The 72,089-nt window shown below is 41.3% G+C and overlaps 2 protein-coding genes across 6 annotated transcripts; both read right to left on the bottom strand.

The window, feature by feature from the left end:
• Nucleotides 1–3,609: 3,609 nt before the first annotated feature.
• Nucleotides 3,610–4,209, bottom strand: LOC138893914 (uncharacterized). The gene has a single exon (XM_070178580.1). The coding sequence runs from the start codon at nucleotides 4,207–4,209 to the stop codon at nucleotides 3,610–3,612; it is 600 nt and encodes a 199-aa protein (XP_070034681.1).
• A 12,562-nt stretch (nucleotides 4,210–16,771) lies between these two features.
• Nucleotides 16,772–63,763, bottom strand: LOC104105578 (U-box domain-containing protein 35). Of its 5 annotated transcripts, none has more exons than XM_018773947.3 (7): nucleotides 63,322–63,738; nucleotides 62,837–62,928; nucleotides 62,599–62,720; nucleotides 62,319–62,507; nucleotides 61,452–61,788; nucleotides 28,878–28,979; nucleotides 16,772–17,233 (listed from the first exon to the last, which is right to left on the bottom strand). In XM_018773947.3, exons 1-7 carry the CDS (start codon nucleotides 63,509–63,511, stop codon nucleotides 16,907–16,909), a joined length of 1,359 nt encoding a protein of 452 aa, XP_018629463.1. In that variant the 5' UTR covers nucleotides 63,512–63,738; the 3' UTR covers nucleotides 16,772–16,906. The 5 variants fall into 5 exon arrangements, with proteins under 5 accessions (XP_018629463.1, XP_070033418.1, XP_070033421.1 ...); XM_070177317.1 differs by having other exon boundaries at nucleotides 63,328–63,738; XM_070177320.1 differs by having other exon boundaries at nucleotides 62,884–62,928; nucleotides 63,328–63,469.
• Between the last annotated feature and the right edge of the window lie 8,326 nt (nucleotides 63,764–72,089).

Below are 72,089 nucleotides of genomic sequence, written 5' to 3'. Positions count from 1 at the left end.
AATCCCGGTTCTAGCAGTCCCTGGTTTCATTGACGCTTTTAGTATTATAATATACAATAATTCCTCCAGTGTTTGGATGCAAAGCATGAGAATTCGAAAACTGGAGTTCTTGCTGTTATCAACGATCCTTCTTCAGAGTATGTTTTACGTTGCTGCCTCATTAAAAACCTTGTCAGAAAAATCTATTTGGGACAAAAACAGGACAAAGTAGAAAAGGGTGCAGTGCATACCTTCAGTATCATCAAGGATCTTCAATAGTAATACCTTTTGAGGTGAGTTACATTCCAATTTCTCGGTAATTTCACTCCATCTTGATTTTTCAGTTGATATGACCCTTTACCGTTTATAGCTGAAATCTCGTAAGGTCCTTCCCAGGTTGGTCCCAACTTTTTAGCATTGACTTCTCAGGTATTATGAGTTACCTTCCATAAACCAAGTATCCAACTTTGAAATAACGAAGATTTTCTCTACGATTATAGTATCGTTCCCTCCTTTGCTTTTGTGCCACCATTCTTACATAAGCTAAGTTCTGACGCTCCTCGAGTAAGTCCAACTTAATCAACATTGATTCATCATTCTCCTGCTCGTTTGCTCGGGAATACCTCATGGTCGGTTCCCCAATCTCCACTAAAATCAGAGCTTCCACACCGTACACAAGGAAAAAAGGAATTTCTCTTGTGCTCGACTTTGCCATTGTTCGATATGCCCATAATATTCTCGATAGCTCTTCCAGCCATCTGCCTTTAGTATCCTCTAATTTTTTTTGAGGTTTTGAATTATCACCTTGTTGGTTGACTCACCTTGACCGTTAGTACTTGGGTGGTATGGGGAGGATTTGATCCTTTTAATCTTCAATCCCTCTAGGAATTTTGTAATCTTTAGAACCTATAAATTATGGCCCCTTGTCACAAGCAATTTTTTTGGTACTCCAAACCGACAAATGATATGATCCCAAATGAAATCAACACTTCTCGCTCTCCAATTTTCTTGAAAGCACCTGCTTCAACCCACTTAGTGAAATAATCAGTCAAAACTAAAAAGAATTTTATTTGCCCGGGCCTTTGAGGCAAAGGAACGACTATATCCATCTCCCATTTCATGAGTGGCCACGATGACAACACTAAATACAAAAGCTCCACCGGCTGATGCACCAATTGAGTATGATGTTGGCACTTATCACATTTTTGTACAAACGCCTTTGCATCTTGTTCCAGCCAATAATAACCAGCCCTTATTAATTTGAGCACCAATGAATCCGCACCAGAGTGATTTTCATAAACTCCTTCGTGAACTTCTCTCATCATATAATCAGCCTCTGATATTCTTAAACACCGAGCCAACAGGCTGTGAAAAGACCTTCAGTTCAGTTGTCCATCAATGAGATAATACCAGACAACCTTTGTTCGTAATGCCCGGGAGGCTTTAGAATTTTCAGAAAACTTTTCATGCCTTAAATATTCTATAAACTCGTTTCTCCAATCCTAGATTAGGTTGGTTGAGTTAACTTTGCAGTAGCCATCCACGTCTAGGACTGAATGCAATAGTTAAACAACTGCACTAGAATCAACTCCTTTCATTTCTCTGGACAAACCTAAATTGGCCAACGCGACAGTCTCCAAATTTCTTTCTCTTGGGATATGGATCACCGACCACTCCGTGAACCGGGAGAGTAAAACTTGATCTTTATTCAAGTACTGCTGCATGCACACTTCTTTGGCATTAAAGATTCCATATATTTACCACCAGCTGGGAGGCGCACTTTACATCAATCACCTTAGAGCCTAGTCCTCGGGCTAATTCAAGTCCTGCAACCATAGACTCATACTCGACTTCATTGTTAGTCAATGAAACAGTTTTAATGTCTTGTCTCAGGGTTTCTTCCGAGGAGTGATTAGTACTATCCCGAGACTAAAACCTTTTATGTTGGGGGCTTCATCCGTAAGCAAGATCCATACACCGAAAATAGTTTTCGATACCAGAACTGCTTCTTTAGCAGCTAAAGGTATCATTCCCGGACTAAAACCAGCCACAAAGTCAGCCAAAACTTGTGACTTAATTGCAGTCTGAGGTTTATATTCAAATCAAATCCACTAATTTCAACTTCCCATTTAGCCAATCGACCTGATAATTCAGGTTTATGAAGGCCATTCCTCAAGGAAAAAGTTGTCACAATAGCTATTGGATGATAATGAAAGTAGGGTCTAAGCTTTCGAGAGGCGACTACAAGAGCTAAAGCCAACTTTTTAGGTATGGATAACGTGTTTCTGTACGTTATAGTATTTTACTAACATAATATATAGGGAATTACGTACCTTCTTCCTCTTGGACTAGGAATTCACTCACCACAACCTCCGATACCGCTAAATAAATTAATAATTGTTCCCTCTCCTTTGGTTTAGACATTAACGAAGGACTGGACAAATACCTCTTCAAATCTTTCAACGCTTGCTGGCATTTTGTAGTGCACGAGAAGTCATTCTTCTTCTTCAATAGTGAAAAGAAACTGTGACATTTCTCCGATGACCTCGATATGAATTTGCTAAGGGCCGCCAACCTGCCGGTTAACCTTTTCACCTCCTTTACACTTTTCAGTTGGTTAGGGATATCTTCTATGACCTTAATTTTGTCAGGGTTTACTTCAATTCTTCTTTGAGAAACCAAGAAGCCAAGAAATTTCCTGGACCCAACTCGAAAAATTCACTTTTCCGGATTGAGATTTATGTTGTACTTCCTCAAGATGTCGATTGTTTCTTGCAAGTGGGTCAAATGATCCCCTGCACTAAGAGACTTAACCAACATATTGTCAATATAAACTTCCATGGTTTTACCAATTTGACGTTCAAATATCTTATTAACGAGCCTCTAATAAGTGGCTCCGACATTTTTAAGCCCAAAAGGCATCACATTATAGCAATATGTGCCAAAATTTGTGATAAATGAGATTTTTTTATAGATCCTCTGGGTGCATCCTAATTTGATTATACCCAAAGTAAGCATCTAGAAAACTCATCAACTCATGCCCATCCATATCATCAATCATTTGGTGGATATTTTGGCAATGGAAAAGAATCCTTCGAGCAAACCTTATTTAGATCTTTATAGTTTAAGCACATTCTAAGCTTATTATTCTTTTTTTGTATAACTACTACAATAGTTAACCAATCAGGATAACTTACATCACAAATTGAACCTATATTTAGTAACCTGGTTATCTCTTCTTTAACAAACTTGTTCTTGACCTCGGCTATTGATCATTTTTTCTGCTTTATCAGAGGAAAATTAGCGTCCAAACTTAACTTGTGGACAGTCACTTCCAGTGGAATACCTGTCATGTCTGAATGAGACCATGCAAAACAATCAATGTTAGTTTTAAGAAATTCAATAATTCTAAACCTGAGTTCTGGGCTCAACCCCGTTCCTGTAAACCTTCATTTCCAGGAACTGTGCGATTAAAGCGATTTGTTCAAGCTCTTCTATGGTTGACTTTGTTGCATCCACTTCTTCCGGTACCTGGAAAGACCTGGACACCTGGTAAACATCCGATGTTTCTTCCTCTCCATTGTCCTTTACTGGTACTGGAACAGAAGTTGACACCGGTTCCTATAGTTGCTATTTGCTAATTTCCTCTGCCTTGCTTCTAGATAAGGTGACTGCATTCATTTCCCGTGCATCAGGTTGATCACCCCTAATCTGCGTGATCCCATCCGGTGTTGGGAACTTTTGAAATTGATGATATGTTGATGGCACAACTTTCATTTCGTGGATCCATGGCCTACCAAGAATCACATTGTAGTCCATATCGCCATCCACAACTTCGAACAAGGTGAATTTCGTCACCCCTTCGGCATAGGTAGGTAACACAATCTCCCCTTTGGTTGTTACACTTGTTAAGTTAAACCTAGCCAAAAGCTTTGTCTCCAGAACTATGTTTCCGATTAGTTTTACTTGTTCCAAAACCCTTAATTGGATGATACTGACTGAACTATCGGGATCAACCAACACAAGTTTAATTTTAAAATCTAAAACATTAAGAGATATTACCAGAGCATCATTGTGCGGTAAAATAAGACCGTTCGCATCTTCCTCCGTGAAGGTGATTTTGTCATCTTCAGAAGCTTCCTGGATTTTCTTGCCATGAGCGACTGATATCTTCATCTTTTTAGCTATCGAAAAAGTCACCCCATTTACTTCAACCCCACCAAAAATCATGTTAATCGTTAGGCGGGAAGACCATATGTTTGGTTTTTTTGGTTTCATTGCATCTCGACTCCTCCCATAGTTGTTCTTAGCTAGGTCACTTAAAATTCTCTTAGATGACCATTTTTCAATAGTATTGCAACCTCTTCACGAAGATTCCGGCAGTCCCCAGTCCTAAGACCATGTATTCCGTGGAATTCACACCACAAATTAGGATGCCTTTGATTGAGAACTGATCGAATTGGTTTTGAGAGCCTTGCCTCCTTGATATTTCTCATAGACGAAACCAACTCTACCAAACTCATGTTGAAATTGTAATCTGATAACTGGAATATCCTAAATCCGAGACCCCAATGGTTTCTTATCCTGCAAAGTCCTATTCTGACCACAATCCGTCCTTCTATCCAGTTTAAATCTTTTTAGTGACTAAAAACCTTTTACTCCATGCCTATTAGATTTTTCATTTGATAAATAAGGTTAGAAATGACTCCTGGGATGATCTCCGAACTTTTCCTGATTTCGATCACGTCTACGACCCTTGGATGACACCGAAAAACTCAATTGATCATCTTCAATTCTGATTTTCGATTCATAACTATTATGGACATTAGCCCATGTGGTTTCCTAAAATTCCAACAGGCTCTCCTTCAACTTCCTCGAGGTATCAAAGCTTAAAGGATTGAGGCCTTTGGTGAATGCCTTTGCTGCCCATTCATCCGGTACTGTCAACAATGGCTTCCTTTCCTTTTGGAATCGGATCACAAATTCTCGAAGCAATTGTAATTCTCCTTGAGAGATTTTGAATATATCTGACTTTCTGGCTTGGACTTTCCTTGCCTCAGCATGAGCCTTTATGAAAGAATTTGCAAGCACTTTAAAAGAATCAATTGAATGTTCAGGTAAAAGAAAATACCACGTTAAAGCTCCCTTCGTTAGGGTTTTGCCAAATTTCTTTGGCAAAACATATTCGATCTCATGCGGAGCCAAATCATTTCCCTTTACATCCGTAGTGTAAGTTGTGATGTGCTCCTATGGACCGAAGTTCCATCATATTTTGGAATATCCAGCATCTTGAACCTCTTTGGGATTAACTCTGGGGCTGCACTTGGTTTGAACGGTAGATGAGTATACTTCTTTAAATCTAGGCCCTTCAATACCAGAGGTGCCCCCGAATCTGATCCATCTGAGTGTGGAATTCTTTAGCGTTTTGATCCATCCGATAATTCATTTCTCTCATGAACCTCATGAGTTTGATTTTAAAATGATCATATGTGTTGTTATCATTCCTGGATCCACTGCCTGCACCACCTGCTTGATTATCATTAAATCCAAACACCTCTCTCGAAGCGATGTTTCCAATTCCTTATGTTGCCTGATTTGCTGGCACGCTGGGAGGGGCTCGAACTCCTCCATTTGAATTATTCGAGGCAACGGATAGTGCTTGATGGAGCTCAATCATTATCGGGTCCTATTGTCACGCCCCAAACCTGAAGGGACGTGGCCGGCACCCGGTACCATACTCGACCCGAGCGTACCACTCTGTAATTGTGAACTCTAGAGGAATAACCCTCAACCTAGGCCGATGAGGCCATATTCTGAATCATCTGAAAATATCGTCTGTCTCATCTAAGGGGTAAATATCGTCTGCCGCCGTGAACATCTACTGTTATACAAACTATACAGGACTTGTCTACAAGCCTCTAGAGATAGTTGAACTGTATCATGGTCGGGACAAGGCCTCGACCTACCCATCAAACCTGTATATATAAAACAGACTCCAAGGTCTAGACCTAGTAACTCCGGGGAAGTGGAGCTTACCAACCAAGCTGATATTTGGCTCTGTCTACTGGGAAGGTCTATCCAGCTGTCTATCAGGACCTGCAGGCATGAAATATAGCGTCCCCAGCAAAGGGACGTCAGTACAAATAATGTACTGAGTATGTAAGGCAACATAATAACTGAAAGCTGAAACTGAACTGATGATATAATAACTGAATGTAACTGGGAGTCAAATATAATCTCAAGATATGCTTACCTATTGATACTGACTCAACTCTCTCCATATAGTATGTAAAATAGTTGTCCGGCCCTATAAGGCTCGGTATGTGTAACTGCCATGCTGTAGTAGGCTTGATCATAGGCGCTCGACCATACTAGGCTCTGTATCTTGGCCATTCTGGGCTCGCTCATAGGCGCTCGGCCACAGTAGGCTCGGTATATAACTTACCATCTGATCAGAGGTTGCCCAATAGGGGCCTGCCCACCGATTATAGCTCGATGGTGGTAAAAAATACTGTAACACTGTATATATATATATATATATACTTTCTGCTCTCTTATATATATATATATATATATATATATATATATATATATATATATATACACTCTCTGCTCTCTTAGCTGAAATAAGACAATACTAAACTAAATATGAAGTCCTGATAAGGGAGAATACTGTAACTTCTGAGACTAGGATAATGTGAATAAATTCAGGAATACGAACTTCTCTTTATGCCTCGTTATCAAACTCATGTAGTTACGAGATCATGCCAAAATGAAGAAAGGTTTAGCCTTAACATATATTATCACAATCTTTCCAATCACCAACTTGAACCCGCCTCTTCTCACCTTAATCTACAACAACAATAATAATACTATCATTAAGTTACGAAAGGTACAACTAACGCACAACGAACGACAAGCTTATTTTGTATTAAAACGGACAACATCTCCCCTATAATCCTTACTTCCTCCAAATTCAAGATAACACCACAACACCAAAAACAACAATAACAACATATGTACATTAGTTTCCAACCTTATGCATACCACACAATACTACAAAACAGCCCAACACACCCCAATCTCTTCATACACAAAACGACCACCGTAGTAGTGTCAACAACCCAAAATTGTTACGATGAACGACCAGCCCAACATCCTGAATTTATGTGGTGTTCCTCCACACCCTTACTCCTCCAAAACTCTCACAAAACAGTAGTAAAACACGCTGCCCAACAGCACCACAAAATAGTCCATAAAACAGTCCAAAAACAGTCCGCTACAAGTGAATAACTCAAACTCACGGCTTCCGATCACCGTCCCGTGAGTTCTTACAAATATAGAATGACTTATTATGCATATACAGCAGAAAGAAATGGATGAAAGAGATCAGTAAACTTACCTTATTTGTTGGATAACTCGGCTCCTATCTTGGTTCTTCAAACTCTAGGCTTTACCTCCAATTAGAACTTGAAAGGGAGAGAAAATCAATTGGGCTTTGTGGTAAATATTTGGGAGGATTTTTGCAGAGATTAAGTCTGGTTATTTTCCCCTATTATCAGCCTAATATATGAAGGGGATATGCCTTTAAAATGGCCTCTCTGAATGACCCGAACTGGCCCATTTTTGGACGACCCGAAGAGGCCCATTTTTGGATTTTCGTTTAAGCAAGTAGGTGATAGTCTGCGCAGTCTCGGAAAAACTCCCATATCTCTCTACTCCGATGTTGTATTGACAAACGGTTTAATGAGTTGGAAAATAGACTCATAGATATTTCATTTGATGGGTGGAACACCCCATAACTCTATGTATATTGGGAGAAAATATCAGTTACATTGGACCCAAAGTTTCAGTAAAACTTATGAATGTAACTTGTGATGACTTTCATCGACTTTTGTTCCACCACTCGCTTGACTTCAAAATATAATACACGAATATAATACGACTAAAATAACTCATAACATAACCTCCTTATCATGTTAAACACCTTGGTCTCACTCTAAAAGTACATGCTATAACATTCCCAAATTTTCGATTTTCGACGAAACATTATGTTTTTCAATTCCTTTAGCTTTTGAACCTTCTAACCATCTTTGTACTTGTTGTTCATGATCTTCAATATTTGTAACCTCCGAGGTAACATAATTAACTTACTTTGTAAAATTTTAAAATATGATTTCATTTCTGAGCTTACATCAATTGACTTACGACGTACTCGTACGTACGAAAACATGGGTTATAACATCATTTCCCCCTTTAGAACATTCGTCCTCGAATGTTGACTGGTGCACTTCTCTGTCTCATAACCTATAGCTCTCATAAATAATTTATTACTGGCCTTTCCATCTAGGCAACTGTTCTATAAATAAATCCATAGGCCCGAGCATTCCCCTCTTTAGGCCTCTTTCTGACACCACGACTTATGGTCTGAATCCTTCCAACCTCGTAATTATTGTGACCTTCTGTCATGCATCCTGTACGACTTTGTCCTTGTATGTGAGCCTATGCGACTCTTCTGTTCCTTTTCCTCCAGCTTTTAGCCAATCTCTAGGCCTCACTTTGGGAACATATATAGAACTATGACAAGTTGTTCCTCCGGTGTATATAGGTATAGTAAAGTTCTTCGCTCGGTAATTTGTCAAACTTACGACTGTTGCGATATCTTGTTTCGTAGCCATGTAAATATATCCTTATGGATTTACTACATCTAGGTAGGTTATACTACACTATCACACTTACTTCAGTTTATTATTGCCGAGGTTTGCTACCTAACTCCATGTTACCTCTCGCTTCTTATCCTATATGTATAAATCTAAGTCCTTTAGTTCTTTCTCATTACTGTTCATCTTAAAAATGAAGGCCTGATATCATCTCATACTTTGGAACTTTTATCTGCCTATTGTTGATTCACCTTAATATGGATCTATAATCTACCATTGATAACTTGAAACCTCTTACGTAATACATTGTCCTTAGGGATCACGTCTCATCAGGAAACATCTGAAGTTATTTTCTTGATCTATCTAGGGACGATACTATACTTCAATAACTGTATTTCATCGCATCCCAACGTGATTCCTCTTATGAGGGGTATACTAATCTCATGCAATTTATGAGATCCCTTCTCTTTGAATCATTAACCAATCAATGGCCTTAACGTTATCCTCTTATCTATCACAATTACACCATTATTCTACTACCAGGACAACATTTTATCTCTTCAAATTGCTCATAGTCTTAGTCTCCTCTGAGTTCATTCAGGCTATACTGAGTTTTCTTTTTATAACTTATGGAAACCATCAGCTCTCTTATTTTTATGGGCTTAATTTTGAGGCCTTACCTATTCTCGTCACCTTCTCAATAATCTTGTTGCTCTACCATACTTTAGCTTGCGACCTACATATATCTATTTATAGTACTCATAACCTTCCATTAACTTTCTAGCACCATACATTTCCTTATGTTATTCAGGAACTTCAAGCGGGACATCAAATTGTCTCTAACTCTTCTTTACTCTCTTAACTAGACCTCTCGGTACTTGGAAACTATAGGCTAGAAGATATGTCCCTGACAACACCACTATCATTTGTGGGTACTGAATCATGGCGCTTCCAGCCCGCTATCTGATGTATGGACTATTCACAACCTTCTACATTTGAGCATTTCGTACCTTCTTAACCTTTACCTTACTTAGCTTTTAATCTCGCATTATATCTTCTGTCTCTTTAATAACCTCCCTTCCACATAGGTAGAATTCACTTCCACCTCTTGAAGCTCTACTATAAACTTGCACCTCTAGTGCGTACACAATCTGGTGGGAGCTTCATACTTACTCCTTATGAGGCTGGTACTTTTTTTCTAGCTTTATTGTAGAGCCGTTATATAATATGGCTGTTGTACTATCTTTCTTGTACCTCTAATGTTAAGAGTGATTTTGCAATGTTCAGACTCCTAATTCACTTACCTGATGTAACTCGTTAGTTTCCTCTTCTCTCCCAGCCTTTAAGTAGGCTTAAGCTATCTTCCGATCTGTTGCTCAGGGTATTATTACTTTCTCCTTTGGTGGACGCCATGGAACATCCATAATATAATCTTCTAACAATTCAAGCCTTTGTCTGTGAGGTGGACTCAATTCTTTTTGTTTTAACTTTATACCGACGTCTCCTATAGCTGTAGGAATGTCAATATATATGCTGCATGGATAATACTCTGAAATGTTAAGTGCGGTCATAACATAACTAACTCTGGGTCATTAATTTAATAATTCCTTTCGTGCCTTCTCAGTTTTCTTTAAAAGTGCACAATTACTTCTCCTGGTCGTTCTGCCACTTATTGCATGAATACTTGGCTTATCCTAGTGCCAACACCTATTGGAATTTCATGCAATTCATATGATCTCAAATATTTCTTTTGATTTTTACTTCCCGTTCATTAGCCACGATAGGTGCCACTTTCTTATGGAGTGTATACAATATTGTAGTGAGACTGTTGTTACAAGATCATTTCTTCTTTAGGTCACTATGCTTATGTTGAAGCCTTCTTCCTTATTTCCTTAGCTAGTCTTTCGTTGTAGCACTTAGGGAAGACCCTCTGACTCTTGTAGAGCTGGGAGCTTTTTACATCGTATACCCGACGAAAGATTTTATGCACTGACGCGCCAATAATTATCCTTAGTTACTTATCTCTGCGCCCTTATGCTCGCATGGTTACTTCTGCACTCGAATTTTTATTATCTCCTCAGTGGCACTCTCTCTTTTATTTTCATAACACTTATACGGTACCTTTTACTGCCCAAATCCTATCAGAATATTCCTCAAGGATTACGATATCGTATCTACGAGATCGAATTTCCTATGTTGGGTTTCACTTTATTTATCTTGCATGGTCTACTGATTTATCTAAGACCTCTTGTCTAGCCATGACTAGGCTCTTACTGAATTCCTGAATGAACTTCTAACTACTCATCAGTCCATGCTTATATTTACCTTCTGGGTAACCACTCTTGGGTTATGTCTTCTACCTTAACTTAACTTTTGCACTGACTCCTAATGTATCAAGTGTTCATTCGCTCTTATTTATCAATAACATTTGGTGTGGGAACCCTTACTGCCTCCCCTCGTCGTCGTGCTTGCATAATGTTCTGGACTCGTATCATGTCTGTAGGATCTGAATAAATGGAATATCATTCCTTTCACCATTTACTACATTCTTCCTTTACTATTCCATAGTTACCTGAACCACTTAACTCTGACTTAATACCATATTACACCATCTTCCCCCTTTAGGGGAGTATTAACATGTAATGCTATGAAGACTTACTTATAAATATTTTACCTCTTCATCTTCAACGTCTTTTCACGTCTTTATTGACTCTTACTTGCCTTGCAGTAACCTTTATGTATCAAGGATAATTGAATATCTTACACACGACGGTATCAGATACCTAGTGTAGTTGGAACACTTAGTCCCTTAAGATTAACTTTGCTCAAAGTTCTTGCTTTAGGGAAGCGTCTTCCTGAGTGACCTTTAAAGGTTATTCTTCTGTTGTCGATTGTATTATTGCTGGAATGCGATATTTGAAATTCTCTTGATGTCAACTATCATCACCTCATTTTATCCCTAATTGATGTTCAGTTTATCTTGTTCACTAGCCCATGCTAATTTCTATTACTCCGGGGGTCTAAATTATTTTGTCTTGGTAATCATGTTGGACGCACCAACTCATTTCTCGAAATGAGAATATGACTTTTGGCCTATACTCTTTTATTGTCTCAAGACCTGTCACCTCTTGTTTTTTTTTTCTTTTTCCCACTTGACTATAGACTCTGTCATCATATCATATTTTGATTTACCGTTATCACCAATTTATCACATCTTACTCATAATACTTCATTTCTCTCTTCTTATTCTCCTGCTAATACTGTTGTTTATCGCATTATTATGAAAACTTCAACAAAATATTATTTCACTTTTAGCTCCCCTGGCTCAATCCACCATTTCGGATTACTCTAACCCAAGTTGGATCTTGATATCCCATCCTTCTCTTAAACAATATATGTTAGCTCCCATAGGGCATAACTGAGATGGGTGTGGCCAATTGTACATACTTCTATTTCTGTTGAAGGTAGCTTAGAATCCTTTTATTTCTCTGCCTGACGTGGAAATTCGGACAATATTCATTAACTAGGTACCTTGTACCCTTCTTCACCTTGCTTCTGTTACCTGTTGAAACTTATACTTTTACCTTCTGATACTCCCATGGCCTGCTATTCACGGGGTATGTTAGATATTCCCGTTTTAGGGTTAATAGGAAATTCACACATATGGTAAGCAGGATCTAATAGGGTCTCAAACAGGGCCACGTAGTCGAGAATTCTCTCTCTACTAATGCTTTTACATGCTGTTGTATTAGCCCTTTAGCTAGCTATAATTTTTCTAATTGAAAGCATCGCTATATCTTTAGCAAACATAAGCTTTGGCTCGAACTCTTATGACTCAGCTCTATAACACGATTTGGATTTGAATGAAGGGTAACAGACTCCTAAATACCTTGTAGCCTCCTGCTTATAAGTGTGGTGCACAACACACCCATAAACAAGACTCTACTAGACACGGCTTGTAGACTCCCTAGGATAGAACTGCTCTGATACCAAGTTTGTCACGCCCCAAACCTGAAGGGACGTGGCCGGCACCCGGTACCATACTCGGCCCGAGCGTACCACTCTGTAACTGTGAACTCTAGAGGAATAACCCTCAACCTACGCCGATGAGACCATATTCTGAATCATCTGAAAATATCGTCTGTCTTATCTAAGGGGTAAACATACCCGAAAACTCTGATATATATATATATATATATATCTATCTATATAAATGTATAGACTGACGAGGCCGCCGTGAACATCTACTGTTATACAAACTATACAGGACTTGTCTACAAGCCTCTAGAGATAGTTGAACTGTATCATGGTCGGGACAGGGCCTCGACCTACCCATCAAACCTGTATATATAAAATAGACTCCAAGGTCTAGACCTAGTAACTCCGGGGAAGTGGAGCTTACCAACCAAGCTGATATTTGGCTCTGTCTACTGGGAAGGTCTATCCAGCTGTCTATCAGGACCTGCAAGCATGAAATGCAGCATCCCCAGCAAAGAGATGTCAGTACAAATAATGTACTGAGTATGTAAGGCAACAGAATAACTGAAAGCTGAAACTGAACTGATGATATAATAACTGAATGTAACTGGGAGTCAAAAATAATCTCAAGATATGCTTACCTGTTGATACTGACTCAACTCTCTCCATATAGTATGTAAAATAGTTGTCCGGCCCTATAATGCTCGGTATGTGTAACTGCTATGCCGTAGTAGGCTCGCTCATAGGCGCTCGGCCATACTAGGCTCTGTATCTCGGCCATTCTGGGCTCGCTCATAGGCGCTCGGCCACAGTAGGCTCGGTATATAACTTACCATCTGATCAGAGGTTGCCCAATAGGGGCCTGCCCACCGATTAATGCTCGATGGTGGTAAAAAATACTGTAACACTGTATATATATATATATATATATATACACACTCTGCTCTCTTAGCTGAAATAAGATAAAACTAAACTGAATATGAAGTCCCGATAAGGGAGAATACTGTAACTTCTGAGACTAGGATAATGTGAATAAATTCAGGAATACGGACTTCTCTTTATGCCTCGTTATCAAACTCATGTAGTTACGAGATCATGCCAAAATGAAGAAAGGTTTTGCCTTAACATACCTTATCAAAATCTTTCCAATCACCAACTTGAACTTGCCTCTTCTCACTTTAATCTACAACAACGATAATAATACTATCATTAAGTTACGAAAGGTACAACTAACGCACAATGAACGACAAGCTTATTTTGTATTAAAACGGACAGCATCTCCCCTATAATCCTTACTTCCTCCAAATTCAAGATAACACCACAACACCAAAAACAACAATAACAACATATGTACATTAGTTTCCAACCTTATGCATACCACACAATACTACAAAATAGCCCAACACACCCCAATCTCTTCATACACAAAACGACCACCGTAGTAGTGTCAACAACCCGAAATTGTTATGATGAACGACCAGCCCAACATCCTAAATTTATGTGGTGTTTCTCCACACCCTTCCTCCTCCAAAACTCTCACAAAACAGTAGTAAAACACTCTGCCCAACAGCACCACAAAACAGTCCATAAAACAGTCCACAAAACAGTCCGCTATAAGTGAATAACTCAAACTCACGGCTTCCGATCACCGTCCCGTGAGTTCTTACAAATATAGAACGACTTACTATGCATATATAGCAGAAAAAAATAGATGAAAGAGATCAGTAAACTTACCTTATTTTTTGGATAACTCGGCTCCTATCTTGGTTCTTCAAACTCTAGGCTTTACCTCCAATTAGAACTTGAAAGGGAGATAAAATCAATTGGGGTTTGTGGAAAATGTTTGGGAGGATTTTTGCAGAGATTAAGTCTGGTTATTTTTCCCTATTATCAACCTAATATATGGAGGGGATAGGCCTTTAAAATGGCCTCTCTGAATGACCCGAACTGGCCCATTTTTGGACGACCCAAAGAGGTCCATTTTTGGATTTTCATTTAAGCAAGTAGGTGACAGTCTGCGCAGTCTCGGAAAAACTCCCATATCTCTCTAATCCGATATCGTATTGACAAACGGTTTAATGCGTTAGAATATAGACTCATAGATATTTTATTTTTTGGGTGGAACACCCCATAACTCTACGTATATTGGGAAAAAATGTCAGTTACATTGCACCCAAAGTTTCAGTAAAACTTATGAACGTAACTTGTGATGATTTTCATCGACTTTTGTTCCACCACTCGCTTGACTTCAAAATATAACACACGAATATCATACGACTAAAATAACTCATAACATAACCTCCTTATCATGTTAAACACCCTAGTCTCACTCCAAAAGTACATGCTATAACATTCCCAAGTTTTCGATTTTCGACGAAATATTATGTTTTTCAATTCCTTTAGCTTTTGAACCTTCCAACCATCTTTGTACTTGTTGTTCATGATCTTCAATATTTGTAACCTCCGAGGTAATATGATTAACTTACTTTATAAATTTTTCAAATATGATTTTATTTCTGAGCTTACATCAATTGACTTACGACGTACTCGTACGTACGAAAACATGGGTTCTAACACCTATATTGAGAGATGATTCAGAATTTCCCTTTTCTGTGCTCTTAGAACTTTCACCGTCTCGACAACGGGTTCATCATCCATATCATCAAAGATAGGACTCCTTGCACGCCGAGTATTTCATTCTTGCCGGAATGGAGTTGTCTCATTTCCGTCGTGTAGGTTTCACTGGTTGAATCATTATGTTGATCCCCACCACATAAATTATCCTCATGCTCGTTATTTGTCCCAACATTGAGTGAGTTGTTGACAAAATTAGGTGCCATATCCGTTTTTGCTTTACTAAAGAAAAGTGTTAAAATATGTTAGTAAAAGATGAATGGATCAAAGTAATATCACAATTGTCTATGCCTACGGTGGGCACCAAACCATTTTCCTGTAAAATGATACAGTTAAATTTGTAACGTAGTTTATAGACACGTGAATTAAATTGATCCAAAAATTTAGCATAAGTAAATTAATTAAGAATACTTGAAGAAAATACAAGCATGGCTTTGAATTGAGCTTCTTCGAAAGCAAGAACAAGAACAAAGTATTTAGCAAAATGGTGTTAAAAGAATAAGAGAGTAGAATAAGCCTTTTTTCCTACAAATATTTCATGTCCTTGTAGTTAAATTAGGGGAGACAAGATCACCAAATCAAGCTCCTCTTTAAAGTGAATAAAGACCCCTCTTGATAGTCGCATAACGGTTGAGTGTAAATACTAAAATTCTTTGTAACAACTGCTCCTTTAATATTATCTTCTTCAATTGGTATCTTGCTTTCAAATTCTTCTCTCCGGTCTTGATGTCACCGGGACTCATACAACATCGGCCGCATACTTAGATCTAGTATCAGTTATTTGCTGACTCATCTCCTAAGTGTCTTTACTGCCACGTGTTCACTTGATGAACATCCACCTGTCATCTGCTAATTTTACCCTATAAAGCCATTATACGAATAATTGAAATGAGTGGCTTCATTTTCTTGAGGAAAGGGAGTGCAAATTGTTCTTTGGCTTGAGTTATATTGAAGGATATTTCAAAGGTTAGGATGAGATCTGGTTGTGGAAGCATGGAGGATTCTGTCGTTTGCTTGCCCACTTATAACCTAATCCAAATTATGATTTGAAAGATATGCCAATTCTTTGACATATCCGATTATTGACTTCAAAGAACAAAATATTAGAGTTATATTTTTCGAACTAACTTCCACAAATATCAGATGCAACTATATCCTATTAATTATAATTAATGGAAAGACAATATATATTGCCTACCTCCGCCTCTTCTCTTCACACACGTATAAGGATAACCCGGTGCATGAATCATCCTTGTGTGATGCGTTCACGTAGGGCAAGGGAGAGGGCCGCACCCCAAGAAAGTGTGTAAGTAACTTTGCATGGAGCAAGTGTCGGTGTCTGATTTCTTGACTCGAACCATGACCTATATATCATACAGAGATAATTTTACTTTTGCTCCAAAGTAAAAACATAGTAGGTGATTAGTTATTAACCTTGAGCACAACATTACTTGCACAAAGCTCTGAATTATATTAAGTCTCTCTATTGTTTTTCCCCAGTCATATGCAAGTAATTCGTAGAAACACAAAAAAATATTACTTTCTTAATATTTAATAAAATTAAGCAAAAAATAGAGAAATTCAGGATAAGTTTCTTAGCCATCGATAACATGCTAAACATATCCCTCCCTTTTTCTTCTCTATTGACTCAAGGTTCATCTCAACTCAAAGAAATAAACGTAAAATATTATCAAAACCACAAGTATCCTAAGTAAGCTTTGATACTTCATGGCCTTTTGGGAGTGAACTAAGGACTTTAGTGCAGTCTTCTTGGCCTCAGATTTTTTTAGTGCTTTTCTTTCCGAACGCTTTCTTCTTTGTGCCTCTCTTTCAGCCTTTTTTTGAGCTGCTTTGGCCTCTTCCTTTGATGCCATTCTTAATGCTTTTTCCTTCGCAACACAGGCCAATGCCTCTTCCTTTTGACGCCTCGCTTCTACTAGTTTCTTCTCATCTTCCTTCCTCAAATTCTCAAGTTCCTTAACCTAAATACCATAAACTAGTTAACACATATACAACACATAATTATACAAAATTATTTGATGGTATGACTTTTGGACGCTATCAAACTGCCAAGTTCAGGGAGTGAAGACTATCAAAGTTCCAAGATCAGGAGATAATTAGGATCAAAAAGTATTTCAGGTATGCACCAAATTAAAAGTGTCAAGTCAGGGGTCCTGAGGTATTATGCCAATGTACAAATGATGAATCAATAATAATAACAACAACAACATACCCAATGCGGTACCACAAGTGAAATTTGTGGAGGGTAATGTGTACGCAGACCTTATCCCTACCTTGTGAAGGTAGAGAGACTGTTTCCTATAGACCCTCGGCTCAAGAGGAATGTATGTTGAAAACCTAGCAATACTTTCACAAGTGGAGACAAAAGGTAGAAGCATATATTATACGGAACTTAAAACTAAAAATGTATGATTGTGGTACAAATATAAGTAAATGCGCACACTAAAGTACGACTAATTAAGGTTTAAATGACACTAATAATAAGAAAAAAGATTCGGTTCACGCACACAGTCAAAAGTATCATGTACAAAAGTAGTATTTTGTCATTTGCATGTCTTTCGATAATTTTGATCACTCTTTTCATTGCGCTACTGTTTCCTAAGTTGGTAGAGAAATTTTTGTCAAACAAAAAACTTCAGTAATTGACAAGGAATATAAGTAGGTTCATGTTAAGTGCTGAATAGACATTAAGGAGTGATTGTTTGAATTGAGTTGGAAGTGAGTTGGAAGGTATTGCATGAGTGTCTAATAATCTATTCAAAATTGTGCAATTAGAGAGAAAAACTAATGAAAGCAGATTATTGAATGTCATTATAAAGGATAATTCAAAACTAAAAACGTTTTTGCAGAATATTTTTGTGTTTGCCGAGATTGGTTAGCTGTGGAAGCCGAATTCATTAGCTAGTATATTATATAGTAAGTCAAAAGATAAACAGGTTCAAATTTCAAGCGAGTAGATTTGAGAAGGCCAGATTATTCCCCTTCTAGGCCCACGTTCAAATTTCGGAGTAAGCAGATTCTCTTGTAAAAAGGTAATGGAGGTTTGTAGCTCTTCTCTAATCAAGATAAATACCATTATCCCTCTAATCTATACTTTCTATTTCTTTCCTGCGACTGTGACGACCCGGTCGGCCGTCTGGAGAGTTATAGCCCCGATCCCCTATTTAACTACTTTTCCCGTATCTTTTTCTGCTATTGTGACTTGCCGGGAGGTTTCGTTTTGGATTTTGGAGTGTTTTGGGACACTTAGTCCCTAAATGGAGGGTTAAGCCTTAGGATTGGCACCGTAGTCGGAATTGTATGAAGATGACTCCGGAATGGAGTTCCATCGATTCCGTTAGCTCCGTTGGATAATTTTGGGCTTAGTAGCGTATCCAGATTGTGTTTTGGAAGTCTGTAGCTCATTTAGGCTTGAAATGGCGAAAGTCGAATTTTTGGAGTTTTGGACCGATAGTGAAATTTTTGATATCGGGGTCGGATTCTGATTCCGGAAGTTGGAGTAGGTCCATAATATTGAATATGACTTGTGTACAAAATTTAGGGTCAATCGGACGAGTTTTGGCTGGTTTCGGCGTCGGTTGTCGAATTTTGAAGTTTCAAGTTCTTTAAGTTTGAATTGGAGGGTGATTCTTGATTTTTGCATTGTTTGATGTGGTTTGAGGGCTCGACTAAGTTCGTATGGTGTTTTAGGATTGGTTAGTATGTTTGGTTGAGGTCCTGGAGGCCTCGGGTGTGTTTCGGATGCTTAACGGATGCATTTTGGACTTAGGGAAGTTGCTGAGTTTTTGCTGGTTCTAGTGTTTTGCACCTCCAGAGGGGAGACCGCAGGTGCGGGCTCACACGTGCGGGGGAACAGGCGTAGATACGGAATTCGGAGGCTTGACCAGGGGTCGCAGGTGCAAGGAATTTCCGCATCTGCGATGCCAGCAGATGCGCCCAAGTATTCACAGACGCGGAGGAAGATCGCAGAAGCGGACAATGTTCCGCAGGCGCGCATGCGCATGTTTGGCCCCCACTGCCGCAGATGCGGACCCAGCCCTCTTAAGTGATTTTCACACTTACGAGGGATTTTTCGCAGATGCGGCATCGTAGGTGTGACCCATGGCCCGCAGGTGTGAAGATCACTGGGCAGAAAAGGGGCAGAATTGAGGGTTGAGGTTCATATTCACAAATTTGATTTTTGAGCTCGAGAGAAGGCGATTTCTTGAGGAATTTTCAGAGAAAGCTTTGGGGTAACGATTCCTAACTTATTTTTGGTTGTATTTTATTAATCTATGGTCGTTTTCTCCATTTAATTAAGGAATTTGAGTGAGAAAGTTGGGAGAATGGGGAAAAAATTCCCCAAACGAATTTCTGAGTTTTGAGTGGGATTTAGAAATCAGATTTGGATAATTTTGGTACAAGTGATCTTGTGAGAGAATGGCTATTCTTCATTGGTAACCTTTACCCGATTCCGAGACGTGGGCCCGGGGAGTCTTTTTTTGGGCATTTTTCTAATTTCTTACCTTAGCTTTGGTTTTGTTAGCTAGATTAGTTTCTTGTAGCTATATTTATGTTATGTAATTGGTTTTGTCTAGATTTGAACCATTCGGAGTCGGATATTCGTGGAAAGATCATTGTGACGGATTAATTTGTGCTTGGTTCGAGGTAAGTGGCTTGCCTAACCTTGTGTGGGGGAACTCCCCTTAGGATTTTGTATTGTTTGATATGTGAGCGCCGTGTACGTGAGGTGACGAGTACGTACACAAGCTATTTATTGTAAAACTCCATTTTTCATTAAGTCATAACTTGTTTTTCTCCTTATTTGAAACACACTAGCATATGTAACTATCTTGTTTAGACTAGAATAGCATGCCTACTTGTTTAACTGCCTATTTGAACTCTGTGCAACATGTTTTAGTGAAATTACTTGCTTTCCTTGACTTGAACTTAGTCTAAACTGTAGGATTTCTTGCTGTAATTGTTATTTTGGTTAGTTGCGCTGCATATTTACTTTGGGACTACGGAACGGTATTTCGAGAGATCCCCCCTTTACTGCATATTTACTTTAGGACTACGGAACGGTATTCCGGGAGATCCCCGTATTTTGCATATTTATTTTGGGACTACAGAACGGTATTCCGGGAGATCCCCCTACACATTTACGTTTGAGACTACGAGACGGTATCTCGGGAGATCCCCTGTTATTATCACTGTGTTCTGAGCTGTTGTCTTTCATTGATTCTATTCCTGTTAGATTTTTGTATTTGTTTTACTACGATATTTTATTCTGTCTTATTTCATTATATTTATACCAGTAGGGCCCTGACCTGATCTCGTCATTACTCAACCGAGGTTAGGCTTGGCACTTACTGGGTATCGTTGTGGTGTACTCACGCCCTTTCCTGCACATATTTTTGTGTGCAGATCCAGGTTCATTGATGTTTGGCATATTTCGATCTGTGTTGATGTTACTTTGCCCATGCTTTAACCACTTTTTGATGTTATTTAATCTTTAAAACACCCAACATGGTGTAATTATTGGTTTGATGACTAATTAAGTTATGTGTGACGATTTAAGGTGTTCGGAGTGCAAAATATGAAGAAAAGGTGGTTTAGCTAGAGGAAGAAGGGTTGGATGCGTCGCATCCAACCTAGGAAAACATCATCATGCATGCAACCTTAGCAGTGAAGTTGGGCCATCGCGTCTGCCATCGCATGCGAAACTGGGAAGTAGAAGTGAAGCTGGATGCGTCGCGTCCACCATCGCATGCAAGCTGAGAAATAGAGGACAAGGTGGATGCGTCGCATCCACCTTCGCAGGCAAAAAATTGAAATGGAGGACAAGGTGGATGCGTCGCATCCACCTTAGCATCAACCCCTGAAGCCGATTTGGACTAGGAATAGGAGAGCTTTGGCCCACGACTTTTGTACGCAATATATAAGCTAAAAACGCCTCTTTGAGGTTATCTAACATATTGGGAAGAGGAAAAAAGCCAGGAAAAAGCTGTGAAGGCCGGAATTCATCAAGTTTCATCTTTCTCCCACCAAACTTAGTAATTTTTATGTTTCTTTATATGATTTGTTGTTTGGCTACCATGACTATGTGGAGCTAAACTTCACGTTCTAGGGTTGTGGTTCTTTCATGACTATTGTTATTCGGATATTGATTTTGACTTCTTGATTTATCATATTAGTTTATTTATTCAATCTTGCGCTTAATTATTTAATTGCTTGATCACCAATTGAATATTATCTACGAATCTAGAATTGAACTCGAAAGTGGGAATTCTATATTGCATATAGGATTGAGTAGGGCAAGTTCTTGAACTCGGGCATCGGGGAACGGATTCGTAGTTAGGATAGACATATACCTAATTGCCTTGCTTGGTTGATTTACAGGAATTATAAATGCGTTCTTGTTGATTCTAACTCCATAGACATATAGGCGTTAGGTTAGCTTGAATAGGCGAGTAAGAACTCGACAGATTCTTATGAGCATTAACCCTGTCAACCAATAAGCTAGATAAATTAGTCGGTCAATTCAATTGAAGAATACAATAGGATTGTTAGATAGCCCATAACCCTAGATCGTTTTCATTACATTGATATCATAAAAGTCTGCTCTTTCTCTGTTCAAAGTTTATTATTTATATTATTCTTATTTAATTAGTTAGAATAAAATATTTTTAGATTTAATTCTTGTTTAGATAATTAAGATAGGCTAATTTAGTTAATAGTTAATCATAAGTCCTCGTGGGTTCGACATCCGACTTTGAGTCACTTTATTACTTGACGACCGCGTATACTTGCGTGAGTGTGTTTGGTCGCAACATTCATCTTACCAGCCTCATCATTAATTGCAGTCGCTGTTGCTTATTAGAGACTTCAAGGTACATCTTTTTGCAGATCCTCGAAGTCCCCCTCTATCCCCCTATGTTCATTTTTCCTTCTTTCTGTAGAAATGATGTATAGAACGGTTAAGATTTCTTAGTAGCTTGTGACTTACGGTATTCTGGATTTTGGGAAATTGTTTTGTACATTTTCAGAGGTGATAATTGTATATGCCGAGTGGTATTTAGTTGCTTATAAGATATTTGTTACTGTTAGTAGTTAATGTTCATGCTTTAGTTTCACTTCCACAAAAGTGCTAGGCTTACTTAATCTTAGAGACTAGGTGCCGTCACGACAGTTCACGGAGGGTGAAATTGGGTTGTGACAAGTTGGTATCAGAGCTCTAGGTTCATAGGAGTCGTGAGTCACAAGCCGGTTTATTAGAGTCTCGCGGATCGATATGGAGATGTCTGTACTTATCTTCGGGGGGCTGTGGAACTGTTAGGAACAAACAAACTTCTTTGATTCCTTGTCGTGCGAGTTATTGGCATCAAATTCTAAAAATTCTCTATTCTATTCTTTCTCGCAGATGGTGAGGACCCGTACCGGAGGATCTGATGACCAGGCACCCCCGCCCCCTGCTAGAGCAGCCAGAGGCCGGGGCCGGGGTAGAGTACGGCCACGCGGTGCACCCAGAGCACCCGCGCGAGCTGCAATAGAGGAGCCCCCAGCAGTTCCAGCTGGAGGCCAGGCACCAGAGGTTCCTATTGCTGGACCACTCCAGGAGACTCTAGCCCAGTTCATGAGCATGTTCAGCACCTTAGCTCATGCTGGATTGATTCCGTTAGCTCCCACCACATCTCAGGCCAGGGGAGGGGCACAGACTCCCGCAGCCCACACTTTTGAGTAGAGGGTCCAGGTTAATCAGGCCCTAGAGTTCATTCCTATGCCGCCGGTAGCCCCAGTTCAGCATGACACTAGGACAGCCGCTTTTGAGGCAGAGCAGCTCAGACTTGAGAGGTACTAGAAGTACCACCCACCTACATTTAATGGATTGGCTACAGATGATGCTTAGGGTTTTCTGGAGAAGTGTCATCGTATTATCCGTACTATAGGCGTAGCAGAGACAAGTGGGGTTTCTTTTACCACTTTTCAGCTTAGAGGAGCAGCCTATCAGTAGTGGCGTGCTTATGAGTTGAGTAGTCCGGTTGAGGTAGCTTCACTCACATGGACTTAGTTCTCGGACATGTTTATGAGTGAGTATGTCCTACAGAGCCTCAGGGACTCATGGCGCGTGAAGTTTGAGTAGCTGCGCCAGGGTGCTATGACTGTGTCATAGTATGCAGTCCACTTTAGTGATTTGGCCCGACATGCACCGGCCTTGGTTGCCACAGTTCGAGAGAGGGTTCGACGATTTATTGAGGGACTTCACCCCAGTATTAGGATTAGTATGGTCAGGGAGCTGGAGATGGATATTCCTTACCAGCAGGTTGTGAGTATTGCTAGGAGATTGGAGGGCATGCCTGCCCGAGACCGAGAGGAGAGAGAGGCCAAAAGGTCTCGAGAGACTAGTTCTTATTCTGGAGCTCGTGCCCCAATAGCCTGCCATGGTAGGGGTTATGTGGGTCGCCCCATTCATTCAGCTCTTCCAGCTGCCAGTGGTGTTCCAGCCCCTTCTAGGCCCCAGGAGCCTTATTATGCACCGCCAATATCTAGTGTGCCTCCTGCTCGGGGTACTTTTAGCGGCCAGTCCAGCAGACCTGGCCCGAGTCAGTCACAACAACCATGCCCTCTGAGGGGTTGTTTGAGTGTGGAGACACCCGCCATATGGTGAGGGATTACCCCAGACTTAGGAGGGTTGCACCTCCATAGACTTCTCAGCCACCACATGCTCCACCGGGTCCTCAAGCCATGATTCCAGCACCAGCTACCGCCCCACCTACTCATCCAGCTCGAGGTGAAGGTCGGGGAGGTCGAGGTCGCCCTAGAGGGGGAGGCTAGGCCAGGTATTATGCTCTTCCGGCTCGTACAGAGGCAGTTGCTTCCAACTCTGTCATTACATGTATTGTTCCAGTCTGTCACAAAGATGCGTCGGTATTATTTGACCTAGGATCTACGTATTCATATGTGTCCTCTTATTTTGCCCCATATTTGGGCGTATCCCGGGATTCTTTGAGTTTTCCTGTTTTATGTGTCTACTCCTGTGGGAGATTCTCTTGTTGTGAACCGCGTGTATCGGTCATGTTTGATTGCTCTTAGTGGTTTTGAGACCAGAGCTGACTTATTGTTACTCAGCATGGTATATTTTGATGTTATCTTGGGCATGGACTGGTTGTCGCCCCATTATGCTATTCTTGATTGTCACGCTAAGATCGTGACACTGGCTATGCCAGACTTACCGCGATTAGAGTGGAAAGGTACCTTAGAGTATACTCCCAGCCGAGTTATTTCATTTCTTAAATCTCAACGAATGGTTGAGAAGGGGTGTGATGCATATCTAGCTTATATGAGAGATGTCAGTATTGATACCCCTACAGTTGAGTCAGTTCCAGTAGTGAGGGACTATCCAGATGTGTTCCCAACTGATCTTCCGGGCATGCCGCCCGATAGAGATATTGATTTCGGCATTGATTTGTTGTCGGGCACCCAGCCCATCTCTATTCCTCCATATCGTATGGCTCCTCCTGAGTTGAAGGCGCAGTTGCAGGAGTTGCTTGATAAGGGCTTCATTCGGCCCAGTGTGTCACCTTGGGGTGCTCCTGTCTTGTTTGTGAAGAAAAGGGATGGTTCTATGCGTATGTGTATTAATTATCGCTAGTTAAACAAAGTCACAGTGAAGAACAGGTATCCCTTGCCTCATATTGATGACCTATTTGATCAGCTACGTGGTGCCAAAGTATTTTCCAAGATTGACTTGTGTTCAGGTTATCATCAGTTGAATATTCGGGAGCCAGATATCCCAAAGAATACTTTCAGGACTCGGTATGGCCATTACGAGTTCCTTGTGATGTCATTTGGGCTGACCAATGCCCCAGCAGCCTTTATGCACTTGATGCACAGTGTGTTCCGGCCCTATATTGATTCTTTCATCATCATATTCATTGATGACATTTTAGTGTATTCCCGAACTCGGGAGGATCATGAGCAACACCTGAGGACAGTACTTCAGACTTTGAGAGAAAAGAAGTTGTATGCAAAGTTCTCAAAATATGAGTTCTGGTTAGATTCCGTGGCATTCTTGGGTCATATTGTGTCGAGTGAAGGGATCAATATGGATCCGAAGAAGGTGGAAGCAGTGCAGAGTTAGCCCAGACCGTCCTCAACTACAAAGATCCAGAGTTTTCTTGGGTTGGCGGGGTATTACCGTCGGTTTGTTGAGTGATTTGCTTCTATTGCAGCACCTATGATTAGGCTGACCCAGAAGGGTGCTTCGTTCAGGTAGACAAAGGAGTGTGAGGAGAGCTTTCAGAAGCTCAAGACAGCTTTGACTACAACCCCAATATTGGTATTGCCTTCAGGTTCGGGGTCTTGTACAATTTATTGTGATGCGTTGCGAGTTGTCCTCGGCGCGGTGTTGATGCAGGACCGTAGGGTGATTGCCTACGCATTTAGACAACTGAAGGTGCATGAAAAGAACTATCTTGTCCACGACCTTGAGCTAGCAGCTATTGTTCATGCCTTGAAGATTTGGAGGCATTATTTGTATGGTGTTCCTTGTGGGATTTACACTGATTACCGGAGTTTGCAGCATCGGTTCAAGTAGAAGGATCTTAATTTGCGTCAGAGGAGGTGGTTAGAGCTGCTTAAGGATTATGACGTTACTATTTTGTACCATCCCAAGAAGGCCAATATGGTGGTCGATGCTTTGAGTCGTCGGGCAGAGAGTTTAGGGAGTTTAGCATATCTACCAGTAGCAGAGAGGCCTATGGCATTGGATGTTCAGGCCTTAGCCAGCCGGTTGAGGAGGCGACTTGGGAGACCGAGCGGGATATGCGCAACCATTATCCTCATCTTTTCACAGCTTCAGGTATGTCTCTATACTCGTTTGAGGACGAACGATTATTTTAAGAGGGGGGAGGATGTGACGACCCGACTGGTCTTCTTGAGAGTTATAGCCCCGATCCCCTATTTAACTACTTCCCCCGTATCATTTTCTGCTATTGTGACTTGCCGGGAGGTTTCGTTTTGGTTTTTGGAGTGTTTTGGGACACTTAGTTCCTAAATAGAGGGTTAAGCCTTAGGATTGGCACTGTAGTCAGAACTGTATGAAGACGATTCCGGAATGGAGTTTCATCGATTCTGTTAGCTTCGTTGGGTGATTTTGGGCTTAGGAGCGTGTCCGGATTGTGTTCTAGAAGTCTGTAGCTCATTTAGGCTTGAAATGGCGAAAGTCGAATTTTTGGAGTTTTGGACCGGTAGTGGAATTTATGATATCGGGGTCGGATTTTGATTCTGAAAGTTGGAGTAGGTCCATAATATTGAATATGACTTGTGTGCAAAATTTGGGGTCAATCGTACATGGTTTGGTTGGTTTCGGCGTCGGTTGTCGAATTTTGAAGTTTCAAGTTCTTTAAGTTTGAATTGGAGGGTGATTCTTGATTTTTGCATTGTTTGATATGGTTTGATGGCTCAACTAAGTTCGTATGGTGTTTTAGGATTGGTTAGTATGTTTGGTTGAGGTCCCGGAGGCCTCGGGTGTATTTTGGATGCTTAACGGATGAATTTTGGACTTAGGGAAGTTGCTCAGTTTTTGCTGGTTCTAGTGTTTCGCACCTGCGGAGGGGAGACCGCAGGTGCGGGCTCGCACGTGCAGAGGAACAGGCACAAATGCAAAATTCGGAGGCTTGACTAGGGGTCACAGGTGCGAGGAATTCCCGCATCTGCGATGCCCGCAGATGCGCCCAAGGATTCGCAGGCGCGGAGGAAGATCGCAGAAGCAGACAGTGTTCCATAGGTGCGCACGCGTAGGTGCGGCCCCCACTACCGCAGATGCATACCCAGCCCTCTTAAGTGATTTCCGTACCTGCGAGGGATTTTTCGCAGATGCGGCATCGCAGGTGCGACACTTGGCCCGCAGGTGCGAAGATCGCTGGGCAGAAAAGGAGCAGAATCGAGGGTTGAGGTTCATATTCACAAATTTGATTTTTGAGCTCGGGAAAGGTGATTGCTTGTGGGACTTTCAGAAAAAGCTTTGGGGTAACGATTTCTAACTTGTTTTTGGTTGTATTTCATTAATCTATGATCATTTTCTCCAGTTAATTAAGGAATTTGAGTGAGAAAGTTGGAAAAATGGGGGAAAAATTTCCCAAACGAATTTGTGAGTTTTGAGTGAGATTTAGACATCAGATTTGGATAATTTTGGTACGAGTGATCTCGTGAGCGAATTGGTGTTCTTAATTGGTAACGTTTACCCGATTTCGAGGCGTGGGCCGGGGAGGCCTTTTTTGGGCGTTTTTCTAATTTCTTGCCTTAACTTTGATTTTGTTAGCTAGATTAGTTTCTTGTAGCTATATTTATGTTATGTAATTGGTTTTGGCTAGATTTGAACCATTCGGAGTCGGATATTCGTGGAAAGATCATTGTGACGGATTAATTTGTGCTTGGTTCGAGGTAAGTGGCTTGCCTAACCTTGTGTGGGGGAACTCCCCTTAGGATTTTGTATTGTTTGATATGTGAGCGCTGTGTACGTGAGGTGACGAGTACGTACACAAGCTATTTATTGTAAAACTCTATTTTTCATTAAGTCATAACTTATTTTTCTCCTTATTTGAAACACAGTAGCATATGTAACTATCCTGTTTAGACTAGAATAGCATGCTTACTTGTTTAACTGCCTATTTGAACTATGTGCAGCATGTTTTAGTGAAATTACCTACTTTCCTTGACTTGAACTTAGTCTAAACTATAGGATTTCTTGCTGTAATTTTTATTTCGGTTGGTTGCGCTGCATATTTACTTTGAAATTACGGAACGATATTCCGGGAGATCTCCCCTGTACTGCATATTTACTTTGGGTCTACGGAACGGTATTCATATTTATTTTAGGATTACGGAACGGTATTCCGGGAGATCCCCCTGCACATTTACGTTTGGGACTACGAGACGCTATCTCGGGAGATCCCATGTTGTTATCACTGTGTTCTGAGCTGTTATCTTTCATTGATTCTATTCCTATTAGATTTTCGTATTTATTTTACTGCGATATTTCATTCTGTCTTATTTCATTATATTTATACCAGTAGGGCCCTGAACTCATCTCGTCACTACTCGACCGAGGCTAGGCTTGGCACTTAATGGGTACCGTTGTGGTGTACTCACGCCCTTTCCTGCATATATTTTCGTGTGCAGATCCAGGTTCATCTTACCAGCCTCATCATTAGTTGCAGTCGCTGCTGCTTATTGGAGACTTCAAGGTACATCTGCTCGCGCCCGCAGATCCTCGGAGTCCCCCTCTTTCCCCCTATGTTCACTTTTCCTTTTTTCTGTAGAAATGATGTATAGAACGGTTAAGACTTCTTAGTAAATTGTGACTTACGGTATTTCGAATTTTGGGTAATTGTTTTGTACATTTTTAGAGGTGATAATTGTATATGCCGAGTTGCATTTAGTTACTTATTAGATATTTGTTACTGTTAGTAGTTAATGTTCATGTTTTAGTTTCACTTCCGCAAAAGTATTAGGCTTATCTAGTCGTAGAGATTAGGTGCCGTCAAGACAGTTCACGGAGGGAGAAATTGGGTCATGACATTTTCATCATAATTAATTGATTAAAAAGGCAATTTAATTCTTTACCTTTTGTTTCTCTCGTAGTGCTTCTTTGCAGGCTGCATGGTACATTTCCATAGTCTGAATTGTTTGTAACTCTAGTCTTCTCATCTTTTCTTCCATTTCTTTCTGACAAATTTAACATGTCAAATGTTAAAATTCAACTAGCAAATCAAACAATAATTAATCTGAAAACAGAATATCTTTATGATGTTATTGACTGTGTTCTTCAAAAGATATGTTTTGATATTTAATTGATTTAATTTAAGTTAAAAATAAATTATGTTTCGGTGAAAAACTCATATTATTTAAAGGGCCAACTCATTATTCAGGTGTTTGCCAGTTCACTCTACCCAATGTCACTAGATTTCACTAACATCATTTATGAAAGTAGGTTTGGAACTACTTACACGCACCACAATTGGTCCACCAAATAGTCTGTTACAATCCACAACCACAGGTATCAGGTGAATCACCAAATCAAGATTGGAGTAGATTTGCTCACACTTAGTGTTGTCATGTGTTACCACCATATTGGAGTTCCAAATTTGACTAGATATGCAATTTTCTCCCAATATGACTAAGGACAATGATGCCAGTTGGAATATTTTTAGCCTTTTTGCATCGCCTGCTTGCTAAAGCAAAAATGAAATAGCCGATCATAAATTCTATGACATTTTCAAGACCAAACTAATCAGCCAATCATTTTTTAGTTCATGAGGAAGAACCCAGGCTGTAAAACAAATATCCCTCTATTTTACTAAACACAATTCAAAATTTTATTGAACTAGCAAGAAAAACCTAGTCCACAACCCACAAACAACGCCTGGAAATGTATTAGGAGAACTAGAGTCCCTTTATCTATGCTAAATCGTCTGATTACAAATAGGAAAATGATGTGGTACTGAAGATTTGCTATACTCCTAGTCCAGTCCAACTATTTAACCCACAATTCTTAGGCACACCTGAGGGGACGCTCAAGTACGAATCGTTAAAGTAGTACTTCCGCTAAATACAATTTTTCTTGGCATATGTACTTATGATCCGGAAAAAGTATTCCAATAATAGCATATTGAGTTATTTGTTCGACATTTGATGCCCCAACTCCACCACTTAATGCTAGTGTACATATGTCTCCACGAATGAAGGATGAGATTGCAACCACATCATTAATTAATTAAGGATCAAATCAACATTAGAGCAATGACATGATGCAATGACTTAGCAACATCAGCAATGTCATCAAACCCACGGTGCAAAACAAGAACTATTTTGCTAGGGAGCAGAATGAATAGAATATTCGACTCAGTGTTAACCAACAACTAATTTCATAGTCCTATCAAGGCCCATGTGTTATGTCATGGGCGGCTTTCCGGCCATGCCCCATGACCCCTTGGACGTGCCCCGTGGCGTCCTGGCAAACCTCTATCATCACCCTCTACAATCTGAACTTGCCAGTAACCTGTCCTGAGGTCTATTTTGGTGAATACCGTCGCACCACCCAGCCTATCAAACAAGTCTGCCATTAGCGGAATAGGGTACTTGTTTTTCACGGTGATTTTGTTTAGAGCCCAGTAATCCACGCAGAGTCGTAAACTACCATCATGTTTCTTTTTGAATAGCACAGGGGACCCGTATGGGGACTTGGAGGGCACGATGATCCCTGTATCTAGCATTTTCGTCAATTGTCTCCGAAGCACGGTGAGTTCGGGTTGTGACATTCTGTATGGCGCCCGAGCAGGTGGCTTCGCACCCGGCACCAGCTCAATCTCATGGTCCACAGTTCTCCTAGGCGGAAGACGCTTTGGCATGTCTTGTGGCATGATGTCTTCAAATTCCAGAAGAAACTCCTTCACGGGTGCAGGAATAGGACCCGAGGAGCATTCTATATCTTCCATGCAGAGGCTAGACGTGGGTTCATGTCTTTTTACCCCCTTCTTCAACTGCAAGGCTGAGATATTCTCGGCGGCCATCTTCATGGGAATGCACGGAATAATGCAGGGCTTGGCTCCATTTTCTCCCATCATCAGTAGCAAGTCTGCATACGGTGCGGGCATGGTATTGGTCTGTCTCATGAATTCCAACCCCACTATCAATTCGAAGTCATCTATTATCACCACGCGCAGGTTGAACTTTCCTTCATAAGGGCCAAGTTTCACCGGTACTTCTTTGGCTATTCCACCCACTGGCTGAGGTGGTGAGTTGATAGCCTTGACACGACCTTTTCCCTTTCCTACAACTAGGCCAAGGCGCTCCACCTGAGTCGAGGCTAAGTAGTTGTGGGTAGCACCCGTGTCTATCATCGCCCAAATGGGCTTGCCATTTACCTTCATGTCAATGAACATTAAGGTCCTCTCTTGATGAGGAGGAGTCCTCTCGTTCGCCTTCTTTTTCCTTTTCTTGGCGATTGGACATGGGTCCTTCTTCTTACGGATACCAGCACTTGTTCCCGCTAGGGATTCAGAAATAGAGCCAACAATGGCATTGAATGCACTTACTGGTTTGGTTTGGTCCGCATCATCGGCATCGTCATCCGTCCTATCCTCAAAAGCTTGATGGGTGTTCATCTGTGCATGTGGGCATTCATTATTCCAATGTGGTCCGCCAAAATGACGGCATCCTGAGGGGGGTTTCCTTCCCCGATCATTATTGTTAGATGCAGCGCTAGTACTGCCTGAGGAAGGAGCCTTAGATTTGGTTGCACTCCGGTCTCCTCCACTTCTGCTAGCCTCCTTTGTATCCTCCTCGGACAGGCTGTTGAGGCCTGTCCTTCCGAGCTTCTACTTGATAATCCACAACGCACTCTGCTGCTTGGATTGCCTTAGGTAATGTGTCTACCCTTTGTCTTTGTCCCCCATGTCGCAGATGTTCAACAAGAGCGCAGAGAATTCCCGCACATAATCCCACACTGATTTGATCTGGCGGAGCTCCCGTAGCTTTCTCCTAGCATTGTACTCAACATTTTCGGGGAAGAACTGTAGGCATATGGCTGCCTTCAGTTCTGCCCATGTCTCGAGGGCATCTTCACCATCCTTGATGGCTTAATATTTCTCCCGCCGCCAGAGTTTGGCATCACCCTGAAGATATATGGCAGTAGTTGTTATCTTCTTAGCTTCTTCTAGGCCACCCATGGCATCGAAGTACTGTTCGATGTCGAAGATGAAGTTTTCCACTTCTTTGGCATTCCGAGCTCCACTGTATGGCTTTGGCTCATGAATTTTCAGTTTTTGGGCCACAGGGGCGAGGTTCACAATACCCCCGATTTGGTTTCCACCTCCTCGAAGCAGGCCTTGTAAAGCAGCATTGACAACGTTGAGCTGGCCTGTCAAGTTGTCTATAGTTTGTTGCATGGTAGTCACCTTGTCTGCCTCTTGTGCCCTATTGGCTAAATCCTCGGCGCGCTCCTGTTGAAGGACCTCAAATTTACCAAAAATTTCGGCTGCTCTGTGGCTGCTGTTTGCCGGTCTCCTTTAGAGTCGCAACTGATATTTTCTATGTCAACTTCGGCCTGGATCAGTCTGTGGTCTAGGTCGTCCAACCTTTGTACTAGGCTGGTCTTTAGGTTAGGCACCATTTCCACGATGGGCCGTAATGCATCAACCATTCCCTCAAGGGTCGCGATGCGATCCCCATAATTTACCATGATCAGAAATGGTGGTAATTGCAATGTAATCCCTCGTCCGATGTCGAGCCTAGGCTCTGATACCAACTGTTACGCGGCACCTTCCTGAAGTTCCTTGGAAGGGCGACATAAGGCTAAGCAACCGATGTCAGTGCGATTGTTGTCCGCCAACTGAGGTCCCCTCCGTACGCTAAACTAGATTGGCAGTGCTCTACGGGAAAACCAATGTCGTGATCAATTGAGAGAGAGAGCAGAAAAGAAAATTGAGAATGAAAGAAAGCTTGATTGCATTGAATGAAAGCTATTACAGAAAAATAACACGGTGTCGGGGGGAAAAGACACCAGTACAGAGAATTGTTTGCTTGCTTGAAAGTTTGATTGCTTGGACCCTTTAATAATGCTTAAAAAAAATAAACCAAAGTTACATGACTAGACCTATGAAAGCTGAAAAATCACACTTAAAGAAAATGCAGTAAAACTACTTTATATTTACAATGAAAAGGACTTAGCCTTTTACAAAGCAGAAACAAGTCCATTGGCTGCAACTTTGTCTTTAGCATCAAGGTCTGCGCGCGCGGCGCTGTTGGCATCTGCCTGTGGCTGGGCGCTGGCGATGGCTATCGGTGGAGCGACAGAGGCACATGCGCGCTTGTCACTTGGAGCTGTCGAGACCATGGGGCCGACCGTGACAATGGGCATTGTGTGACAAGATATGGGTCGTACGACTTCCTGGTTATGCCTTTTGTCTTAACTAATACGCCAGCCACATTTTGCACCTTGATGAACCAAGTCTTCCGAGAATACATTGATGAATTCGTCATGGTTTATTTGGATGATATTGTGGTATATAGCCAGACACTGGAAAAACACCTGGAGCACTTGCGGAAGGTCCTAGCCCGATTGCGGGAGCACGAATTATATGCGAAGCTATACAAGTGCTCCTTTGCTTAGAAACAAATTGACTTCCTCGGACATGTCATCGAGGAAGGGCGGATCAAGATGGGCCAGCAGAAGATTCAGGCCATCATAGAATGGCCGCCTCCTAAGGATATCCACACCTTGAGGTCGTTCCTTGGCCTATGCAACTTCTATCGGCGTTTTGTGAAAAGTTACTCCCTCATTGCGGTGCCGGTGACAGAACTTCTCAAGAAGGTCACGCCATGGGATTGGGGCCCCAAGCGAACAGAGGCCTTCAACGCATTGAAAATGGCTATGTCTAGTAGCCCAGTCTTGGCCCTCCCTGACTTGTCCAAGCCATTCGAAGTACAAACGGATGCCTCCGACTATGCACTTGGTGGAGTATTGCTACAATAAGGGCCTCCCGTAGCGTACGAGAGCCGGAAACTGAAGGATGCAGAGCGGCGCTATGCTGCCCATGAGAAAGAATTATTGGTTGTCGTTCATTGCTTACGCCTTTGGAGGCATTATCTACTGGGAGCCCCATTCGTGGTCAAGACAGACAACACAGCCGTTAGCCATTTCATGACCCAGCCAAAGCTGAATGGTCGACAAGCTAGGTGGCAGGAACTCCTAGCGGAATTTCACTTCAACCTAGAGTATCAAAGTGGGAAGACCAATCATGTTGCTGATGCACTCAGTCGGAGAGCTGATCTAACATCGGTGTGTGTACTCCCGCCCTAAGGGGAAGCGAAGTAACCACCACCATAAAAGACCAAATACAGGATCTACTCATCAAGGATCCTGCTGCACAGTATTTGGTTGATTTGGTAGGACAGGGAAAGACTCGCCAGTTCTACACCGAAGATGGTTTCCTAAAAGTGAAAGGGAACCGACTTTATGTTCCTAAAGGAGGAGATCTGCGAAGGGTTCTTCTGGCGGAATGCCACGATACTTTGTGGGCCGGTCATCTCGGTGAGGAACGTACCATGGCATTGCTTCGCCGTGCATATTATTGGCCTCAAATGGTCGATGATGTCGCTCAGTATGTGAAGACTTGTCTAGTATGCCAGAAGGATAAGTCAGACCGCTTGACGCAGGCAGGGCTCTTGGAACCACTAGCTATCCCAAAAAGACCTTGGGAAAGCGTTTCCCTGGACTTCATCACCGGATTGCCCAAGGTCGGAGATCTCACAACTATCTTGGTTGTGGTGGATCGGTTTTCCAAGTATGCTACCTTTATAGCAGCCCCACAATATATATCAGCAGAAGATACAACTCGACTCTTCTTCTCTCATGTCGTCAAATATTGGGGCCTACCTAAAGACATTGTTAGTGATCGCGAATCACGCTTCACTAGCAATTTTTGGACCCAACTCTTTAAGTGTCTCAAGTCAAAATTGAGTCATAGCTCAAGTTTTCATCCGCAATCAGATGGCCAGACGGAGCGATTCAATGGCATGCTAGAGGAATATATCTGGCACTTTGTGACCGGATCGCAGAAGAACTGGGTGATGCTTCTGGATGCTGCTAAACTATGTTTCAATTCACAAAAGAGATCAAGTACCAACAAAAGCGCTTTTGAAATTGTTACCGGATAGTAACCGCTACTCCCACACACTGTGAACGCACCAAACATGTCAAAATCTCCTCGGGCTGCTAGCTTCTCAAAAGAATAGAAGCAAAATTTGGAGATAGTGCGGAGCTATCTTGTCAAAGTCCAAAAGCGGATGAAGAGACATGCTGATCAGAATTGCTGCTTTGTTGAATACCAAGTGGGAGACAAAGTGATGGTCAAAATCCCAAAGCGGTACTTGTTTGCAGGGGTCCATGACCCTCGCCTATTGCAAAAATATATTGGACCCTTGTCCATTGAAAGGCGCATTGGGAAAGTTGCATACCGTGTGGATATCCCAGCTTGGTGGAAAATCCATCATGTTTTCCATGTCAGTCTCCTGAAACCTTTTCGGGAAGATATGTAGGATCCTTCACGAAGCCAACTCACAATACCAAGTATTCGAGGTCCCAATTCAACTGGGAAAAGGCGTGCTGAAGCTATTCTTGATGATCGAGTGATTCACGCCTCAAGGAAAGATCACCAAGAGAAATGGCAGGGATGTGATGCAGAGGAGAATACTTGGGAGAGGGGAACAAACCTCAAAGCCTACAAGAGCCTGATTAATGATTACCTTGCAAGGAAGGCGCCGAGGATATCGCCAACTCAGGTGGGGGAGAATGTCATGGGCGACTTTCCAGCCATGCCCCATGACCCCTTGGACACGCCCCGTGGCGTCCTGGCAAGCCTCCCAACGCCCATTGCCACGGTCGGCTCTGTGGTCTCGGCAGCTCCAAGTGACAAGCACGCATGTGCCTCTGTCGCCCCACCGATAGCCATCGCCAGCGCCCAGCCATAGGCAGATGCCAACAGCGCCGCACGCGCAGACAATACCGCCTGTGCAGACCCTGATGCTAAAGACAAAGTTGCTGCCAACGGACTTGTTTCTGCATTGTAGAAGACTAAGTCCTTTTCATTGTAAATATAGAGTAGTTTTATTGTATTTTCTTTAAGTATGATTTTTCAGCTTTTATAGGTCTAGTTATGTAACTTTGGTTTATTTTTTTTAAGCATTATTAAGGGGGACCAAGCAATCAAACTTTCAAGCAAGTAAACAATTCTCTATACTGGTATCTCTCTCCCCCGACACCGTGTTATTTTCTGTAATAGCTTTCATTCAATGCAATCAAGTTTTCTTTCATTCTCAATTCTCTTTTCTGCTCTCTCTCTCAATTGATCACGACATTGATTTTCCCGTACGACACTGACAATCTAGTCTAGCGTACGGAGGGGACCTCAGTTGGCGGACAACAATCGCACTGACATCGGTTGTTTAGCCTTACGTCACCCTTCCAAGGAACTTCAGGAAGGCACCGCGTAACAGTTATTGTGGCTCCACCTTTACAGTGTAGAAATATTTCACAGTATGGCCAGGTTCCACCCATCCCGATGACTCAAACGATGAATCCATCATGGACAGCTCCAGCTGACTATTTCTTTCAACATGAAGCAACTGACCTAGTAGAACTATCTGATCCTTCTTTAATATAATATGAGAAAATCATTTTTTGGCGAGTACCACAGGTGCACCTATATATAAATTATGGCACTCCTCCATTTCCTCTCATCTTTAACTCATAAAATAGAGGTATCGCCTGCAGTTATTTATGAAAGGACACAATTAGTTACACAACAGAGCAGCCATGACATTACATAATCCTCCCTCTGCCTGAAATTCCTTAGCTATCCCAAACTAGCTAGCAACACTTCTAAGCTCTGCCTAGTAGGCATGCACCTACTCCACCAAGGTCAAAACAACCTACAATGGCTCATATACCAAATCCAACAAATTAAAAAACCTTTATCTGTATGATTAAACTTCATTGTTGAGAAGATGAAGTGTTACATTGGCATCAACCTGAAGTCGGTACACTGACAGGCGTACAAAAAGCCTTAACCCAAATTGGGTCGATAGGATAGTACGTACTGCGAACTCCACAATTTGTTAGTTTTCTCAAGTAAAATTTGTTAGTTTTTCTCGAGTAAGATGGCAAGTCCACCATTGAGAATATTGGCTGGTTCAAAAGCACAATACATGAAGATTCTCAAAATAATTGTCTTAAATTACGACTCTTCTCCCTAGCTTTTCCACTAGTAGAGACTGCTTTTTCATGGTACTTCTCACTACTAACCAACTCAATTCAATATTGGGTAGACAAGGAGAGAATGTTGTGACAATAATCGAAGGTTACAATAGCTGATTTAGTTAACCTTAAAGCAACTAGTAGATGAATCAATTGTTTATTACCTCCAGATATTCTACAAGATGCGTAACAAGTGTCATTCACAACCTCTGGAATCTCAGTGTGAAATCACAGTAGTAAGTGACATGCATCCCAACTGAAATAGCAGGAAAACAAGAGCATACGGAGTCAAAGTCCACATCTTGTGTCAATCGTCACTTGCTTAGATCCGGCCCACTCAACTAAATTTAGAAATATTCCTCAGCAAACGCAGATCCTATCAATACCTACAGCTATCAAAGACTGTGAAGCTTTTAAACTGAAAACAAGGACAAGTTGTTTACCCTCAAAACCGGATAACAATTAAATTTGTAAGTGGTTTTAAGGATATGCGGATTAACTTGATACAAAGTGATAAATTAAGTTGCAATTAAAATAAATAATGACAAAGTAAATTCAAACCACACGAATTGGACAATTTCAGTCCTGGAAGATCAGTCACCCTCAAACCGGATGTCCTTCGATCGGTCTTAAGCTACAGATTAATAAGAGCTTAAAGAGAAAAATAATAATGTATTGCTTTTGAGTGCGTATTATAATGTGTCTTATGAATTATTAGACCCCCTTTATATAGTAGAGGAGTCCTACTTTAGGTACAATTCTATAAATGAAACATAAATCTCTTGATTTACTAATTGACGATCCCTCATCGATTTGTGCCGTGATTCCTGCCAACAATGTTTCTTCGAACTCGTTCGAGGCTAAGACCGACTCCGGGATCACAATCTCGATATTCTTCGAAGGCAGGTGTTCTTCCTCCGGGTTCTAACCCGGTAGGACTTGGGGTCGATCTGCAGTCCTTTATTGCCACGTTTCGAGCCTAATCTACCATGTCGCATTCGAGCTCGATTTTGATCGTATACAGATAGTCCCCTCATTTTTTGGAGAGTAGACGACGATAAATGACATGAGCTTCCGATTCTTACTTTGATACCCCGTGACAGAAACGACAAAACAAATGAAACGTCTCGTCAATCAAGTCTTAATAGCATTAAATGCCTGTCAGCCGCTGGTCTGCCATTCCCGGATGCGAACTGCCACTGAAAAACTATAAATACCTCTTTCTTTATTCATTTAAACTTTACATCCAAGCCTTCTACCCTCGTACCTTAGAAATTTCAATACTTTCTGGCACTTGTATCCCGGTTATTTGAGATCTTTTGTAAGAACTCTTGTTCATCTTCATCTCAAGCCATCAGGTGCATTCCTTTAACTTCCTCTTTTCCTCATTTTCCCTCCATTTTCAACGAAATGGCGAAGACTTCAAAAATCATTCCCTAAAAAAAAACTCATTCCTCCTCGCGAGCAGCTGCCGAGGAGACCGTTTTGCGTACTGCCGTCGAAGAAGATGAAGCCTTCGATCTGATATCCCGCGTGCCATCGCAACTCGAAGGGCAAGGGGTCTCCGAACAGGAGAGAAGCGAGGCCGATATGCCTCAGGTTAGGGAGGCCGAAGAGGAGGCCAGGGTTGAGGTTTCCCGGGATGCAGGCAATGCCTCGAAGGAAGTACACGGTGTGATAGACATCACTGAGTCACCTTCATTCACTGAGTCCACGTATAACGAGGCTCAGATGATGAAAGAATGTCCCAACGAGGGGGCCCACAAAGCGGACAACCCCTTCCGTGGATTTTTTGATGGTATGGATTCTAACGCCACGAAGGACGTCACTGGATTGGGTGACTTCGAGATGACGAAGAAGAGTCCATCTTCGGGAAAAAGCGGACCTTCCACAAGCCCGGAATTGATCAACCGCTTCCTGGCTGTGAGCGTGGATCCTGACCGGAAGCGATCCATCATTATCTCCATTCTGAAGGATGTCCGGGTCCTCTCCGCCCCAGTGGGGGTGTCCAATTACCTTTGGTGTCTGGTGAACGAGGAAGACCAAGCCAAGATGAACGAGGTAGATGTGCCCTGTCTGTTCAACGAAGCACAACATGTGCTAAACTGGGTAATTTCAGATCTTTCTTGATGACTTTAATTTGTACTTAGACTAATTCATATATAACCCTAACATTTTTATTTGTGTCTGTAGGCCTCAGTGCTTCATCATGAAACTTTTCTTTGATATCGGGACAAGCTGAACCAGCTTGAGGCTGAGGTACGAGGGCTCACTGAGAAGAGAGATACTTATAATTTTCTCAGTGAGCAGCGTGAAAGGGAGGCTAAGAGCCTCCGAGCTGAGCTGGAGGTGGCCCGGAAGGAGCATGCCGACCTGGTCGAACAGGTAAAAATATTTGAAGTTAGTGACGATGAACTAGACTCGGTGACTAATGGTCGGAATCCGCAGGTCTAACAAAAGATCGATCAGATCGACCAACTACGAGCTGAGCTGGATGTTGTCAAGGCCGAGGCTGAAGAATGGAGAGGCAGGATGGACCGTATGGCCTCGTAAAAGGAGACTGCTCGGACGAAGATGGCTTTGGCTGAGGTCCAGCTTCGAGCAACAAAGAAGATGGCCGAGGCGCGGGCCCAAAAGGTTGAGGAACGCCAGTCCCAGTTAAGCTCGGTCATCTCTGATCGAGAAACTCTCGCCAAGGAGCTCGAAACAAACAAGTCGGTGGTTGTGGTGGTCAAAGCCAATGCCGACGAAATGGTGGCCCAATATAAGGCCGACGCTGAGGCGGCCCAGGATCGACTGAAGGATATCGTCGAGCACGCAAAGCGGCAATCCTTAAGGGAGGCCCTCGAGGAAATTCATGCTCGAGGTTTTGACTTATCGACTGAAATTGAGAGTGCTAAGGGGCTCGAAGACAAGGCCAAGAAGTTGGCGTATCCCGAGGATGAAGAAGACTCCAAGGGTTCGAGCAGATCCGAGGGTGGAGGAGACTCCGAAGACCCTGGCGATGAGGCGGACTCCGTTGAAGACCAAATCGTTTAAGTGCCTTGTACATTTTCCTTTATTTTTTGTGTTTTTATACTTTTGTACGTTCTTTCAAGGCCGTTCGGCCTTTGTAAAGACTATATGTATATATAATACAAGGCTTCTTTTTTACCGTCTACAATTTCTTAGTTTGTTTTCCTTTGCTTTATTCTTTATGTTTGCAACTTTTGAAATGCCTTAGCATGAAATAGTTAGGTCATGTTCGGAGGTTCGAACATGTCTTGCCTTTGACATTATTTTGTTTAAGGCATCGTGGGGGTTCGGTATGACCGAAAACCTTTCCCCAAAGTACTTATAATATTTTAGATTATAGTTTGCCGAGGGTAACCTTTAGAACCGGTTTAGAAATTTTGAAGGCCTTGTTTTTTGTTACGGTTCTCAGACGCCTCCGAGCCATTTTAGTATGGCCGTAGCCTTTTTAGTTCGGGTATTGCCCATTAGGCTTGTTACCCCGAGTTATCCGGGCTTGCCTAAGATAACAGTCCCCGAGCGGGGATGGCCGTAGCCTTTAAAGTTCGGGTGCTGCCTAATAGGTCTTGTGCCCCCCGGCTCTAATAGCCCGGGCTATCTGTGTTTATTTTTGGACAGCAGTCCCCGAGTGAGAGAGATCCTTTGAACCCGGATAAAGGCAACCCTTGGGCTCGATACCTTTGGGGGATCGAATGTAGGAAATTCTTTAAGAGAAAAGAAAGAAAAGAAAATTTTAAGGGACAAGATATTTATCCACAATGTAGAAACTTCTTTTTATTTATGTGTGTAATATATATGGTTACGCATGTGTACAAGCTTTATGTCAGGGCTCGAGTAGTCTATATGGGCATGGTTCATTAGACCGTTCGACCCTTACAGTAAATTCTATCGATCGAGCCGAGACTATTCGGTCACAAAGTTTCTTTCCTTGCTAAATTCATTATCCGAGGGTGATTCCCCCCAGTGTTCAAGGCCGATCATAGAGAAGTCTCGAATACTGCTATTGTGTTCTTCAACGCTGGTTCATTGTCGGCCTTCAATTCTAAGTTAGCACGATTTACTGTTGCCTCATTAAAAATTTGCCGGAAAACCCGTTTGGGACAAAACCGGTTCAAGGGAAAAAGAGTGCAACACGTGCTTTCAGGCCTAAAAATTATATTGTTCTTTCACGTTTGCCTGCAAGTGTTAGTTCGAAATGCAAATAAGTAAAAGGAATGAATGGGGTTGTACCTTAGTAGTATTATCGCTTTAAGTGAGTTACGTTCCAGTTGTTCGGTAGTCATTCACCATTCATTGCTTCGAGTTTGTACAATCCTTTTTCGGTGATCTCGATAATTTGATATGACCCTTCCCAGTTCGGCCCCAGCTTCCCTTCGTTCGAGTTCTGGGTGCTTAGTGTGACCTTCCTAAACACTAAGTCCCCTACATTGAAGTGTCGAAGGTTGGCCCTTCGATTGTAATACCTCTCGATCCGCTATTTTTGGCGGCCAATCAGACAAGGGCGGCTTCACGCCTTTCATCTAATAGCTCCAGGCTCGTATTCATGGCCTCGTCTTTTGATTCCTTGGTTGCATATCGAAACCTGAGACTTGGTTCTACGACTTCGACCGGTATTAGAGTTTAGGCCCCGTAAACTAGCGAGAATGGGGTGGCCCCGGTACTGGACTTCGAGGTCGTGTTGTATGCCCATAGGACTTCGGGCAGGATTTCCTTCCAATTTCCTTTGGCGTTGGTTAACCTCTTTTTGAGATTTTGGAGTATGGTTTTGTTGGTCGACTTTGCTTGTCCGTTCCCACTAGGGTGGTAGGGCGTTGATAGGATCCTTTTGATCTTATGGTGTTCGAGAAACTTGCTTACTTTGCTGCCGATGAATTGTTTCCCGTTGTCGCACACGATCTCGGCCGGCATTTCGAACCGACATATGATCTGGTCCCAAATGAAATCGATGACTTCTTTCTCCCTGACCTTCTCATATGCCTAAGCTTCCACCCACTTAGAAAAATAGCCAGTCACAAATAATATAAATTGAGCCATACCGGGTGCCCATGAAAGGGGGTCAACAATGTCCATCCCCCATTTCATGAATGGCCATGGTGACAAAACCGAATGCTGCAGCTCCCCGGATTGATGAATCATCAGAGCATGTCTTTGACATTCATCACATTTTCGTACAAACTCCTTTGTGTCCTTTTCCATGTCGATCCAGTAGTAGCCGGCTCTGATTATTTTTCGAACCAATGATTTGTTGCCTGAATGATTTCCGCATGTGCCTTCGTAAATTTCCCTCAGAACGTACTCGGTATCTCCTGGTCCTAGACTTATCGCAAGTGGGCCATCTAATGTTCTTCTAAACACTGTTCCATTTTCGGACAAGCTAAACCGGGCTGCCTTTGTACGCAGGGCCCTCAATTCTTTTGGATCCGAGGGCAGTTTTTCGGTCTTCAGATATTCTATATATTTATTTCTCCAGTCCCAAGTTAGGCTCATTGAGTTTATCTCGGTGTGGCCTTCATCTACTACCGATCTCATGAGTTGTACGACCGCCCCTGAGTTGAACTCATCGTCCTCGACCAACGATCCCAGGTTAGCAAGGGCATCAACCTCACTATTTTGATCCCGAGGTACGTGTTGTAGAGTCCACTCCTTGAATTGATGTAATGTTACCTGCAACTTATCCAGGTACCTTTGCATTCATTCTTCTCTGACCTCGAGCACCCCATTAACTTGGTTCACCACAAGGAGAAAGTCGCACTTAGCTTCGATCACCTCCGCCCCCAAGCTTTTGGCCAGATCAAGACCTGCAATCATGGCCTCATATTCAGCCTCGTTGTTAGTCAATTTTACAGTCCTAATTGATTGTCTAACTACATTGCCTGTCGGTGGCTTCAATACGATGCCAAGTCCGGACCCTTTTGCGTTCGAGGCACCATCCGTAAAGAGGGTCCAGATCCCCGAAGAAGTCCCTGAGTTCAACCATAACTCTCTTTCGACCTCAGGTATTAGGACCGGCGTAAAGTCGGCCATAAAGTCTACCAAAATTTGAGATTTAATGGCGGTCCGGGGCCGATATTCAATATCGTACCCACTGATTTCCACGGCCCATTTGGCCAACCGTCTCGAGAGATCGGGCTTGTGCATTATATTCCTCAATGAGTAAGTAGTCACAACACATATGGGGTGACATTAAAAGTACGGTTTCAGCTTTCTAGAGGCGCTTGGCAAAGCGAGCGCCAATTTCTCCAGGTGAGGGTATCTAGTTTCGGCCTCGCCTAAAGTCCTGCTAAAATAGTAAATTGTAAATTGCGTACCTTTCTCTTTCCGGACCAAGACTCCACTTACCGCTACTTCCGATACCGCTAAGTACAGGTATAACTGCTCGTTCGTCTTTGGAGTATGAAGCAAATGTGGGCTCGATAGATACAGCTTGAGTTCCTCCAAGGCCCGTTGGCACTCTGATGTCCATGAAAATTTATTCTTCTTCTTCAATAGTGAGAAGAATCAGTGGCTTTTGTCAGAGGACCTCAAGATGAATCGCCCCAGGGCGCCTATGCATCCGGTTAATCTCTGCACGGCCTTCACGTTGTCCACAACCGTGATATCTTTGATGGCTTTGATCTTGTCAGGATTGATCTCGATTCCCCGGTTGGATACTATGAATTCGAGGAATTTACCAGATCCAACTCCAAACGCACATTTCTCCGGGTTCAACTTCATATTGTACTTCTTCAATATGTTGAAGGTTTCCTGCAAATGTTTCAAATGGTCCTCTCCTCGCAGGGACTTGACCAACATATCGTCAACTTAAATCTCCATTGATTTTCCTATTTGTTCCTTGAACATCTAGTTTACTAGGTGTTGGTAAGTGGCACTAATATTTTTTAATCCAAATGGAATCACGTTATAGCAGTAACTGTCGTACTTAGTGATAAAAGAGGTTTTTTCCTGATCGCCCGGGTCTATCCGTATTTGGTTGTACCTGGAGTAGGTGTCGAGAAAACTGAGAATCTCATGGCTAGCCGTGGCATCGATCATGCGATCGATGTTGGGCAAAGGGAAGGAGTCCTTGTGACATGCCTTATTCAAATCCTTATAGTTTACACACATTTTTAATTTATTCCCCTTTTCAGGGACTACCACTGCGTTCGCTACCAATCTGGATAATTAACCTCCCGAATGGACCCTATTTTAAGGAGTTTAGATACCTCGTCCTTGATGAAAACATGTTTGACCTAGGAATGGGGTCTCCTCTTCTGCTTGACCGGGTAGAACTTCGGGTTCAGGCTAAGCTTATGAGTTGTTATTTCTAGCGGGATCCAGGTCATATCAAGGTGGGACCAAGTGAAACAATCTTCGTTAGCTATAAGAAATAGAATGAGTTTTTTCCAGAGCTCGGGGTTCAACCCTATGCCCAGATATACCTTTTGATCGGGCAAGTGTTTAATTAGTACGACTTGCTCCAATTCCTCGACAATTGATTTTGTAGCTTCAGAATCGTCGGGGGCTATGAAATATCTGGGGACTCCGTAGTCATCGTCCTTGTCTACCCATCGTTCCTCCGATTCTGTCAAGGATGGTATAAGTGATTGCTATTTGGCCCCGTCCAATGTAGAGAATGTGGATGCCGAGAACACCTCATTGACCGCGAACATCTCCTTGGCGGCCGGTTGTTCCCCATAAACTGTTTTGATTCCTCCGAGTGTTGGGAATTTTGACACCTGGTGTAGTGTTGAGGGTATTGCTCTCATGCTGCTCTCATGTTGTTCTCATATCCCTTTCGATTACATAGAACTTGGATTCATGTATGGTTCCAGCGACATTCACCGGTAATGTTATATCCCCTTTAGTGGTCTCGCATGCCATGTTGAATGCGTTCAGGACTCGGACCGCAGGTATGATCTGATCTTGTAGGCCGAGTTGTCCCACAACCCTCGATCTGATGATATTGGCTAAGCTACCTGGATCAATTAATACACGCTTAATTTGAGATTTATTTATAAGTACCGATATTACCAGTGCATCATTGTGGGGTTGTACGATCCCCTCAGCGTCTTCGTCGTTGAAAGACAAGGTTCCTTCCGGTACGTAATCCCGAGTCCATTTTTCCCTTGTGATGGATACTTTGGTGTGCTTCAGCATCGGCCCCTTGGGAATGTAGACCTCACCGATGATCATGTTAATGACATGCTGAGGTTCCTCCTGCTCGGCCTAATTATTAGAATTCCTGTTCCTGAAGTGGTTCTTGGCCCGATCACTCAAGAATTCTCGGAGATGTTCGTTGTTGAACAACCGGGCCCCCTCTTCTCTTAATTGTCAACAGTCTTTTGTTTTGTGGCCACGAGTGCCGTGATATTTGCACATTAGGTTGGGATCCCTTTGGGCTGGATCAGACTGTAAAGGTCTAGGCCATTTGGTATCTTTGATGCATCCGATGGCAGATACGATAGCGGCGGCATCGACGTTAAAGTTGTACTCTGATAATCTTGGCGCTTCTTTAGGTCCGACGGGTCTGTCGAAGCTGTTTTCGCTCATGAGTCCCCGGTTGCTCTGACCTCGATCATTTCTCCTTTCATTTCTCATAGGGTTTTTCCCGGACCCACTGCTTATTTAGTTTCCATTATACGGCTAATACCGATCCCTGTTTGATCTCGGTTCACGATAGATGTCTCTCTTGACTCTGTCGATGGTTCTGACGGGATACACGGACCCGGAAGGGGCCCCTAGCTGATCATCTTCGACCCTAATTTTTGATTGATACCAGTTATGGACATCGGCCCAAGTGACATTCGAATATTCTACCAAGTTTTGTTTCAACTGCAGTGAAGCCAACGAGCTCCGAATATTAAGTCCTTGGGTGAAAGCCTGAATGACCCAATCATCAGCGACCGGTGGAAGGTCCATCCGTTCCATTTGAAACTGGGACACGAATTCTCTGAGCATCTCATTATCCTTCTGTTTTACTTTGAAAAGGTCTGACTTCCTAGTCTCGACCTTAATAGCCCCAGCATGTGCTTTTACGAAGGAATCTGCAAGCATAGAAAACGAATCAATAGAATTAGGAGGTAAGTTATGATACCATATCATAGCTCCATTTGAAAGGGTCTCCCCAAACCTTTTCAACAAGACAGACTCGATCTCATCATCCTCTAAGTTGTTCCCTTTGATGGCACATGTGTAGGAGGTCACATGCTCATTTAGGCCGGTCGTTCCATTATACTTGGGAATCTCGGGCATGCAGAATTTCTTAGGGATCGGCTTTGGAGTTGTGCTCGGAGGAAAAGGTTTTTGAACAAACTTATTGGAATCCAGGCCTTTCAATATCGATGGTGCCCCTGGGATTTGGTCGACCCTAGAATTGTAGGTCTCCACTTTTTTGTCTTTAGCTTTGATTTTCTTCTCCCCTGATTCTACCCGTTTTGTTAGTTCCTCGATCATCTTTATGATCTCAGGGTTAGTCCCTGACTCATTTTCATTTGACCTCTCTACGACCGGTTCATCCCTGCGTGTGACTTCACGGGACAGTTCAGGATCAATTCTGCTCGGCGCACGACTTTGGTTTTGTAACTGGGCTATCGCCGCTCGTTGAGCCTGCAACATTTCGAAGATCACCCGTAAATTGATCCCGTCTCCTTCAATATTTTGTGTTTTTTGGGCTGCCGATCGGGCTCTACCACAGACGCTATTCTCATGGTCGGTAGGCAGATTTGTATTGATGGCCACATGCGAGTTAGCATCAATCGGGTCCGCGACCGGAATTCCGATGGGATCAACGGGCGGTACCTCATCACTGGGCACTATGTTGTTACTTTCACCGTGATGACCGGACTCATTGTTAACATGTAAGGGTGCTAACTGAGAGTTTGACATTTTGAGCTTTAACCTGAAATTAGAGACACTTCAAAGAACAAGTGTAAAGTAGTGTGTATTATGCAAATTTGTATTAAATAACCACTATTATCCTTAGCCCCACGGTGGGCGCCAAATTATTTACCCTCAAAATCGGATAACAATTGAATTTATAAGTGGTTTTAAAGATATGCGGATTAACTTGATACAAAGTGATAAATTAAGTTGCAATTGAAATAAATAATGACAAAGTAAATTCAAACCACACGAATTGGACAATTTCAGTCCTGGAAGACCAGTCACCCTCGGATGTACTTCGATCGGTTTTAAGATACATATGAATAAGAGCTTAAAGAGAAAAATAATAATGTATTGCTTTTGAGTGCATGTTACAATGTGCCCTATGAATTATCAGACTCCCTTTATATAGTAGAGGAGTCCTACTTTAGGTACAATTCTATAAACGGTAAATAAATCTCTTGATTTACTGATTGACGATCCCTTATCGATACGTGTTGTGATTCCCGATGTAATATTAGACCGGTCACCGATATTTTGGCCTTCTGTTGGCTATGCTAACAATGTTTCTTCGAACTCGTTCGAGGCTAAGACTGATTCCGGGATCACGGTCTCGATATTCTTCGAAGGCAGGCGTTCTTCCCCCGGGTTCTAACCTGGTTGGACTTGGGATCGATCTTCAGTCCTTTATTGCCACGTTTCGAGCCTGATCTACCATGTCGCAGGCGAACTCGATTTTGATCGTATACACAAGTACCTATTCAACATCTCTAAGGTGAACTGACCTTCGGCTATCTACTCAAAGATAAGTAGATAAAATTTTCTGAGCAACATAGATTGCCACCGACTGAGGAAATAAAGAGTAAAAGATAATGCAAATGGCACGATACCCATAGTCACTCCATCAACAACTGCCATATATTTTGTAATATACTACAAAAGGCTATTGAGGATAGTAGTTTCAAATTGTCTGAGAAGAGTGCCTAAAGATAGGGAAAATGCAAGGTGAAGAAACCAACTAGACGGAATGGAAGGTGCAGGTAAAGGAACCATTCAATGAGTCGTTAGAACCTAAGTGGCATGTGAACTAACAACAAGAAGAAAGAATAAAAAACATTAAGTCACCAACCAAGAAGAAGAAACTTTATATAAGGGGAACGAAATTCTCGATAAGTTGCTAGAAAAATCCTAGCAAAGAAGAGTCACACCATCCATGAGGAAAGTATACAGAGTCATCTACTCTTTCAAAGTCTCTAGATGAACCGAAGGCAAAAGCAAGGAAAATAAGAAAGTGTTGTTGTCAAGACTCAAGATAGATGAGTCAAAGGCTAAGCAAGTCCTTTCCCAACTCAGAGTAGAGAGAGAAAACGTAAAAAATGGGGCAAAGCATAAGGAGTAATCTACCCGTACTCCACCTTCAACTAACACCAAAACCTACTACTGGTAAAGATAAAAAGCACCATTAAGATCAGAACCTCCAAACGAACCACTCTTAGCTTCACAAAATAATAATAAGAGGAGTGGTAGAAATCAACCTCGACAATGGGGTGTGTATACGGTCAAAATCGTTTTCAACCTTCGTACGATAGGTGAAGATGTACCGAAGAGCATCTTCATAATATCGAGGTAAGATTTGAAGAAGGCGCGAATAAGCTTCGAGTTTCGGAGTCAGATTAAATACCGAGCTCGAGTCCAAATCGAACTATACTAAGAAGCAGTAGAATCGAGCTTAAGAACCAGAGGCCAACCAATACTAAACTCAGGTCAATACCGGACCCCGAGTCGGCGTTGAGCTCAAACCCGCATCGAGCTCTAAAACCAATACCGATCAATACCGATTCCGATCAAGATCGAGCTCATGGACAAGAGCCATTACAGCCGCACTAAGGGAGAGAATCTCGGTAGAATTAGGGAAAAACTGATATATCATGGGTTCCCCACTATGTATTTTTAATTATATCTAAAGTAGGATCCCCCCACTATAAAAAGGATGGCTATATTTTTGTAAAGGATCAAGTTTGGCATACATTGTAACTGAGGTATCATACACTCCCATATTGAAGTCAACATTCGATATTTCTATTTACTCTTACGATTTGTGTCAAGTTATACCACATACCCTTAGAACTACGTACAAATTTAACTATATCTGTTTTTCGGGTAAATAGTTTGGCATCCACCGTGGGGCTAAGGATAATAGTGGTTATTTGATATGAATCCGCAAAACACGCCATTGTATGCTTGTTTCCAGAAGTGTCTTTGATTTCGGATTAGCAACGATGAGCTATCAATTAAATGTCCTTACCTATCGACAATGAAGGTGGTCTTCAAGGTGAGAATAACAATTTGATGCCCATGACCGAAAGGCCACTTGTCGACGCTGTTGGAGCTCGAGTCGAAGTGCCATTAGACATTAATTTGCATGTGGCCATTGAGGCAAACCTACATTCTGAACCTGAAAATAGCATTCGGTGAAACCCTATCATAGGGAGCAATGATATGGTATCATAATTTACCATCTAATTCTATCGATTTATTTGCTATGCATGCAAATTCCTTCGTAAAAGTATATGCCGGGGCCATAAACGTCGAGACCAGGAAGTCGGACCTGTTCAAGGTAAGAAAAAAGGATAACGAGATGCTAAGGGAGTTCGTATCTCATTTTCAAATGGAACGAATAGATATTCCACCAGTCAGAGACGATTGGGATGTTCAGGCTTTCACTTAAGGTTTGAACGAATGAAGTACGACGGCTTCATGGTGGTTGAAGCATAACCTGATCGAGTACCCAGCTATTACTTGGGCCGACGTGCATAATCACTACCAGTCAAAGATTAGAGTCGATGACGATCAGTTGGGTTCTGAACCCGCTGCTAGAAGGGACATCAATCGAGAACAAGGTCCGATCAGGGACCGATATCGACCATATAGTGGAAACCACAGGATCAATGAATCAAGACGTAACCCAGACAAGATAATAAAAGAAGTGATCGAGGTCAAGGTTCTTGGCTATCGGACCCATCAAAGACACTAAATGGCCTCGACCCATGCAGAACTGATCCATCCCAGAGGAATCCCAATCAAATGTGCAAATATCATGGCACCCATGGCCATAGAACAGAAGATTGCAGGCAACTAAGAGAGGTGGTACCCCAATTTTTCAATAAAGGGCACCTTCGAGAATTTTTAAGTGACAGGGCCAAAAACCACTTCAAAATCAGGGATTTCGGTAAACAAAACAAACAGGAAGAACCACAGCACATCATCCACATGATCATCGGTGGCATCGATACCCCTTAAGGGCCAGTGCTTAAACGTACTAAGACATCGGTTATGAGAGAAAATCGACCTCGTACTTAGGATTACGCACCCATAGGAACTTGTCCTTTAATGATGAAGATGCAAAAGGAGTCATGCAACCTCACAATGATGCACTGGTAATATCCGTACTTATGAATAAAACTAAAGTTAAGCGTGTGTTAATTGATCCAGGTAGCTCGGCCAATATTATTAGATTGAAGGTTGTAGAACAACTCGGTCTACAGGACCAGGTCGTACCCGCAACCCTGGTTCTAAACGGATTCAATATAGCATGTGAAACCACAAAAGGCGAGATAATTCTGCCGATAAACGTGGCCGGGACCATCCAGGAAACAAAGTTCCGCGTAATCGAAGGCGACATGAGGTACAACGCCCTATTTGGAAGGCCATGGATCCACAATATGAGAGCTGTACCTTTGACCCTCCACCAAGTTCTTAAATTCCCAACATCAGAGGGAGTCAAAATAGTGAACGGAGAACAACCGGATGCGAGAGAAATGTTTTCCGTCGAATAAGCAATTCTAATATCCTCACCTTCATCAACAAAGGGGTCAGACTCGAAAGGGGAACGGGATGCCAAATAGCAATCACAGACGTCAGCTTCAACCCAACCAGAAAATTAGAAGATTGGAGAAGATGATGATCCGAGGATCCCTCGATCCTTCGTGGTCCCCGATGATTCCGATGCTACCCAATCAACGATTGAAGAAATGGAGCAAGTCATACTAATCGAGCATTTGCCCGAACAAAAGATATACCTGGGAACGGGGCTAACCCCCGAACTCAGGAAAAGGCTTATTTAATTTCTTATCGATAACATAGATTATTTTTCTTGGTCCCATTTAGATATAACAGGGATCCCACCGGATATAACGATGCATCGGCTAAGCTTGGACCTTAGGTTCAAACCAGTGAAGTAAAGAGAAGACCCCAGTCCAAGGTAAAGCACGCATTCATAAAGGACGAGGTAACTAAACTTCTTAAAATAGGGTCCATTCGGGAGGTGAAATACCCCGAATGGTTAGCCAATGTAGTTATAGTCCCTAAAAAAGGGAACAAACTTAGAATGTGTGTAGATTATAAGGATTTAAACAAGGCGTGCCCCAAAGATTCTTTTCCGCTGCCCAATATCGATCGCATGATCGATGCTACGGCCAGCCACGAGGTCCTTACTTTTCTCGATGCCTATTCCGGGTATAATTAAATCCAAATGAACCCGGAAGACCGGGAAAAAACTTCATTTGTCACCAAGTATGGAACATATTACTATAATGTGATGCCCTTCGAGCTAAAAAATGCAGGAGCTACTTACCAATGCCAAGTGGATAAAATGTTTGAGGAACAAATAGGTAAATCAATAGAAGTTTGTATTGATGACATGCTAGTTAAGTCCCTGTGCGCAGAGGACCATTTGGCACATTTACAGGAAACATTCAAGATTTTAAGGAAATAAAACATGAAGCTCAACCCCGAGAAATGTGCTTTCGGGGTCGGTTCGGGCAAGTTCCTTGGCTTCATGGTATCGAATCGGGGGATTGAGATCAACCCCGATAAAATCAAGGCCATCGCCATCGTGGACATTGTAAAAGTCGTGGAGAGGCTAACGGGATGGACTACTGCCTTAGGCCGATTCATTTCAAGTCATTAGATCGAAGTCACAAATTTTTCTCTCTACTCAAAAAGAAGAACAATTTCGCCTGGACCCCGGAATGCCAACATGCATTAGAGGAAATGAAGCGATACCTATCTAGCCCACCACTGCTTCACACTCCAAAGGCAGACGAGAAACTTTTCTTGTACTTGGCAGTATCGAAAATCGCGGTAAGTGGTGTCCTAGTTCGAGAAGCGCAAGGTACGCAATTTCCCGTTTATTATGTAAGTCGAACCTTAGGGAAAGCAGAAACTAGATACCCACACTTAGAGAAATTGGCACTTACACTGATAAGCGTCTCTAGAAAGTTAAGACCATACTTTCAATGTCACCCCATATGCGTATTAACCACTTACCCACTTCGTAATATTTTGCACAAGCCCGAACTATCAGGCCGATTGGTCAAATGGGCCATTGAACTCAGTGGGTACGATATCGAATATAAACCCCAGACGGCCATCAACTCTCAAATTTTAGCGGACTTCGTTGCCAATTTTACACCAACCCTCGTACCCGAAGTCGAAAAGGAACTCTTGTTGAAATCGGGTACATCATCGGGGGTATGGACCCTTTTCACAGACGGGGCTTCGAACGAGAAGGGGTCCGGGATAGGCCTCGTCTTAAAGCTGCCTACGAGTAGCACTATTAGGCAATCTATCAAAACTACTGGGTTGACTAATAACGAGGTTGAGTATGAGGCCATGATTGCAGCTCTCGAGCTAGCTAAAAGCTTGGGAGCAGAAGTTCGAGTAAACACAACCTTCGAAGTTCGAGAGGATAGAATGCAATGGTATTTGGACAAACTACAGGTAACTTTGCACCGTTTCAAAGAATGGACTTTACAGCATATACCTCGAGAAAAAAACAGTGAGGCCGATGCACTTGCAAATTTGGGATCATCGGTCGAGGAAGATGAGATCAGCTCGGGGATTGTCGTTCAACTCTCGAGATCCGTGATCGAGGAAGGTCATGCCGAGATAAATTCTACAAGCTTAACCTAGGCTTGGAGGAATAAGTACATTGAATACTTGGAGAACGAAAAACTCCCATCGGACCCTAAAAATTCGAGGGCCCTACGAACCAAAGCTGCTCGATTCATATTGACTGCAGATGGAACATTATACCGTAGGATATTCGATGGACCATTGGTAGTATGCTTAGGTCCAGGAGACACAGACTACATCCTACGTGAGATTCACGAGGGTACTTGTGGAAATCATTCCGGTGACGATTCATTAGTACGAAAAATATTCATAGAAGGATATTATCGAATTGATATGGACAAAGATGGAAAGGAGTTTGTTCGAAAATATGACAAATGTCAAAGGTTTGCACTGATGATCCATCAACCCGGAGAGCAACTTTACTCAGTCCTATCCCCATGGCCATTCATGAAATTGGGAATGGATATCGTCGGCCCTCTGCCATCGGCCCCAGGTAAAACTAAATTCATTTTATTTATGATTGACTATTTCTCTAAATGGGTTAAAGCACAGGCGTTCAAGAAAGTAAGAGAGAAAGAGGTTATAGACTTCATCTGGGATCATATCGTATGTTGATTTAGGATACCCGCCGAAATAGTGTGTGACAATGGCAAACAATATATCGGCAGCAAAGTGACAAAATTCCTCGAAGACCACAAAATAAAAAGGATATTATCGACACCGTATCACCCTAGTGGGAACGGATAGGCCGAATCAAAGAACAAGACTATCATTCAAAACCTAAAGAAAAGGTTGAATGGCGCTAAGGGAAAATAGAGAGAAATCCTACTCGAAGTTCTTTGGGCATATCGAACAACATCAAAATCCAGTACGGGGGAAACCCCGTTCTCCTTAGTATATGGCTCCAAAGCTTCGATTCCAGTCAAAGTCGGGGAACCAAGTGCCAAGTTTCGATATACAACAGAAGAGTCAAATCACGAGGCTATGAATACTAGCCTCGAATTATTGGATGAAAATAGAGAAGCTGCTCTCGTCCAATTGGCCGCCCAAAAGCAGTAGATCGAAAGATACTATAATCGAAGAACCAATCTTCGCCATTTTAAAATCGGGGACTTAGTGCTAAGGAAAGTCACCCTCAGCACACGAAATCCAAATGAAGGAAAACTGGGTCCAAACTGGGAAGGACCGTATCAGGTACTCGAAAACGTCGGTAAAGGATCCTACAAGCTCGGTATTATAAACGTCAAACAACTACCAAGCAATTGGAACGTGTCACACCTAAAACGATACTACTGCTAAGGTACGACCCTCCCATGTTCGTTTATATTTTGAAACTAACCCTTGCAGAAGTTCAATCAGGAACAAGGATGGATCATTCAACACGAAGCCTTAGGTCTGAAAGCACGCGTTGCACACTTTTTCCCTTAGACCGGTTTTATCCCAAATGGGTTTTTCGGCAAGATTTTTAATGAGGCAACCATTGATCGTGCTAACTTAGAGCAATTTAACAGTATCCAAGGCCTCTTTACAATCAACCTCGAATACTGGTAGGGCATTACCCTCAAATATATCAAGTTCGATGCAAGAAAGTTACTTCATAACAACAGGGTTCCGATAGGAAGAATTGTAAGAGCCAAATGGTCAAAACGAACCATGCTCGTGTAGACTGCTCGATCCCTGGTACAAAATATAAACATATGTATAACGACATGAAAAGAAACTTCTCCATATCTCATGTCTCACAACCCATCCTCTATTTCATGATCTATTACGCAAACATGCTCAAGTGCCGACCATTACCCCAAAAATCGGGGACTGTCACTTTACCATTAAGCCTATGGGCTACATTACTTTGAGTTCGAATCACTCACTCGACTAATAAAGCCTACGGGCTACATCATTTCGAGTTCGAGCAGGCACTCACTCGACTACTAAGTCTATAGGCTACTCTTATTTTGAGTTCGAGATATCACTCACTCAATCATTAAGTCTACGGGCTACATTACTTCGATTTCGAGCACTCACTCACTCGACAACTAATCCTACAAGCTACTCTTATTTTGAGTTCGAGAAATCACTCACTCAACCATTAAGCCTACGGGCTACATTACTTCGAGTTTGAGCAAGCACTCACTCGACTACTAAGCCTATGCGCTACTCTTATTTTGAGTTCGAGAAATCACTCACTCAACCATTAAGCCTAAGGGTTGTTTTTTATTTGCCTTCGAGCAATCACTTACTCATTCTCTAAGCCTACGTGCTACATTACTTCGAGTTTGAATCACTCACTCGACTAAATTAGCCTACGGGCTACTCTTATTTTGAGTTCAAGAAATCACTCACTCAACCATTAAGCCTACGGGCTACATTACTTCGAGTTCGAGCAAGCACCCACTCGACTACTAAGCCTACGGGCTACACTTATTTTGAGTTCGAGAAATCACTCACTCAACCATTAAGCCTAAGGGCTATTTTTTATTCGAGTTCGAGCAATCACTTACTCGATCTCTAAGCCTACGTGCTACATTACTTCGAGTTCAAATCACTCACTCGACTAAATTAGCCTACAGGATATATTACTTCGAGTTCAAGCAAGCACTCACTCGACTACTAAGCCTATGGGCTACTTTTATTTTAAGTTCGAGAAATCACTCACTCAACCTTTAAGCCTACATGCTACATTACTTCGAGTTTGAGCAAACACTCACTCGACTACTAAGCCTACGAGCTACTCTTATTTTGAGTTCGAGAAATCACTCACTCAACCATTAAGCCTAAGGGCTATTTTTTATTCGAATTCGAGCAATCACTTACTCGATCTCTAAGCCTACGGGCTACATTACTTCGAGTTCGAATAACTCACTCGACTAAATTAGCCTACGAGCTACATCACTTCGAGTTCGAGCAAGTACTCACTCGACTACTAAGTCTACGGGCTACTCTTATTTTGAGTTAGAGAAATCACTCACTCAACCATTAAGCCTACGGGCTACATTACTTCGAATTCGAGAAAGCACTCACTTGACTACTAAGCCTACGGGCTACTCTTATTTTGAGTTCGAGAAATCACTCACTTAACCATTAAGCCTACGAGCTATATTACTTCGAGTTTGAGCAAGCACTCACTCGACTACTAAGCCTACGGGCTACTCTTAGTTTGAGTTCGAGAAATCACTCACTCAACCATTAAGCCTACTGGCTATATTACTTCTAGTTCGAGCAAGCACTCACTCGACTACTAAGCCTACGGGCTACTCTTATTTTGAGTTCGAGAAATCACTCACTCAACCATCGACGTCGAGCTCTTTAGCCCTTTTTATTTCTTCGGTGAGATCGAAACCTAGAGCATGGATCTCCTCGAGATCGGCATTTAGCAAGTTCAGCAACCCAATGTGCTCAAGTGTTAGCGGTCTTAGCCGCCTCTCTTGCATGTACATGAGCAGCTTCAGTATCGGCCTGATAGACGGCCACGAATGCATCCACATTAGCGTTTGCTTTTTCGGCATCATATTTGGACTTGGCAAGTTCGGAGGCCAACCGAGCCTCGAGCTCCTTTATTTTTCTTGATTGAACCAAGATCTTCTACTTCATGCCTTGAAGTTGATTTTTGGCCGATGATAATTGGGCTCGAGCAGTTTCTTTTTCTGCGGCAAGACGGTCCATACCAGCTTTCCATCCCAAGGACTCCGCCCTTATCATATCGACTTCCTCACGAAGCTTCCCAATCACCTCAAGCTTCTGCTGCAGCTGTGAGATCCAAATAATAGCCACCATTCCAGGATCGAGCCCATGGGTTTTTAAGATTATTATTACCTGCTCGGTCAGGTCGGTCTGGTCTTGATAAGCCTTGGCCAACTCAGCTCGGAGGTCTTTGATTTCTTCTTCCCTTTGACCGAAGAGGAGTCTAAGGGCGTTCCTATCCTCCGTGACCCGTCGGAGGTCAGCCTCGTACCGACGTAGCTCAGCCTGAGACCGAGAACATACTTCTCGATGAACCGCTGCGATCTACGTTAGAAAGAAGAAAAGAAGTTTGAGAAGAATAGCAAACATAAAAGTAATATCAACGAAGGGAGTTAAAGCTTATCCGATTCAAAGCTTGTTGCACTTCACAGAAAAGGCCCAACACATTACTAGGGCCAGCAACATCCTCGACCCTAGTAAACAAATCATAGAAAGGATCCTTCCCTTCATGAGACCGGTTTATCTCGAGGGCCCCCAAAGCTTGGGCTTCCCGAATCGCCCCTTCGGAAAAAGCAGGGAGATTTGGCGAGTCTCCGATTACTACTGCCCCAAGCGACTCGCTTGGGGCGTTCTCCTTAGTTTGGAGAGCTTCAGGACCGGCCCCTTCTGATATACCCACCGTTTGTTGACTTCGGTGGGAACCATCCTCGATCTCTAACGATTCGGGGACTCTGCCCGAACCTTCCTCCGATATCTCCTCAGTCCGAGGCGGAGCTTATAAATCACCATCGATTCAGCTGCCTTTGGGGCATCAATGGTTTTCTTCACTCGGGCTACCAGCACGGACCTGTCGTTTTCTTCTTCTTCTTCTTCGTCTTTATCCCTTAGACGCAAGACTGATTCTATGGTCAAAGGGATGATATTCTTTCTCGCCTTACGAGCCATCCCCGTCTTTGGTTTTGGATCTTTGGAAGCGGAGGCCCTTTTTCTCTTATTATCCTTCACCGGTTTTGGGATAGAGGCCGAAGCCTCTTCCTCGACGGACGGGTGCCTCAAAACCGCATCTTTGCCCAGGCCTACATACTAGAAAATTGATTTAAGTATATGGAGAGCATCTCGTTCGAATTACCAAAGATACGAGAAAGAGGCTTACCATGATTTTTGGCCTCCCATCGGCCCTTTGACAAATCACGCCATGAGCGCTCGGCATATGTAGAGGTCGAAGCTAGACCTCATACCCAGTTCTTGAGGTTAGGAACTGCACTGGGAATCCAAGGAACCGCTGCATCACAAAAGGGGGATATCGGTGAGGAAGAAATGAAGGGGCAAAATAGTAGGAGATAACAACAGAATTACACTTACACTTCATGTTCCACTCCTCGAAAAATGGCATCTTTTTAGACGGAATCAGATCCGAAGTCTTCACTCGAACGAACATGCCCATCTAGCCTCGATCCTTGTCCTCGTCTATGCTCGAGAACAAAACCTTGGTTGCCCAGCGCTGAGGCTTTATTAACCTGCCTCTAAAGAGGCGAGGGCAGTACAATCGAATAAGATGGTCGAGGGTGAAAGGCATCCCCTCGATTTTGTTCACGAAGAAACGAATCAAAATAATGATCCGTCAAGAAGAAGGATGGATCTGGCCTAGGGTTATTTGGTATTGACGGCAGAAATTAATAATAATAGGGTCGAGAGGACCTAACATGAAAGGGTAAGTATACATGCTTAAAAACCATTTCACGTGAGTGGTGATATCTTCTTCAGGAGACGGGATTACTATTTCTTTGTTCTCCCAATTACAATCTTTTCTTATCTGTTCAAGGTACCCCTCGGTTATCGAACACATATACCTCGATACTGGCTCACATCGGCCGGGAACCGACGAGCCTTTGTCGACCTTAAAATCAGAGGTAAGAACACACGCCCCAGGAATGCACTCCTCAGGCCGTGGCTCCACCGGTGTTTTGTCGGCGGCAGACCGTGAAGAAGAAGCTTTTTCTATTTGAGGAATGATTTTTGATGTTTTCGCCATTTTGGATTTAAAGATCAAAAATAGAAGGAGGTAACAAAGATTTGGTGTTTTTGAAGAAAGATTTTGGAGATTGAAGATGTAAAAGTGATAAATGGTAAAAGGAGGGGATATTTATAGATTGAGCAATGGTGGTTCAATATCAGTGGTGGCCGACCACCGTCTCACACGCATTTAATGCCTTGGTAAACTAAACCGATGGGATAGCTATCGCGTACGTCATGATCGAGCTCGATGCAAACGTCAGCGTGTATGTGATCGAGCCGTTGGGAAATCATATCGTTTCTCGCCACATCCTTCCCGAGAAACGAGGAGACTATCTGTATACGGTCAAAATCGTTTTCAACCTTCATAAGATTGGTGAAGATGGACCGAAGAGCATCTTCATAATATCGAGGTGAGATTTGAAGAAGGCGCGAACACGCTTCGAGTTTCGGAGTCAGATTAAATACCGAGCTCGACGTCATTATCGAGCTCGAGTCCAAATCGAACTATACTAAGAAGCAGCAGAATCGAGCTTAAGAACCAGAGGCCAACCAATACCGAACTCAGGTAAATACCGGACCCCGAGTCGGCGTCGAGCTCAAACTCGCATCGAGCTCTAAAACCAATACCGACCAATACATTGTCCGATCAAGATCGAGCTCATGGACAAGAGCTGTTACAGCCGCACTAAGGGAGAGAATCTCGACGGGAATTAGGGAAAAGCTGATTTATCATGGGTCCCCACTATATATTTTTAATTATATCTAAAGTAGAATCCCCCCACTATAAAAGGGATGACTATATTTCAGTAAATGATCAAGTTTGGCATACATTGTAACTGAGATATCGTACACTCCCATATTGAAGAGTTATCCTTTTTTTTAGTTTCATAGATTGATTCATATTGCTTAATCCATAAATCATCATCTTTTCAACTTTGCTTATTTTTCATTCTCTACAGTCAACATTCGATATTTTTATTTACTCTTACGATTTGTGTCAAGTTGTACCACATACCCTTAGAACTACGTACAAATTCAACTCTATCCGTTTTTCGGGTAAACAAGGTGTATGTTGTCTTCATCACAATCATCAACAACATTAAGAAAACTTCTGGAAAAATGATCAAACTCAACGTCGACATTGGTGGTCAAATAAAAACAGCATATGATCACCTAGGTAGCACTAACCAAAAGATGCACCCTTGGCATTCGACGAAGAATACTCAAGGACAAAAAACCAACAAGCAGAGAAGAGACTCAAGAAAGAAGCTCAAAAGATTGCGTCTGAGAAAGGAAAAGTTGCAGAGTAGTAGAGCAGTCAAAGACATCAGCATCGCCTTATTTATTAGAAGAGTGGCAGACCGACATGGCAGTCCAAATTGGACTAGTGATCATACTCCCCCAATGATTCCTTGAACTATCCGATGACTTGGAAGAACCTGAAGGATATCTAAAATGGCGACGCAAAATAGAATACCCTAGCATACGAAATAACGAAACCTGCAATGATCATGTTTAGGAAGCTATCTCGTATAACCCAACAGTTGAAGCCCTTGCAGCATTAATGAAAACGGCCACTCAACACCATGCGGATCAACAGTTTTAAGAAGGTTGCCAAAACCAAGACTGATCTAATTCTAACCAGCCGCAAGATGAAAAATTTCACGGGAGAGTAGGAGTCCTGATTGCCGAAATCTTTGTGGGCTGTAAGACAACCAATATGGAAGTATTTATCATATACGTCAAACTTGCTTACTATGTCCTCTTAGGGAGAGACTTAAAAACCCTTCCTCCTTGCACCAGAAACTGATTTTCTTGAGAGTGAACCAAGTGCAAATTATCCCAACTAACAAGAACATACCAGGTGACATCTACATGGTGGAAATCGTATTTTACTCCTCACATATGGTCCTGATAGGCCAGAAGGTTAATTATGAATTGTAGGTGTCTTGACCATGTGCTATAACACATCTCAGGGGTTCGCGATCCACCACCACGCTGACCCACCATCTATCAATCACTTAGATGGTTGACAATGGTGAGAAAATTGTCAAAGACATCCTCCATCAGCAAATTATCATTATGTTCACCCAACTTAAGGATCCAAACTATCCCCTACCGTGTATAAATTAAAGGGCAATATTATTTGCTAGAGTAGTTGACTATCACCCAGCTTTTAAGCCTATGATCCACTTATTAAAGTCAACCTTGCTAAGGAAGAAGATTCTATGCCTACCAAAATCAATGACCTAATAAGCGAACGTGAAAAAGTCAAATCTGAAAATTAGTCAAACACTTTCCAGACTGCTTTGCCTCGAATTACATCTAAATGCCTAAACTTATTTCAAGAATCGATAGAATTATCAATGGCATTAATAATGGATTCAGGCCACAAGGAAACCTGCAAGAAAATATAACCTTGATGATCTACCTCATGTGAAGCAAGTGATGGAATATTTGTTGAAAGCTGAGTTCACTAAACCAGCAAAGTATGTAGAATGTCAATTGACAAAGTCATCATGGTTTACTAGCTAGAAGATTACTAAATCCAAGATCTGCATCGTCTTATCACAAAATTGGTAGTTGTATGCAACTGAAGATTTGGACTATTTCTAGATCAAGTCCAACTAATTTCACCTGCAACAAGTTGGGATTTGAAGTAGGGGTCTCCAAGTTATTACTCCTACATCTCAACCACTCAACTATTTGCTGAGGGTACTTATACTAATATATGAACACATTTTCGTTTTCCTTATTCATGATAATCACCAACTCTTTGTCCCCAACCCTCTGCTACTATCGGATACTTTTAATCTGAATTTTTCTTATAGAAACATTCTCTCTAGGAAAATATTTCATATCATACTTAACACAGCTGAAAGAAGTTTAAAACTTACAATTTTATCTGAGGACAATGAGTTTTCTTCACATTTCTGTTCGGATAGTAGAAAGTCATATGCGGAGTCAAGATGATCAACCAACCTTGTAGGACTAAAACCAGACAACTTTGATCCAATGAAACTCGTAGGGTGATCACCACTTTTGCTGTCGATGAAATTCAAAGATTTTGAAGGACGACGAGGATGAAATTCACATCCTAAATTATCATAGCAATCCAGGAATACACTATCCGTGCTCAGTCTATCCGAACCTGGAAATGAGTGCTCGGCTTTTGGCACATTAAGCTCATCTGATATCTTGTTTGTTGATGTACTAAGCCTTGAAAACGGTGACCTGTTTCCATGCATATGGGAGGTGTCATGACTAAATGTGGCTATCTTCTTGAAAAGTTACTAAAGTACCAAGCCAAAAAAAGGAGGAAATATTGGGAAATTAACACTTAGAACTCTGTATTACATCTGACCTTGAATTTTTGTGACAGAAATTTGAAAAAGAGTTGTCAAATACTTGAATTTAACTGATTCTCTTTTTTCTTATACCAGATTTGTATTTTTGAGGTCATTCAACCAATATTCTAGCTAGTGCATGGAATGTTACAGCCTTAATTTCTAGCTTCTCAGCAGTGAACCTCAAATTCTACAGCCACATGCTACTAAAATTTCATATTTTGTGATCAAATACAAAGCTATTAAATCAATAGTATATCTGTAGCACAAAGATGAGAAACACAAATTTAGCAAAACAATATGCAAACAGCAAAGAACAAATGCTTACTAGACCCTAATTACCCTGAAAAAACTTAAAATGTGATAAGAAGTGACATGCAAATATGACCCTGAAAAACGTGTATAATTTACACTTACATGAAACTAGTTGCATCAAAGTTGGAATTGCGTTGTGGAATTTGTATGCTAGGAATTGAGGATCTCTTTTTCAACGGGTGAGAAGCCAATCTTGCAGAACTGATCTTTCCTTTGGCAACTATGTAAATATTGCAAAAGCTCGGTGCCTTTTTCAGTACAATATTTGCAACATCACTTTTAGTGAAAAGTCTGTCATTAAAGTTCATGTGACTATCAATTCGCAGTTACTAATTTTTAATTCTAACGTACTTTTGCACAGATATAAAAAGAAAAAAAGTACCTTGAAATCCCATTCTTTGATGGACAACCAAGTACCAAATTTTGAACTCTATATAGTGAAACATAGTCAATGAGAGCCTTAGCAATGTCATGACCTTCAAGTGTGATTAGGTCATATGCTACCTGAAAATTCGTGTAAAAGAATGTTATAAATTTTTACTTTCATTTTCTAAATCTTATTGTCGCTGCAACAATTAGCAAAGGAAAATCATGATAAAGGTATAAATTGGTTTTCTTACTTCTTTGAAAGAACAAAAGACTCGAAAAGGAAGAAACAAATCTGTACATTGGTTGTTTGGATCTTGTCCAATTGATGAATCATTGCCTCCTACTGCAAAAGAAAAGAAACACCAAATATAATTAAGCGTAAAACAAGAACACACGATGATACTACATAAAAAGAAATAAATAATTCTGATTACAAAACCAATTTAACTATCAAGAAACATATACCAATAAATCTAAAAAAGCAAAGTTTCATTCTTCTTCTTTTTTTTTTTTTTTTTTTAAAACTTTGTTTGCTAATTATTAAAACTGAAACATGCTTATCTGAAGGTACCATGTTCTCATCATATAAACAGACTATGCTGGAATGGTTGCTATGCGATCAGTTTTAGTTGTTTGTAATAACCAACTTTTAATTTCCTCGTAATGCAATTACTTTCCGTTTCTAAGCAAAAAAAAGAAAAGAAAAATCATATATAAACATTCATTATGACATTACGTATACCATTGTGATATGACGTTGGGGATGGAGGCGTTGATGTATTTTGAGGAACATGGAGTAACGTGACCTTTTGGCCTTTTGCAATTACATTCTCAGTAGCCCATCTAAGTGCATATTGGCTTCCTTTATTTTTATCAATGGCCACAGCTACCAATCTTTCTTCATGCAAGCCTTGAGGACTCACCATATTCCCACCTAAAAAAAAAGGTTTATTTGGATGGAGATAACGTGATTATCAATATCAAGATTTCAACAGGGAATAATTTTCCCAACATCAATCTGGAAGGAGAAACCCTAGCTATCGTCTTCTGTTTCCTTTTTCTAGTTTTGGTCAAAATCGACGTAGAAAACATTAGGAAACACATAATGGTCGTCAAGAATTCACTAAACCATTTCCTGATTACAAGGATGACCATTCTTGAACTTTTTCAAATGTTGACGAGTAAGAACCAAAAGACGATAAAGAAAGATAATGTCTATACTTGTTGGAATTTAATAGTAGTAAAGCTTTTGCATGACATTGATTTCCAAAAAGACAAAAAACCACCAATTTAGAAGGCTTTTAATTTTTATTTTTTCATTGGAAGGCTTTTAATAGTGCAGAAGAAATTCATCATAATTGGAAAAGCATATTAAAATTGACCTCTTTTCATTTTTTGAATTGGACAAAGAGCCCTTTAATAAACGGTCAACATGAGCTGGTCACACCCATTCTTTAAAAGGCAATAGTGAAATTGAAAAAGAAAAGATTATCTGATAATAGTATATACCATTGATAAATTCAATTTAACTCCCCTAATCTTTTGAGGTAATGAAATAAAACTTCATTAATATTATTGCATGAATTAAAAAGACCCACTAAATAAACATCATCTATGATCTCAAAACTTTAGAATTATATCAATATCACCTATATAAACTATTTTAAAATTTAAACATGTGAAATTTTATTTTTAAAATTAATGGTTGAAGAGATGTTTTCAAATATAAAACAGAAAAATAAGTAAACGTCACTTGAAAATTTAAAAAAAATAAAATTGCAAACAATGCGTAAGTGCAATTTTAATGCTAGCAATTATACAAGTAACAAAGTAAAGGAGTTGAAACTCTAGTAAAAATCCCATGCATAAAGCAAAATGAAACCTTGAAAATAAAATAAAAAAATAGCATAGAGTTTTATTTTGTATCAATATTGTTTAATAAATTATAAATTATTAACAGGCATTTGTTACTCTACATACTACTTGACGATTATTTATCTTTTGAAAATTTCGACGGTGACTATATCACAACCAAATTCTAGAGGCCAGAGACTGTTACTTGGTCATTGACCCATGAAGCGAACCATTTGCCTCTATAGCTCTCTCGAAACAAAAAAGAAAAATTACGTATCATATCACCAACTTGGTGCAACCTTTCTAATATCGCATCAAGTATCAACTTATGTTTCTGACGCCACATGCAGCATCAGAAAAAAAAAAGAAAGTGAAAGAGGTGACTTCTCCAAGTTAGTAAGCAATGATCGGTTCCCATGACATAATTTGGGATAACGCTGGTATATTTAAAAGCGATATACAAGCTGTAACGGTTCCGTCTGTCATTTTGTGTATTTGAACTCAGTTTCCTTATTTGATATTTTCTGTATGTTTCTTTATTGTTTTGTGACTTACCGGAATAGTTGGTTTCGCGAAAGTTTTGGAGTGAATTGGAATACTTAGTTCCAAGGTTGGAAACTTAGGTTATAAGAGTTGATTGAGGTTTGACTTTTGGGTGAACAACCCCGAATTGGTATTTTGATGGTTACAATAGGCTTGTATTGTGATTTTAGACTTTGGCGTATGTCCGTATTTGGATTTGGAGGTTCCTAGGTTGATTTAGCTCTATTTGACAAAAGTTAAAAATTTGAAGATTTGGAAGGTTCATAGGCTTACACTACAACATTTTAGGCGTATGACCACCCCGGAAAAGTGTGGCCTAAACTAGTAAAAAATGTGCCCTTTGATCAAAGGCCACACTTTTCGACTTTAGGCAATGCTTTATTGGGGGTGGCCAAAACTTGCGTAACCTTTGACCTAAGGGCACGCTTTTCAACTGTTGCCTTACAAGCCACGCTTAAACGCGTGACCTATTAGATAACAAAGACAATGTTTACTACACCCCATATGGTTACACTTTTGTACATTACAGCTACACTCTGAAAGCATGGCCTTTGTTACCTTTATAGGCCACACTTGTTAACTGTGGCTTCTAAAGGAATACTTACAAAGCGTAATCTTTTCTTATATACATGGTAGACGTACATTACTAGAAATTCGGTAAAAACCGACTAAAAAAACAATCAAAGTTGGTCGGTAATGGCCAATAACCGACCAAAACGCGACCATTTACGTGTGGACGGTATTTTAGGGGTCGGAAAGGAATACCGACCAAAGTTGGTCGGGAATCACCGACCAACTTTGGTCGGTCAATTAAATTCAAAAAAGAAAAATATTGCCAAAAAAAAAACAAAATCGACCAAAGTTGGTCGGTATTTTAATTATGTAATCAAAAGATTTACCATCTGGAAATCGAACTGGGGTCTGTACTGTGGCAGGATACTATTCTACCACTAGACCATTGGTGTATTTTATTTTAAGACTGTCTTTTATTTGATTTATACTCTTTAATTATATTTTCGCACGAAAATAACCGACCAAAGTTGGTCGATTTTATTAAAAAGTAAAATTACCGACCAAAGTTGATCGGTTTTTTAAATGATCGGCCGAATTAACCAATCAATTTTGGTCGGTTTTTTTAATATTAATTTTTATTTATTTTAATTGAAAAACCGACCAAAGTTGGTCGGTTTCTTGAAAAATAAATTTCGCGGGACTCAAAACTAGTTTCCTGCATTTTTGCGCTAAAGAAAACCGACCAAAGTTGGTCGGTTTCGTAAAAAAAAAAATTTTAAAAAAATATTTTGAAAAATCGACCAACTTTGGTCGGTTTTTTGGTCGGTCAACCTTGGTCGATTTTTGCCGAATTTCTAGTAGTGGTACAAATATATGGCCACACTTTTAAAGCGTGGCAATCTTGCCTAGGGTATACAATTTATATTTTAATTTTATTAAAATCTACATTTTGCATATATCCTGTAATCACAGTTATTTCAAGCATATGTTCCAGGAGTTGGTTTTGATGTTATCGGGTTTAGATTATTGTTCTGGGAGTTGAAATGGGATCGTTTTGTCATTTGGGACTTATGTACAAATTTGGAGTTATTCCTCAAACATTGTTCAAATAGCTCATAAAAAGGGTACAAATATAAGAAACATCATAGCATGAAGCTTAGAAATCAATTTGAGGCATATGATAGTTTAAGCACTACCGCAAGCATAATTAATACCCTGGTTCATGCACACGGCTCAACCCCACACATATGCACCACCCATAGCCCGTAGCTATCACAAATAACTCAGGCAACTAGTGCCTCAACCAAGTTTAGGTAATATACTTAACTCAAACAAGCCAAAGCCATACCTAAAAAATGCCTCCCCACGCGGATCGACATTTGAACGGCTCGAAACTAGCCAAAAGCAACTCAAAAACATCAAACCATAGGAGTCAAACCCAAACAATAAAGGTCGAATCTTTAATCAAATACTCAAAGTCAACCAAAAATTCAACCCGGGACCGCACCACGAAACCCAACAAAAGTCGCAAATTCTGATCACTTCATCGAATACGAGTCTAAATATACAAGTTTCATCTAAATCCGGCTTCAAATCGACCTCTAAATCCATAAATTTCATCCTTTTACGTTTTAGAGATACAACCCCCAAATCTCCAATCAAAACATTAATTACTTCACAAATAAACTTGTGTAATAATGTAAAAAATACAAGAAATTGAAGTTAGATACTGACCCCCATGCCAAAACGAGAAGAACACCGCAAAAATCACCTCAAACGGAGCTCTAGAACTCAAGATATGGTTAAAATACTAAATGAACGCAATGTGATTTTTAATACACAACGATTTCCACTTTCGCGGCCAAAAACTCGCACCTGTGGTCTGCCAGCTTTCATTTCCGCACTTGCGGATCATTTTGCGCACCCGCGGGTTCGCAGGTGCGGACCCCACTTCACATATGCGGAGCACTAGCACCATATATCCTCTCAGACACTAAAATGGGCATAACTCCATCATACGATGTCCGAATTCGATAATTCTTTTTTGCTATGGTTTTGTAATTATGATATGGGTCTAATGGTTCAATAAAAATAGAATTTAGAGATCATTTGCTTAATGTGGTACCATTTATGCTGAAAGAAACGACATGAAACATCAAATACGAGCGCAACACAACCCAAACCTATCCAAAACTCAGTGGAATCCGACCAAACATTGCGGACAAGTCCAAAATTATCATACAAGCATGTTCAAAATTTCAAATCGTGATTCCAAGTTCGTTAAATCCAATATTTGATCGTGGTCAACTTAAATTCTTAAACTTAACTTATATGCAGTGCAAGTGTCTGAATCACTCTTAGACACTTCGGATCGTAACCAAACTTTGCACACAAGTCCCAAATGACAAAATGCAGCTATTCCAACTTCCAGAACAACAATCTGAATCCGATACTATCAAAGTCAACTCTCGGTCAAACTTATGAACTTTTCAAACCTTCAAATTGACAACTTTCGCCAATTAGAGCCTAAACCTTCTAGAAATATCCAAATACAAATCCGGACATGTCTAAGTCCAAAATCACCATTCGAACCTAACGGAACCATCAAAACTTCAATCCGAGGTCAAATACACAAAATTCAACCTTGGTAAACTCTTCCAACTTAAAGCTTCTAAAATGAGAATCATTCTTCCAAGTCAATCCCGAACCACTCAAAAACCAAAACCGACCATACATGCAAGTCATAGTATATCATATGAAGCTATTCAAGACCTCAAACAACGAAACATAATGTAAATTCTCAAAACGATCGGTCGGGTCGTTGCAATCACCCCCACTTAAACATACGTTCGTCCTCGAACGTGCCAAGAGTCGTTCCAAAGCCATTAGATCATTGTATAACCTTACCATACACATACTCATGGGTGATCCCACATCACCCCTAATACATGTAAGTCCGACAACACAACCTAACTGAAGATCCTTTCTTTAACCTTAGTCCATAAACCTTAGAACCTAATCCCCAACATCCGAGGTTCATTATAAGACTTGATTCTAACATATATACATTGTATGAGTCTAAACAAGCTTTATCAAGCCATAACCATATTCCAAATATAATCACATGATATACCACATAACTCAGATACTCGTAGCAATAACTTTCGACCACAATAGCTGCCCAATAACAAACCCGATAATAGAACCTTGTTTTGAACCTTCGTACACTACCAAGGATGAAAGAAACAGGTTGAAACTCATAGCCACTCATCAGATCAACAAGTCGTGGAGCTCTCTCGCCCGCCAAGAACTATATCCAAATTCTGAGCTAACTAATGACATTATTCTTCCAAACATAACTTAATCAAATCTAATAGTACTCATTTCCAATCCACTAGCCTCATCTCATCGAGTACAAACTGCTCGACCAACACGCCACACCAATACCACCTAGATCCACGTACCATGCAATCTGTGCGTTAAGCAAGCAACAACTCAAATGTGACCAATGATGAAAGAAGAATCAAATGAGAGAACTGTCTCGCAAGCTCAGCCAATGAACCCATCTCACAGAGGGGAAAAAAGAATATGAAGTAAGCGTAAAGGATCATATGCCAACATAACTTTACGACGACGCGAAACCCGGTCTAAACATACCGGTCCATATGGATTACCCATTGCTCAAATTCGCATACTCATAAAACACATGTATAATAATGGCAAGCATGCAAAGTGCATGACCATAACCATGGACAAATGGATAACACAATATATCACAGACAGGAAGACCATAACTAAGGCTTAATCCACAATCCAACACTCTAAGAGCCATCTCGCTCGAATTTTGCCCTAGGCCCAAATGGAACTGCATGATTTGTGTAAATAGCCAACAGTCTCACAACCCATCATAGCATAAGAGAGTAACATATGGAACATCTCAGAACCTGAATAAGGTCAACTCTAGACGATGACACACTCCAATAATGGTTGTGCTGAGTAAATCAACCCGATCCGACATAGAACACATATTCTCGTTAGGCCTGCCAATGGGCCCCCAAACCAATTCCAATCATCAAAAATAGATAAATAACATTCCAAAAGTCCACAGTAACCTATTCATAACACATACCATCAGTTGTCTAACTCTTAACATACTTTCACCATCCACAACCATGGAACAATCTACCTCTGATAACTCCTAGTCTCCAAATCCCAAGAATATAAGAATCTCCACATTCGAACCCAACTCCACCACTCAAATAACTGACACATCCCTCATATACAATCATTTCACGGGAAATACTTCCATAGATCTCCCGTGCCACGTAGAAAAAGTTTGAACGTTAGTAGTCAACAATTAGGCGATTAACGTAATACCAGCCAAACGTCCGCAAGTCAAAATACCACGCGCCTTCAGAATTGCACACCCTTCCCAGGTGATACCAAATAATGTTTGCATCCTTCTAAACATCTGAAATGGTCCATGCTGCCTAGAACTCATGACCTTTCCTTCGAAACTGAACCATAAACTTGTACATGCAAATTTCAATTCCACACGACGTACCGCATCTATCATGCCATCATAGGAAAACACAAAAATCCCATTATCAACTTTGAATCACAAGTAGGTTAGACACCCCATCAACCAGGAACCTTCTACTTGACCCAATGCAGTAGAAAATCATAACACGCAACAAACTTCCCATCCATCCGTCCCAAGCCGTGGTTGAAACCATTGAGAACTCTTCGAAACTCGTTTGCACGTAACCAAGCCATCATAACTGAATCCCTCTAACTCAACCAAGTCACATAGATCACGCAACCTAAGAGTATCACCACAAAACACCTATAAAGCCCCGCCACACCAAAAGAACAAAAGAAACTGATCATTTCTATTACTATGTTGATCTAAACCACTACCAAGCTGACTGATTTCTTTTAGTTCCTTTAAACTTGCCTTCAAGTTAACACTTTTCCTTGCCAATACACTACAATCATAACTCAAAGCTCACCCCAAGAGATACTAGCATAAAACCATGTCGTCATAAGGCCCATAAGCCACTGTACTCCCTCTTAAGCACCCAATAGTACCGCAACCGAGATATCCACTCAGAAGAGACCTTCTATGAATTTGAAGCTATTTCTTTAACCTTTATAACACTGAAATGTAGGATCACTAATGATATAGAACTATCGCAAGTCTCAACACCACCCAATACAAATATCAGATCTTAGCCATTAGTAACTCTCGAAAATCCTCAAATACCATATATGAATCTTGAACTCATTAGAACCTTCTCGAGAGTCATCTGCTCTACTCAAATCTCCACTGCGCCACCAATATGAGCTGAACGACTTGTGCTCCATTATCACACAAACACCTAAAGAAGTTACCCCACCCTTAAGCAATCAAGTAAATCCATTCACCTTGCACACTATATCTACCATGAATAACAAACCTGAATCATTTCAAGATTCCCTTATGCCCATGGAATACAATACATCATGCATCTAGCCTTTTCCTTCCTCGCACTAACCTCGAAGTTAGCTCCCTTTAGGTCTTTACTGATCCATAAGTACGCCTCAATCCAAAACTAATATAACACATGGCCACATGATCCAATCATCGATAGCAGACTCCCCCACTTAGCCCGAAGCCATATAATACAACATCTGATAACCCACAACACCCTTACTCCATAATTGCCATGATCTCACACTATAATTTAACTAAATCCTTCATAAACTCATGTATCCCTAATTATAAGATGCCTCAAATCATCCACTAAGCACATATTCATCCTCGTGACAATCGTACGAACCCCCCTTAAGCAATTTGAACTCTAAGTGTAGCACATACACATCCTACTGGGTAGAAAGAAAACTCTTCACAGAAATACCACCAGGATCACACATTCGTAGACTACTCTGTTGCACCCTATTTTGCACTAGCCAAAATATGATTCAACTTGTGGTTCCTCTGTTGTTGATGAAAGAGAGTCTCCACCTAACATTTAAAGGTATACTAGGCTACCTATTTAATTATCAAAGTTGTATTCTTTATTAGTCTGCTAACCGGTAAGATTTTGGGTAAGGGTTCTTGTTCTTCTAAGGGGAAGTTGTTAGGCACCCCTTAAAATCTACCTGAGGTAGTACCATAGAACTTAGACTAGGTTAAAGGGTTAGTTATTTATATAGACTACTCTGTTGCACCCTATTTTGCACTAGCCAAAACATGATTCAACTTGTGGTTCCTCTGTTGTTGATGAAAGAGAGTCGCCACCTAACATTTAAAGGTATACTAGGCTACCTATTTAATTATCAAAGTTGTATTCTTTATTAGTCTGCTAACCGGTAAGATTTTGGGTAAGGGTTCTTGTTCTTCTAAGGAAAAGTTGTTAGGCACCCCTTAAAATCTACCTGAGGTAGCTCCATAGAACTTAGACTAGGTTAAAGGGTTAGTTATTTATATTATGCTTAAACTAGTATTAAAGAAGCGACATATTATGAACCTATTTACAAAGACTTAATACTTGAGAAGTGTGCGCTCTTAAAAGACATAGGTTTAGAAAAGCTTTTGGAGATAATATTACA

This window comes from Nicotiana tomentosiformis, chromosome 6 (assembly GCF_000390325.3).
Source record: "Nicotiana tomentosiformis chromosome 6, ASM39032v3, whole genome shotgun sequence".
In the NCBI taxonomy this organism is placed as follows: domain Eukaryota; kingdom Viridiplantae; phylum Streptophyta; class Magnoliopsida; order Solanales; family Solanaceae; genus Nicotiana; species Nicotiana tomentosiformis.
The sequence above is the reverse complement of the archived record's forward strand: the minus strand, read 5'-3'. Positions and strand labels throughout refer to the sequence as shown.

What these genes read in the sequence shown, in the direction of transcription:
- LOC138893914 (XM_070178580.1), bottom strand. Translation starts at nt 4,209, where the DNA reads ATGATTTTTGGTGGGGTTGAAGTAAATGGGGTGACTTTTTCGATAGCT.
- LOC104105578 (XM_018773947.3), bottom strand. Translation starts at nt 63,511, where the DNA reads ATGGTGAGTCCTCAAGGCTTGCATGAAGAAAGATTGGTAGCTGTGGCC. An exon ending in GTCATATCACAATGGTATAC is followed by an intron (nt 62,929 to 63,321) that starts GTAATGTCATAA and finishes TTTCTTTTGCAG; the next exon opens with TAGGAGGCAATGATTCATCA. An exon ending in TCAAAGAATGGGATTTCAAG is followed by an intron (nt 62,508 to 62,598) that starts GTACTTTTTTTC and finishes CTTTAATGACAG; the next exon opens with ACTTTTCACTAAAAGTGATG.